Here is a 72,089-nt window from a genome sequence, read left to right as displayed (position 1 = left end):
CTCTTTAATAGACGCCATTTCACGTGTGCCTCAATCGCTGAAAGAAATGTGGTTCATAGCTTTATTTGCTTTGCCCGCAGGTATAATTAACTAACTCAACTAAAATATCAAATTACTCTTAACTGTAGTCATACGGTTGTCAGCTTTAGGCCACTGAATTGTCTTGTGTTGAAATGTCGATATCTGACTTAGAATATAATTTACATACCAAGTAATCCTATGTAGTGCTTTTGAAATTTTGCCGTTCTCACACAGGAAGTGGGGGGGGGGGGTGCTTTCCTCCGCTGTGAAACCCTGATGTATCATTCCGCAAAACTCATAAACCACGAGTACGCACCATTAAGTTATAATAAACTAGCATAATTGTACGTCTGGCCGTAATTTCAATCAAATAGAAGTGAATTGTAATGAGTAATGGCGCCTTCCTTATACTCAGGCCAATCAAAGCCATTTAGGACGCAGCGAAAATCTAGTATCTGAATCGTCCGCTCTTCTAAAAGTTCTTTTGTATGCTGATCCGTTTTTGTAACGGCTGAAATGTACGAAATCGTAAAATGTATTTCTGTTCAAAGATACACGCGCATTGACTGTTATTTTTATGCAGCAAATTATCTTTATCACGTTTTTGTTATGCTTTGGATCGTGCTTAGAACACTCAGTTGGCTGTGTCTACATTTTTGTTTCTTTGTAGTTTCACAACTTTAATGTTCTTTTGAAAGGATTACTTTTCTGATCCCTCAGAATTTCTGATGAGACCCAACAATTCCAAACAGCTAACAGTAAAATCCTCGCAAGTGCTAATAAGAAGTGAATATTCGCGATCCTAGCTGATTCATATATTTTAAGTAATGCAATAATAAGTAAACTCATGTGAAACGTTTTGTACTCATAAGCACTGTTTTATTTTCTCCACTTTATCAAAAGTAAATAACATTTTGCTGTACAGCAGAAATTATTTCTTTCAGCAGTAACTGTTAATGAGAAAGGTTGATTATAGCAGTAATGAACGAACAATAATCTATAGTATTGATCTATGATCTTTACAGACACTTTAAGCAATGCATGATTGCATAAAGTTTTTTGAATCTGGTGAATAATGGCCTGTCAGACCTTTATTTCCGACTGTCGAATAGAGCACCTCTGAATTGGAACTTATTTCCTATTAAGTCTGTAAGCAGAACTGCTGTACCACCCTATGTGTGGATTTTGAGCTTTGGGAGGAAAACTCTACCTGAATTTATAAGACCCACTAATATATAAGACCCACTCACCTGATGAGTCTCTAGTTTTAAACTTTATAGAAACATTTAAGATGCATGTTCCATGCATCGAATAAATGTTCCATGCATTTAATAGAGTAAATAAAGATATGGTTATATCCTCTATATATTGCATGGCAAATAGAAAGCATATCGATTTATTTAACCACGCTACCGGCCGAGACGTCTATAGACTTCAAGGTTATCATGGATGCGAAGTGCATATTAAACTTGTAATCCCATTGATATTACATTGAAATATATGATGGATACGAAGCGTATGAGGATGCATATTTGATCTATAATTGCTTGTAAGGTGGTTAAATCACATGAAAGAAAAAGCAGCTATCTGAAAAGGAGATTCATAAAGATTATAGATATTTATCCGTTACGTAAATGTTTGAAGTTTACATCTACTTTAAAGAGCAAATTAAAACTGTTTATTGAGAAGAGAACCAGTGTTTACCCAGCAGGATAAACATAGATAGTACAATATAAATTGATTAGATACAATCATGTGGTATTCATGTGCCGTCTCCTATCTAGGAGGTTGACTATCATGATGTGACTTATGGTTAACTACGGGCGTAAGGACATGTGGATCCTATTTCTTCCACAGATTATCGTATGTATTCATGGCTTTAAATCCGTGTGTGTTTACGTGGCCGATTTGCCTGTTCTGATGGATGAAAAACCCTCTGCCTTCGCACGAGACCAGCTAAGTCCCCCTTTAGTCTAAAGAGACCAGATAAAGGTTCCTCGGGTCTTTGACATATCAAACCCAGTCTTTCCGAACAACAGTTTCGTCTATACCGACTTGAGCTACGGAGGCTCTAGATTAGATACATACTTTTAAACAGTCATTAGAAATATTTTGCTTAATTGGTGTACGCAAACGAGATTTTATTATATTTCTAAGAAACTTGCATTAGGTTATCTCTAGGCCTGTTTGAACCGATTGAATTATTCGATTTTTCGCGCACGCAACTGATATTTTTTTTCAACGAAACATAAGTTTATAATCTCACAAGTTGGGAAATACGAATAGCGCATATATATACATTATACGCATACATATACTAATTAGAAACATCTCCCTCTGTTTAAACACACCACAGAAATGCAATGAACTGTTGCACTGATAATAGAGATGGTTGATCAATGATCTCCCCTTCAGGGAATGAAAATAGGTGGACGCTCAGGTTATTTATATAATGCATGTTTTGTGAACAAATTAATCATTGAAACGTCTTCAGCATTTCTAAATGTAAGCAAAATTGTGTTGCACAGAACATGTTAAAATGATATCAGGCACACAAAAAAAAGAATTTGAATCACCTAAAAATTATCTGAAGCAAAAATTTCGTTGAAAATTTAAAGTATATATTGTTATAGTATATATAGATTCATTTTTAATAATTGGAAAATATTATATTTTAGTGTAATGGATTTTAGGTAGTTTCTTTTGCCTAATGCGATGATTTATAGCTTCCAGTTTTGAAAATTGGGAGCTTGAAGTGGTTTGAGTAAAGTCATAGTTAGTTTTAAAGCCGGATTTCTGGATTTTGGAATCATTAGCTATTCAAAGTAGATGTACTAAAGGTTATTACCTATTTTTGTGTAGAAGTATCATAAAACATAAATGTTAGTAGTATCATTAAAATAAAAACATCGAGTAACAATTTCACTTATTTTAGGAGGAACTGCGTTGTACGTAACCGATTATAAGAAAATAATAGTAGAACGATATTTAAACAGTAGAAAAAAAAAGATTCAAAGAACAAATAGGTCCAACATTTCCTTTTTCTGTGAAGAAAGAAAAATATATAAGGAACTAACTTGAGATACATTTTATTCAGATGCGGTGCATGGTCCACAAATGATTTCATGTAAAATATGTTTGATCCATTTAAGTCATTCATGAAGAAATTTCTCAACACAACGAGAACATATTTGAAGAAGTGACGTTTCATTTCGGAATATACGTCTGTATGAAACAGCTGTTATTCATGTGTTAATTTTTATATTTCAGAACGAACGATTATGGATAGACTTGCAATAGCCATGACTAATAAAATTTTTATGAGCATGGAAATCGGCTGATACCGCTGATAAATTTTTAAAGCAGCGAAAGAGGTTCTATAAAACTTAGATATAAAGATCAACAAGAATGAGATATGCTACATAGTAGAGAACAGATCGTTATTTTCCGAAGGAAGGCATTTTTATGATATAGCATGAAGTGATATATACTCCGTTCGACTGAAAGAAATGTGGTCGCCAACTAGGAAAGTTTTTCGATGGTGAAAAATTCATACATCTTCTGTTCATACTGTCATCTCTGGTAGTTTAAAAATATCTAACTGAAAGAAGAATAACCTAGTTAAATCTTTATTTTCATTTTTGTTTTGAGAAGTTAAGCAATCATTTGCGCACTTGATTTTATTTAGGACATCACTATCTGTATATTACAAAGAAAATTTACCTTCTTATAGTTCTGATGAAATTACACGAAAGGCTTAACGTTCGTGTTTTGAAAAAAATGTAACAGCAAAGCGCAGAAACAACAGAAAATTAAATAAAAGTTAATCTTACTTAAATTGTCTAGTTCTTCTATTCTTAGCCTTCTAAAATGGCAGCCATTGAATAATACAGGGTGGCCATAAAATAACTTTCTCTCTTTGGAAGCATCTGTAGCTAAACCCAATAAACGGAATGAGACCAAATTTTATATTGAGACTTTTGAAGGCATGGAGAGATGATTTCCGCGAAAAAAAGAATTAGTATCAAGAGTCACCGATAGGGGAATTTTGGTTTAAACCATATCAAGTTTGCGCGCTATAGCACGAGCGCTTGGACCAGTACTAGTCCCTGTGTCGTCGAACACCACAGTAACAACGTCCGTTACTGTCTCTTCTTGTACTGCTTTCTGTCCAGTTAGACCGTCGAGTTAGACCTGGCACGCTCTGCCAGGTCTAACTCGACGTGGTCGAGTTTCTTCAAATTTCTTAATCATAGCAATCAGTGCTACAGCTGACTTAGGACCTGTACGCAGGTTATAAAGCCTTCTAAATTCCCGAAGGGCCGCTACAGCATTGCACTGTTTAAGGTAAAACAACTTAACAAGTAAAGCACGCTGTGGCAAGGTAGGACACATTGAGCACAATTCGTCAGTCATTCGAATAATGGACGCTGCCTGGACGCTCCCAACCCCTTTTTTAAGTGGAATTGGTGTCGCTGCTGTCACGTACGCACAGTAAAATTTGTATAATCCTTTTTACCTGCGTTTACTGCAAATATTGGACTGCTCTCGGCTCAGCCAGCGCCAAAATTTCCCCTATCGGCGACTTTTGGTACTAATTTTTTTTTTCGCGGAATTTATCTCATGCCTTCGAAAGTCGCAACGCAAAATGTGGTCTCATTCTGTGTATTAGTTTTAGCTACAGATACCTCCAAAGAGGGCAAGTTAATTTATGGTCACCATGTATTTCATATTACGCTTCGTAAATGCCGAGATCTGCTTTTTATTGATTTTCTATCTTTTTTTTTTTTTTTGATTAAATTAGGTTAATATTTTGCAATTTCTTTACTTGTTATTTAACGATACGTTTCTGTTTAGTTTATTTTAAAGATATAAAGTGAAAAATGGTACATGCCATGCTGTGCAAGTATTTTAATCCTAGCTATTTATTTTCACCTATTTGAATTTAACTTTCTTTTTTCTTCGGTAATGCATTAAAAATCATTGACATTTTGAGCCGGTAGCTATATAGAATGGAATGTGTGTGGGTGTGGAATGTGAGATTTTTTTCTCTGTAAAATCTTAAAACATTCATTTCATAGTTTTAACTTAATCTAACGTTAAATCTAAGAAACACTTGCTGAATGCATTCTACACAAATCTCGTACACTTCGTCAACAGATATATCACAGTATTTCTAGTCGAAGAAGGATGGCAAGACTAATTCGATTCCTTCATGTTAATGACTGTATTTGTATGCCTATTTCATATGTGACATCGGTAGTCTCAGGAAACTAGCTGCAATTTAAGCGCGAGGCTTCTGCTGATATTTTTGTCACTTGTCTAAGTTCTAAATGGCAGTCAGTCTCTTGCTTTCTAGTGCGCAGTTCAGATTTTACTCACAAATGTTTCTCTTTTTTTCTCATTATTATTTTTTTATTTTTTTGGAGATGTCGCTAATTTTTAGATGACGTTACTAAAACGTTTGATGAATTAATAGTCTAAGGACGAGGACGCATTTGGAAATGGAGATATTTGTGAAGGAAGAGGGAAAATAAGTAAAACAGTTCTTTGATTCGTTTTTGTTTTCTTTCAAAACAAAATTATATGGTTCAAAATTAGCTTCTGTATTCTGTTGAAAATACCTCTGCATGAGGAAGTTATCAAATTAATAACGTTCAACCTGGCATCCGAAGTACAGCCGATCAGATTCAATCCTAAGGATGGTAAAAGGAGTGGGCGGAGAGATTATCTGCATACGTGGTTTATAGATGCAGTCAGTTCCCATATTCTTGATACTTGGTAGTTAATATTTAGTTAGGAAAAGCAATTGCCCTTTCCCGATCTTGGGAAAGGGCAATTGTTGCGTTTTTTCACCTTCCTGAAAGTCAGTTGTTGATCCCGTAACTAAAGGAACGGACGGCTAATAAGCCGTTTATGAAATGATCCTCTGGTCCGCGACTGGAATCGAACCTATAGCGATCTTTTTCGGCTGATGAAGTAATATGAAAGGAAACATTTCTAGTGGGCTCCATGGATAAACGAGTAGCCTGCAAATTAGGAGGTTACTAATTATACTTTTAACATTTTTTTATCTGATAAAGCTAATCTTGACTATTTGATTTAATACAAGCGCGAAACACTGATTCTGTGTGGCTGCTAATTATCTGAATGCATTTTAAAGTAATTCTGTGAAATTTAATTTCAGTTCGCTGCAATTGCCAAATTTCAATGAGTGCGTGTGCTTCCGCTTATTTCTGGATATGAGAAATAGTAATTGGCAAACGCAACTCAATTGGTTTATCTAGTCCTGTGTGCTAGGCATTCTGTACTTCTTGATAGTTTTCCTTAGCTTATCCCAATTATACGCAATCCAAGCAGCGAACTTTTCTGGGGAGCAAGGGATGGAAGAGATGAGCTATAATATTCAGCCCCATTTCAATTGAATGCATTCCGCTCTCCACCTTTTATTCTAATGATATATATGATTTACACTCGTATGTGTGAAAAGCTATAGCACATCCGTTTTGTGTGGGGGCAGCTATATTTGATAGATATTTTTAAGAGAAATATGCTGTATACTGATGTTTCTTTACTATGTGTCCACAGTCTTCTTTATTACCAACGGAATGCCAGTTTAAAAGTCCATGTAATATAACGATGGTTTTTTTTTTAATTCATTCTTGTTGTCATGAAGATTTATTGTAACTTTCATATTAAGAAATTAATTTTGTACAGTTCACAAACTAATTTTGTAATATTTTACGTTATTAGTTACAAAGACATGAATTTTCTTTCATTTCTAGCGGCTGCTATACAAATGTAATTCTTACCTTCAGAGTCTGAATCTTTGAAAAATGTCCACATTGATTCGAGAATACCAGGGGATGGAAATAAGGAGCGGGACATCATAGAATGGCAGGGGTTGTAGGCGGCTATATTATGATACTCGGTTGGAAAGAAATTGAAGCTCACGCACTGCTGGCACAAAAAAAAAAATTAAGAGAGTACTGTATTTTGGTAGTGTGCATTGAATTATTTGTTACTCTTTTAGTGGTTAATGTGCTAAATCAATTATATATTATGCATGCAGTATGGTATTGGAGTGCCTGCCGAACACTGTTTTAAATGTAGAAATGAAACAAACACATGCGCGCTGAAGTAGGAATTTATGTGTAAGCGTAAATCAGGAAGGAAGGAAGTTTAAAAATAATAATATTATAGGATTTCCTTAAAGTAATAATCATCATTGTTCTACATTGAGGCTGGAAAGCTTTGTTTTTTATTGATTAAATTATATAACACAATAAGTTGTAAAAAAATGTGTTTAGTGGGCTGTGTTGCTGTGAGTTCTACACCAAATAACTCAGCACTTTTGACCAACAATATTGATACCATTCAGTTTGTCTATAAAATAGGAAACTGTTACAGAGGGTAGGTAAGGAGAAAGGATGATTAGAAAGCTCGCACGCAGCGCACATTACAGGCAAGAAAGGAGACTAGCATGTTAAAGAAGAGAGAATCATATTATGGAAATTTGTTCGCAGAGCAGGCCAAAAGGGAATCCTGAAAGGAGATGATGGTAGTGGGATGACAGAGGCTAACAAAACAGTTTAGTTACTGAGTGATCATTTTGTAAGCGTGCCTCACCCACGTGGAGACATCGTAGTGACAGGTATGACAAGAAATGATGTAGGAAAATACAGGTAGCTGAAATTCATGTGCTTATGATATTGAAGAATCTTAATGAAAATGTAGCTAAGGGATTAAATCGTATCCAGTTTATATCGAGGATCTATAAGGAAACTTAGTTTTCATGACTAGGCTGTTTAAATATCAGCTATGGTGATATTCAAAGAGTGAAAGAAGGTGCAAAAAATATTGTATAGTGCAGGTACAGGTAAAAAATTATTGATGGTCACTGATTCGATGGAAAGGTAGTGAAGAATGGATGAAAACTCAGAATGGGTGACTAACAACATGATACTCTATAGTATGGGAAATATGGCTTAGTGAAGGATATTATTATTATTATTATTGAGGTAACTCTCTATAATTACAGACCCTTAAGACCAATCCTGATATAGAATGGCTTTCATAACAATAATTGAAGGAAAGAAGACTCATCGTATGCGTAAATGTATATTCTTCTGTGTAAATTGTGTGTGTTCTCTACAAGTTTCCTAGTTGCTGAAACATCTCAAACCCTAGTTTCCCCGAGGAGACCCATATACGTCCATATGAGACCACTTAACTTGCCTTAGTTTATAAGTCCTAATAAATTTTCTTTGAACCTTGCGATATATCCATGTTACCAGCTTTGGCCAATACCATGTACACTGAATGGCTGGACAGAAAGCAAAGAGTAGTACATGGAGGAACGAAATCTATGAGAAGGCAGGTGACTAGCGCTGTATCGCTGTGTTCTTTACTTAGATCACTGCTGTTTAATTTGACCACCAGTGGTATAGAAAATAATGCGAAGGGATATAGCTGTTTGATGTTGACGCATAGCTGGGTAGAATTATAGTTACTGAGAGCGATCATGCAGAACGATTTAAACAGACTGACACTATGGGTAAACGATAATGGGATGCAGATTTTTTTGGGAAATAAAATTTTTTATTTCATCTGAAATAAAAAATTTCAGCAGAGAAGTATAGTACCATAAAATTAATTCCATAGCAGTGGAATTACTTTCGTAGTAATCATTGCCCACTTCTTCCACAGATGTAGGAGTTGAAGTAAGTTCTCCTAAATCTTGACCAGGATCACAGTGCACTAATGTCTATATATGGACATATGCGTAAGGAAGGGATTAGTTTTTGAAAACAAAGAAGTATTACGCAATGGGAGAAGAAGCTAATTTCTACTATTCAAGTCTGTGACTTACAGACGTTTTTCGGTGTGTTGAACTTAAATTGATGAACGGGATAATGAAATGAAATGTTACTTCTCACTGCTGAGATTACTCTCCTTGTATTGGAAAGAAATCTGTTAAGTCGCGAACGGCTAATAGAGATATGTTTAAGTAAGAAACTTCATTAGCACGATTTAAGTAATTCATTATGCTAAAGAATTCGGTGTTATGTTGTATGTTCTATTAGTTGCAAATTATCATTCACATCCATAGTTTGTTTATAATCAAGAGAGGTAATTGGTGGTAAATAGCTTTTCTTGCTATTTAGCATGGAATTTCCCTGTTCATTATGGTATGTTTTTCAGAGAAATAATGATCATGTTACTGCTCATATTCTCTAAGAAATTAGAGCTACCGCTATTAAACAGCAAAGTATTAAATTACTTATATGCATATGTTATTACAGACGACTGCTTTCGGTTAACAAAAACCTACATAAGAACATTGACAAAAATCTTAATATATTGTAGTCATATACTAATTACTTGCGCAAGTTCATACTTGTGTTGCTATGGAAATACGCGGTAATATCTACTTTAGTGAACACACTAAACTGTTTGTCCACTGAAATATTGTTACTGAAAAATTAATAAATTCAAGTCATTCTTTATATTTATATGGACAGAAACTATATTATAAATCGCATCCAATTTGTTAAGAGAAGTTAATTACAAATACCCATACAGTTTTCAGAAATATTGTTGTACTGGATGAATAATATTGCAATCGTTTTAGAACTTTACAGAATTCATCAAAATATGGTGTTTTTAAGGAGATTCTTTCTATATTACTGGGATAATTAAACTAAAAACGTTTTTCTTTATTTAGGAAACAGCACAAAATACTGTATCTTGTAGGTTGCAGAATTTCCAATTTACGACTTATTCCACATAACCCTTAGATAAAATTCATCATGAATTGGTTTTTAAAATTGGAAGCATGCATGAAAAATAATATTTCTCAGTATTACCGAGAAACAATAGTACGGATAAGTACCGTACATCGGAAATAAGGCCGAGTATCGTTATGACTGTTTCAATAGCAGCCGACTATCATCACCTCAAGAGGGAAAAAAAAAACTCCGCTGAATAATGCATTTTATTATTTGCATTATTTTAAGTTAGACATAATTTAATTTAAAATAATGGAGAATAACTGAATTTCTTAAAGAATGATTGCTGATTAAGTTCAGAAAAAGCTGTCGCAACTTAACTTTTACGTACGAACTCCAATATCCGCTGTAAAGTTACATCCAATGACAATAAATAAAAGAGATCAATACTATAGCATTGATCTCTTTAGACGTCCTAGACTTGATGGAACTACTTATACAGGCTTGGAAAGGAAAAATAATTTTCAGAGAATACAATTAGCAAAATTTTAATTGAAGAATTTCTTATCTAAATTTCTGTTTATTACAAATTGAATTTTATGGAGAGTGTTGAAAATTCTTCCTTATAAACGTGTAAAATATCAGACTAATATTTATTACGAATAATCAAAAATTTATAGAATTGAATAGATTTAAACAAGGACTGCGCCTTTCCTAATAGGAAGTCTATCAAAATAACAATTTCAAGTTGCGCTGCATCGTAGTCTAATCAAAGTGACTTAAAGTGATTACCGTCTTCGACACGCCAACATTCTGATGTTTTGAACTGTTTTGGGAAGTACTTGCGACCATAGTTCATACAGCAGCGGAAAAATATTCTTTCACTTAGCATAAAATAGCAGTTCAGGCCATATCTGATCATAGAGGTCACTACAGACAACTTCATATCTGTGGAATGAACTCGCATCAATCCTGCTGGTCTCTTTCCATTTACAGAATGAAGCATGATAAGCCAGCTACACCAGTTTATATACACTTATCTGCTTTATCTTTTTATCTTACTATATCGTATATACTTTATCACAGCATAAAGAATCTACATAAAAATGAAAACCTGAATTGTAGAAAGACTATTTTTTTTCCGGTTTTCACATAGATGATTTTTGTTTTGCTTAAAATCAAGTCACTTAAAGGTCAAATGAAATCTTGAAGATTGTTGGCAATCTTCTATCCAAACAAATATGCTTGTATCCAAGATACAGGGTGTTCGGGATAAATTTGACAGTTTCGTAAGGAAAAAGAAAATCTTCTTTGTATCTATTAAATTTAATGAATTGACAAAAAAACATTACAGGCAGAGTTAATTACAATACTATCAACAAGATTTACTCAAAATAACCACCATTAGCATCGATCACAGCTTCAATTCTGCTTCGGAACCTCGAACAAGCTGATGCTACAGTCTCCCTGGGAAGGGCCGCAAAAACTGTTTTAATTTTATCCATTAACTGGGCTTTTGTATTACTGGAAGTGCGATTGGTGTCTTTTTCAACTGCGCCCCATACAAAATAATCCATGGGGTTAAGGTCTGGGGAGTTTGGAGGCCAAACATTTGGACTGGTGAAGTCGTAGAAATTTTCAGACAACCATTTTTGACTTTTCCCAGAGGTGTGGCAAGGGGCCGTATCTTGCTGCCATACATACGGCCTACCATTGGCTACCCTTGTTATCCAGGGCTTGACTACAGTTAGCAACTCCACGAACAAAGCCCGAATTCCAATGCCAGGGTTCTTCAACACCTGTTCCTGCAGATTTGCGAGGAATTCTGCTGTACGAACGCAATCAGATCGTCTGCTAGGGATCTTTCTTCTTGCTACATCCTCGTAGTCACCATTGCAAGTCTCTAGTTCATGCCTGATTGTTTTTACTGTATTCAGGGAGCATTGGGCAGCAGTCGTAATATCCTTATTTTGATGGCGGGCACGAATCATCATGATACAAGTTATTCTCTTCCATGATTCAGGTGGGTTCCAGCTATCCATCCTTTCTGACATCTTGTATATGAATGAAGAAGGGTCCAAACTTTTAAATGAAGAGAAGTGTGTGTTAATACATGTAACTTACGGAAAAATATAATTAATTATAAATATGTCAAATTTATCCCGAACACCCTGTATATCTAAGTCCTTAATACGAAGAAAATTCCAGTGAATGTTTTATATATAAAATATTCTCGAAAAACATTAATTAAAATATGAATATGGAGTTCTTAAAATTCGACAATTTCATTTAAAGTTTCATCATTTATTTCCTGTAGCAAGTGATTAGCTAGTCTCGGGGTTTAAATTTCTATAATGAACCGCATCGGAGAACACAATGACCATCCAGAAAAAGCAAGCAGAAGAGGCTTTCCAGTTAACTCTTACTTGTGAGGAAATATCTTTTCTTCTAGCGTTAGAAATGGGAGAGGGAAAATTCTGATTAAATCCTTCCTGCATGTTTTGGATGATTTCTCCAGATAATTGGCACTGGAAAAAGATTCTCTGCCAATAGCTAATAGATACCCCTCGCTGCGCAGATATACTCTGCCCGCTTCATCCAGCTCACATGTTTGAGGTAGATTCTGTTCAGTGTATTATCCCTTTGATAACTAATTATTCACAGCACAGTTGACAGGACTGCTTGTTGCTCCTGTGGGTGGAAAGGCTCGAGTCTAAATACGCTATACTTTGTTTATAATGGTTTTGTGAATGATGTAAGCGAATCCCATATTAAGACGGTAGTTATTTTTTTTTTCATCATTAACATAGACACCCTCTCTAGGAAGACACGTTATTAACATACATAATGTTTTGTCCCTTTTAAATTTATTTTATTCAATCTTCTTCGAATTCAAACCAAACTAAGAATTGGAATTTAGCCGGAAATCTACTCGTTATTCCTTTTTTCTAAGTTTTGTTTTCTATTTTAGCGTGTGCATTATCTTGAAAAAAATTATTTCTTGTGACTGTAGCTATATGGGCGTTTTTTAGTAGCGCGTCATAAGACGTTATTCTGTGACACGAAGTCCTTCAACCAGCATCCCAAGCGATTTTGACGAACCAGTTGCTCTAACTGATTGCGTGCTTCAGTAGTGTTCAATATTCGAAACTCAATAAAAATCCTATCCTTATGATACCCAACCACCATCGTTTTTTTTTTTTTTTAGGTATATGATGCCGCGGAATTAATAAATTTCAGCACCCTTAACATGCAGAAATCGGATCAAGCTGCGTACCCACTGACAGTTCCCAGTCGTCCTTCTATCACGCACTAATGATGAAATCGTACACCGCCTAGGTGATGCCACCTTGCCTTGTGGTCGTTGGGGAAATAAAAATGCAAATACTCTCCTCTTATTCACCCCCCCCACACACACACACCCAGGTGAACTGCTTCTTTTCACGAGCGATACGCTTTTACCTTGTTTTTTTCTGAAAAACCTTCGTACACTTAGCTGATGGGCTTAATTTCAATAAAGAAATATCTCCAGTAAACAGATGTGACAAAAATATATTCACACAGTATCGCCAATTGAATAATAACGAAATACTTTTGTCGTTTTTCGTTTGAATTGTTTGTTTATTCCTTTTATAAAGATTGATAAATTTATGTTACGAAACACAAATCCTGTCTATCATTGCAAAGAATTTAATAAAGACTAAAGGTAAGCCAGTTTCATGTAAATTGTTCAGGGATTTTGCTGAGGGAAACTCCATATTTTTTTCCACAAAACAAACAATGATAATACATAACATCACAATAATGTAGGGTTTTTCTCCCCAGTTTATCCTGGGGTTTTTCATCCTGCAAAGCAGGCAAACCGGCCTTGAGAACTCGACACCCCTGCGGACATAGGATACACTGGAGCGTACGGCTGACCACCTTTATCCTGCGAATGGTTTCGGTCCGATGATTAATAAACCCTCGACACCGCAAGGTAAAAGAGGGGGAAAAGAAAATGAGATGAGATATCATAATAATATGGTATACCAACCATGTATACCACATTGCTGGAACTGTACTACCAGCCTCATTGTCTTTGTTTCTGCTATAACTTCAACCAAAATAATTGTCGTGTAATTGCAGTATTATTGTTATATAGTAATATTTGGATATTCCGAATAAAAGGTAAAATGCACTTTTATTTAGTGCAGACTGGGATGTCAGCTTCTATCCAAAAGTGTAATGTACGTATTAGACTGAGTAAAATCATATTGTGCAATTCAGTAACTTTAATGCTGACTTCAATAGATTAACGATAACCCTCGAGACAAACTAATGTCATGGACAATGGTTGCTACCGTTACTGTCTCAGCTTGCTTTAATGGTCCCGAAATAGCTGCTGTCTTTTCTTTCATCGAACGGAAGCGGCCTATCTCTCACAACTCAATGCATTGTCAAATGAATGGGCTGTTTTTCCTTTCCTATGTTATTTTCGTGGAGATTTCTTTCATTCTTATTGGTACTGTGTTTCTTTGTGTAGTTATAATGAGAAAACATTTACATTAATGAAAAGACTGAGCTTTAAGAATACCTCCTATTATCCCATTATGTCAGATTGTAAATGTAATTTTACTTAATTTTAATTTATTTATTTAATGTTAATTTAAAATGAGCAATATATGGAAATACAAGGAAGGTGATTATGACAAGCTTAGTAGGAACCTGGAAGCTGTACCATGGCATAAAACCCTGCATGGGAAGGATGTTAGAAGTGCGTGGCCTCTAGAGGGAGCAATATCAAATTGTATAGCTAAGGAGGGTTAATGAGGTATGAGTTAAATGAATGAGTAATATCATTAAGCATGATTTTCAGAAGAAGAAAATGCTGTAAAGGTTATAAAAGGAGAAAGGTAACCAGCAAATTCATGAACAGTATAAGAATCAGACAAAAATAGTGACCAGCATGGTAAGGAAGGCAAAATCAGTTTACGAGAAGAATCTGGCCAAGCAAGCGAATTGAAATTCCAAAGAGTTCTTTCGTTATGTGGAAAGTAAGAGGAAGAATGACTATGGAAGAGTAACCATAATGAATGCTGATGGTGACAGAAACAGATACAACAGTTTACAAGGACATATCATACAAGTGAGGTTAATGCTGTGACGTATGTGACAGAGACTTATGTGGGAACAAAGGTAGATGAACTGGAGGATCTTTTGGATATTTCAGAATCTCAATCTAAATACAGCTGTGGGAGTAGATGGGGTATCAGCTGCAGTTTTGCCGAAATGTGCAAAGAGAACTGGCAATGTCTCTGGCTAGCTCTTTGTCTCATCTCTGGTAGTTTCAAGGGAATAGAAAGAAGGCAAAATAAGTCCCTTGCATAAGGGAGCTTCCAAGACTGCAGTAACAAATTATAGACCAATCAGTATCTCAGGCGCGATGGTAAAAGTACCAGGAAAATTGCTAAAAAAAAAAAAAAAAACTCAAGAATGGGTGGATACGAATATTGATACTCTGAGGAGCAACATATCTTTGTGAACAGTCGGTCATGATTTAGTAATTTACTAACTTTTTTAATAGTGTCAGCTGAGTTGTTGGATAATGGAAATGGTTAGACAATATTCTGCTAAATTTTGCAAAGGCATTTGACCGAATACCACATGAAACTCTGTTGCACAAATTAAACAAATGGGGATAGATATCACAGTGGTTACGCGGATAAGAGGGTGGCTGCTGGACAGATATCAAAAATGTGATATATGCAGGAGCAGAATATAAGTGAAAGCTGGTGACTTGTGGCGTGCTGCAAGGTTCAGTGCTAGGACCACTACTTTTTAATGGTACATAAATGATATACGAAATAAACTGAAAAATACTCGGTTGTTTGCTGATGATACGAAATTAGAGGATGTGGAAGGCCTGTAGAACAGTTTACATAGGCTGTAAGTATGGGTAAAAGATAATGGATATCATTTTATGGCGGAGAAATGTAAAGTATGCATTTTGAGATAAACAGTTCAGAAGCTGTGTATACCACATTAATGGAACTGTACTCTAGGAAATAGATGAAGCGAAGGATTTAGGAGGGTAGACAGTTGAAGTTCAGATGTCATATTGTTCAAGTAGCTCATAATATTATTTGGTTATTGAACACACAAATGAGTAGAGATCAGAAAGTTGGTATTCCTCTTTATTAGGCTTTGATACCCCTATATATGGATTACTTTGCTCAAGTCTGGTCCCCTGGGTTTTGGGCGGATGAGGAGGCGGTGGAGAGCATTCAGAGGCAAGTGACATAGATGGTGAGTGGTCTGTGGAATATACCCTGTGAGGATAGATTAAGGGTGTGTGGATTGCAGAAGTTGGTTGATAGGAGTAAAAGAGGGAATATGATTAAACATTGGTTACTATAAGGTTTTTTAATACTTTTATTATATATTTTATATAATATAAAAAAAGAATAAAAAATAATTAATATTCAAACCCTTTCGTCACTTATGGGCCAGTATAAATACTAACATTCTCAAGTCCAAATCTGTAAGATTTGTGAAGTCTGCAGAAAATGTGGCCATATTGGCAATTTGCTGTCGCTCAAGTATCAAAGGTTATTTCACTACATAGTTACGCCTACTGTGTTTTCTTTTGAAACTGTTAAATATTAACTGACTATAGGATTGATCTTATAATTCACAAGACCACGTCCTTCGAAAAGTAAATTATATTTAACTGGTAATTACCAGTATTTTTTTATTACCTAACTATGCAAAATCGATTAAGATTTTTGCATTAAGTAATAAAAATTCCAAATTCTTCACCCACAACGACACTGCTAACACCAACGGTATCTACTACCCATCACTATCAGCAACATTATTTTTTATCTGGAGGGAACAAAACTTTATATAACTTTTTTATAATCACTTCAATCTGCGGTGTAATCTTTACAAAGCCTATCGATATGAAATTACATTGCCCACATGGCTGTTATGTGTGTAAAAGTAAAAAAAAAAAATTATACTTAATGTTTTATTCTACTTTTACATTAATGTTAGAAGTAAAACGCTCAACGTGTAGTCTGCTTAACTAAATAAGTGGATGTACTAAATATGCTGAAAGACGCAAAAAAAAGTACCTTTCTTCATCTTCAGAAGACAAAGGTAAAATATCAGAATGGCTCGAATTTTACTTTATAGCTACTCATTCCATCTACCTAGCTATCAAATTCAGCCGTTTTGAGCGAATATTTTTATTTCTATTTATTTATTTACTTTTATAGAAGAAAGGCGTCTATTATGGTGATTTTGAACAAATGGCATTCCATTACATATACACAAGTCATAAAAAATTTGACTTGTGGATTCAACCTAGAGTCCGCAGATTACAGTACAAAATGGGGAGAAAGAGCATTCGAAATGTAATTGATCTTAATATTATATGTCTGTAAATGCAGAAAAGAGGGGGTGGAGAGAACTTCAGCATAAAAAATAAGCATTAAAACGACAATAAAATCATAAATTGGCCATCGAAAATAAGTTGATTAATTTATTATTCTTATTATCATTACGTGACGTTTTCAAGGAGTCTAAGGACTCATTGTAGAAAAGCACTCAACTATTGTTAAACACACCTCTCCTTCTCCCCTACTAAATATTCTTCACCCATAACGACACTGCTAACACCACGGTATCTACTACCCATCACTATCAGCAACATTATTTTTATCTGCAAATTGCGTGTGTTCTCATATATATATTTTTTTCTTTAATCTAAACGATAGGTTAACAAATTAATCCACTTTCATCAAAATCAAAAATTATTCATCTTCAATTCCCTCACGATTTCATTTGGATTGATCCATTTTTTTAAAAAAAAAGTTGCAATCAGTGTTGGAACTGTTCTTTCAAGACGGCAATTGTTTAACAAAATTCATTAAACGGCAAAAGAGTAGTCGATTTATTGTAATTAGTTAATTTATTTAATGTCAGATCTAAATGTCATCTCCGAGATTCTAATTCCCAAACGAAAAAGTATTTATTTTCTTATGTGCGACTGATAATTATTTAACTATTTGTAGCTTTTGAGTTTAAAAATGGTTGTTTCTACCTGAAATAGTTTACAGCTTATGCATATATAATATAATAATCCGGAATTTGTATTCACCGAATGTTATTTTCTCTCGATTTCCAGTTCATTACTGCAGTGAAATTGTTATTTCTATGTTCGCCATCATCCATTTTCAAATATTGGTTGCTAGCTTAATTAATATGAAATGTTTTCAAAGAATCGTTGTTGGCATGAAATCAATGAGAGAAATGAATGTAGTGGTGATGAAATACGTTAATCAAAATCCAGATAGCAGTTTCTAATATAAACAATCGTAATGATGCTATTCCATTTATGCTTGGAATGACAACCAATTTAGATTCTATTCTTTATCTAACTGAGAAATAATAAATGAATATTGAAGAAATTTATGCATAACAAACCATCGATGTTCATTATTTTATCTATTGACAAAATCAAGTGGATTAAGTTAACTGTAAATAGCATTCAAATATCCGTTACACGTTTTTGCGATCTTGGGTAAAAAACGATATTCGTCTCTCATGAATTACTTCTGCGATCATAATTCATGTTTGTGGCAGAAAGGATTAAAAAAAATAACACGTTATAGTCTATTGATATATGGCTTTCTGCCTTCATGTTCTTGTCCGTTGAGGCGTGTGATATACGGCACTTGCCCACACTGGCGTTCTTTTATCTTACGGAAATGTCAACTACAGACTTGTAAGGTGGACATTTATCTCTTCAAAAGTATAACGAAAAATGGGTTATAGAAAAGCGACTTGAAATTACCCTCGTAAAATTCATTATTTTCCTGTTTTAATAAAAGAATGTTATTCGATCAAGGAATTAAGTGTTTTTTTTAATATACTAGTTATTTGATATTTTATTAATTCAAAGTTTAAGATATCGCATTAAATTTAGAGCTGTATACTTAAACTACAACTAATTAATTAGTGATTTAATTAAACAACTGAAAATGACAACAGTATCCATTTTTGTATCATGAAACTGGGAGATAAAGCATCGCTCCGTTTGTACTTAAACTGTAAGAGACTGTGTTTAATGTGTGCCTTTCATGTTATTTGTTCCATATTTATTTATTCATTCATTTTAATAAATAAAAATTCCCTCTTAAATTAATTTTCGGCTTTTTCATTGTATAATAGAATTTTTTGTTTTTTAAATACTCTGGTCGTCTTTCAAGTATAAATATGTATTAATTAAAGAACTTAGTAACCGGATAAAATTATTGAGCGTAAAAATTCTTCAGTATTAAGGGAAGAAATAAAATAAAAAAATACTTTCACCAATCATTTAATAAATATTAAACTACTTTATTCTTGGAACAGACAGAGCTCGGACTTCGAAATTAACCTGCAATGGAAAATTATATAACCCAAGATTATCTAAATAAATAGATAATGTAGGATTAATTATTATCCAAATACTCTACTAAGTGTAGTTTCTCTATCCAAATGCGTGTAAGCCTGTTGGTAGGTAAGTGAATACGCGATTAGTAGCAAACAGTGCGACAGATGTTTCGTCATGTTACGAATCAAATTCCCTCGTTCATTTCAACACACCAGTTCTAGAAACCACACAGAAAGCTTCCACTTAAGACTGCACTGATTATGAAACTTCAAAGGGAGTTTTGCCTTTTGCATGCAGAAAACGAATGTCATATGTTTCTCAAACTTTTTAGTCATGCCACTTCAGTTATTTCCGTCGAAATTCTATTCAAACCAAAGCCATAAGATTAACGTTGCGTTATTGTATGTGTGTTGTTATAGGGGTTTTTCTGTTTTGTAGAATATCAGTTCTAGTTTTTATAAGCAAACGTTTTCTACCTATGAAGATCTAACGCGCCTTCGCTTGACACCAAGTGTTGCAGCAGTTACGAACAACACACTTTCATTGCTTGCAGCAGTTGCTATGATATGAAATCATTAAATCACTTAATATATATTTTTCGCAACTATTTGCCTCATTCCGTGCAATTTGGTTCATTTATGTTAATATTTCTTTTTGTTCTACATTAAATTGCTTAGTGAATATGTTTCCATTTTTGTATCATGAAACTAGGAGATAAAGCATCACTCCGTTTTTACTTACCTGTAAGGAACCTATTTAATGTGTGCCTTTCATGTTATTTGTTCCATATCTATACAGAGTAAATATAATCAACATTGATTTTTCCCTTCTTTGATTATAAATCATTCGTTTTAGGATCTCAACCTACTTAATATTTATATTCTTGCTTAGTATTTCGCTTCACTAGAATCTTTTCTTTTGTCAACAACAGGACGAGTATACCATTCATGTTGACAATTACATTTATGTAGGAATTTGCAATGATATGCTACGGTTAAAAGACGTATGATTTAAGTTACATCATTATAGCAAGATAACTCGTAAGTCACATTTTCATTTTTTTTAAATTCAATTCAGTATTTTTCGTAAAATTTTATTGTCCAGTTGTATCATATACACATACACTCATGAGCTAAAACATTGATTACCTACCAAGTAGCGTGTTTGGATCTCCTTGACGAGATAACAGCTTACACTGCTCTTGGCATTGGTTCTACCAGACCACGGAAGGTGTCCTGAAGGTTATTGGACCAACTAGAGAGAATAACCTTCTGGAGATCAGCGACCAAGTGAAGCATGGGCATCGACTGGCGAATGCAAGTGTTTCTCATGATCTCTCAAATGTTTGATGGGATTCGAATCAGAAGAATTAGGTATTCAGGGAGGCACACGGCGCTGATAAGAATGAAAAGGTGCAAATGTTATATAGTAAAAAGAGCTTTGGTATCCTTTTCGATCAGAGGTCTACAGTGCAGAAAATTGTCTTCAAGAAAGATTATGTATGGACATGATGAACGTTTTATTGTCCAATTAATAATGATGTTTCAGTAAGGTCGCTGGTAATTTTAAGGAAATATTTCCCAAGGACAGCAAGGAAATATTTTCAGATTCCCAGGGGTTCTCGTCACAATAAACAAAAATAAATATATACTCTTCGAACTATGCTTGCGAGTCTTGTGACTTAGGCCATTGTCTTGTTTGAAGAATCCAGATCCATCTGGATGCATTGTCACCATGTGGGGCACTACCTGATCCGAAGAAATTTCCAAATAAGAATTAGTGTTTAAGATGTGTTCAATGGGAACAAATGAGCCTGTTTCCGCCCAAATGTGGCTTTGATTCGTGCTGTAGCAGGCTGGGTGGTCATAATTTCACGTATGAGTTGCTATAATACATTTTTTTTTCGTTACAAATTTAAGGCAGTAAAGATTCAATGCTGTTCCACCCAGTATTTTTATAAGCTTTTACCAATGATAACCGATTTTATGAAAATATAAAGAAATCACTTTTATATATATATAATATATGTCATTGTGGTCCAATTATTCAGTAAGTTCGGAGGTCTTCAGAAATCTAAACGCCCATTTAGATTTCTAAATTCGCAATACTAAATATGTTTCTATTTGGTATTACGTATTTAGAAAGTTTTCTTTTCTTAATTTGCTTACACGGGATCGACGGACATCATTTATCTTTCAGGATGAGGTAAATTCTTTCAGCTATACATTAAACATTTCCTCCTCCTCTGTTGTAACCCAGAAATGAATGCTCTTTGTTTAAAATGTGTATCGTTGGATTAGCATGTTTCATACTTTCTTGTTATCCTTATAAGTAATGGACTTCTTTACGGTAGGTTTACGTCTAATGTAATCAGTTATCATTTAGATGACATGTTTTAATTTTCTGTACGAAAACCTGTTTGCGAAGAGAAAGGAAATAAAAGAAGCGCTACTGCTTGTTAGTCTAAAATATCATCATCATAACATTAATCACGGGTATAGACCATATTGGTCTGTTCCGGTCTTATTATCCATCCAATATCCTTTTCTTGGGGCCTACCTGGCCTTCTCTTTCCAATTGCTTTATATTTTAGCATTTATTTGGGATATTGGGTGTTGCCCATTCGGTTTACATGTTCTATCCATTTTTTGTTTATGATTGTTTAGTTTTTCTTCTATTAATTTTGTTTTTAGTTCTTTTAAAATGTTTTTGTTGATTTTTTTTAAGTCAAAAATATATAAGATGATACTTTTTTGATACCTCTCTTTCACGTGTGCATTCGCTGTTTCTGCAGTTCATATTGTATCATCTTCTAAACGACATCATTTAGGCATAATGAATGAAAGTTTTTCTACTTTTATTTGGAAAAGAACATCATCCGTACCTTACAAGCAATGATCCTTGTAATTAAAGGGTAATAAGAGGACATCTGCTTTCCATTCTTAAACGTTAACCACCAATTAACTTATCAAAAAGGGAAATCAGTTAACTGCCTATTTTTTTTCAACTTATTGGTGCTCTAGAAATCTTATTCTTCCTAATATAAGATAGATCTAAATTTTAGGTTTGTTTTTCCCTTTTTTTCTAGCATTATCATCATGCTTTGCCTGATCGTTTATAATTCGAATCAAAATGAAATAACTTTTTGAAAATTACTATTGACACCAAACTCATAATAACCAAAATAATAATGACGGTTTCAAGTTTTATATTTCTTTTGCTCAATATTATTTAAATGCGGGTTGTTCTAATTTAGGAAAATACTTATAATGGAAAGAATTTAAGAATAAAAAATACAGATCAATCATTTTTAATTAATGCACTTATTTCATTCCATAATATAATTTCTTAACTCCTGAACTGTACAAATACATCACTTGTTAGAGCGAGCAGAAATTACGAAAATTATTAAATTAAGCAAAAGTTATGTAATTAGCATAAAACGTGCAGCATGTTATAAACGAAATACTATTTTTTTTTCATGTATATAAATGGCCAAATTGATTAAATAGCAATCAATGTAAGACGCATATAAATTCCTAATTTATATGCATTAGGGACTGAGTGGAAAAAGGTCTTCCTTTTTGTGTGTAGCATAAATTGTGGAAGGAAACAGGTAATCCTTAGAGAAATTAAAGATGAAAATGGTATTCATTAGCTTGAATCTTCAAAATATGTAAACACAGCCATTTGCTGTGTTTGTATATTTTGCATACTAATTAAGAAATTTCAAATATAAGCTTATATTTCGGCATGTATATCACACCAGTATCTTAAACTCAAAGTATCTCCACCTTGGTGTTATTCGGTTCAGTACATTCCAATGTGATTCGCAAATATCCCTCGTTTTTCATTTAATTTTAAAATACCATTAGCTTGTGCAGTAAGGAACATAATTCACCATCCAAACAAGATACTTTAATATGCTAATCTTTAGTTTTTTGAGAGCTGTAATCATCCTCGCCATTAAATTTATGTGAATAAAACGTATTAATATATAAGTCCAGGAAAAATAAGATCTGCGAAAGTTATTTTAATCAAGCACCTTTAAGGTGATTAGAAGATTACACCCCAAAATATTTTTTCTATACTTTCTCTGTGTGACTTCTCAACTACGAAACTTCCCCTACATTTAACTTTTTTTTTTTTTGAGAGGGTGTTTCACAGTTAAAGCATACTGATCAGGGGTATTAGCGTACTTTTAGTATGATTTCTCCGTTACCAACCCCCCCCCCCCCACACACACATGCACTTAAATTCTGCAGTCATGAGGAGAAAATTTTTTTATCCTGCGGCTGCAAAGACCCCTGGGATTCAAATCCCGGCTATGGCAGACGAACCTTTAAGGACTTTCCAACTGTTTAGTCATTCAGTCGTCTCATATGGAGACAGCACGTCTTTTATCAGCAAAACAATCGAACCAAATGAAGAAAATATGCAGTTAACAAATATAATGATTTCGATATTATTTGATTCCTATGTAATTCTGTCACGGCAAACCAATTACGTCTCGCCCGCTTAATTATTTTTATTAATTAACCTTTCTCCCACCCACCCCCTTTAACTTTGACGCTAATGCCGAAAATGACAAATACGCGGTCCCCTTGTTGTGCTTAGAGAGAACAACAATAGTTGAGTGACCCAAAATTAAAAAAATAAAATAAAATAATCATTATTGGCAAATTTAAACTTTGCGTAAGGATACGATAGAGGTTAATAAAGTATTGATTTTGAGAAACTGCGATAAGCAAACGTGAAGGCAATTCTTTAAAAGGCTTATAATTTTATAATTACACTCGCGGTGAGCATCATAACTTTCGGTAAATAATGATTGCGGTTCTTTTGATTTTTACAATTTTACATTCGCATTGCTAAATTTTATTTTACATTATTACTGTTTGACGTTCAGTCTAGGCTGTACGAGTTGAAGAAATTATACGCATGAAAGTACTCTTATCACCAAATAGGGAAGAAATTTATAATCTCGAGTCAGGTGACTAATGTTTTTAAATATAAAAAGATATCCGAAAATGTATATATTACCTCATTAAGTAATCATATAACATTAACGGTTACAAAGAATCCTCTTTTAATTACCGATTACGAAGATTATAAGTAGGCGTGTGGAGTAAATCTTCCACTTTTTATTTCTGATATTGCTTTTATTTATATTTTTTATTTCCTCTTTTATTTTAGTTATTTTAAATTTGCATTGTACTTAATGACATGTACTCTATTTTCTTTCTTGCGTATTAATTTTTATTTGTTTCAAATTCATCTGATATCAATCACGTCTTAGAATTCTTTTCAGAAAAGTTTGTATCTTTGGAAATTTATTAGTCCTAGCTTTTTAAATCCCTAACTAGTATTTACGATACGAAGCTTAAGATTTTCAGTCTAAAGTTTGTTTGTTATTAGAGTTCTTATATTAAATATTCATACGCATACTCTTTTGGTAGTTTTTGTCACTGTCTGTTTTCCTTTGCTAATGAGATGTTGTTTGTTACTGACTAAAGCTGTTCGTGAAGATAAATATATTGTGTAGTCATGGTTGTTATTAGCTTCTTATGTATTTATCTCCTCCACCTCTTCAGACTTGCAGCGCTCTTTTTATCTGTCTTGTATGAAAACTTGCATTCTGTAATTAAAACATCGAACTGAAATAAAGCAGGTAATGAGAAAAATATCTCTCATTTTGAAGACACTATATTAGAAACGAACAATTGTCAGTTGAAATAAATGTCTCTTGCTCATGTTGTTAACTACCATCGGTTTGAAAGATAAAAAATTCTTTCTTGTGCAGGCTTTTTGAGTTAAGAGAAAGGAACTTCACTCGCTCACAAAACAGAAATAAATTAGCTAACATTCTGGAAACGGAGTAGAAGAAAAAATAAACTACGCAGTTGAAATGTACATGTGATGAAAGTAGCACAGATGAGTTAGAGAAAGCACAAAAATGGACAAAATATTTCTGGAGTAGTGGAGCAAGCTATGTAATGAAGGACCGTATGAGGGCTCTTTATCTAAGCTTCGCTGGAAAGTATCAGTTAGCAATTATAGAACTGTCAGCAATGCAGTATGTTCGTTATTACTCATCGTTAGTATCTATGTAGGAACTTTAATTTAGAAGGTGAAGAGAAATAAATTAAAAAGAAATGCTATCTTTTATCATTTATCATTTTTTTCACGGGAAACGTTATCATTTCCCGTGAGATACGGTATTGCCAGTGAATGGTTTTATTGTTTCAAAATTACTCAGTTTTAATACTGATTCTTATGCCAGACTGACTAACACCGGATAAAAACCATCGTAATGTTTTCATTTATTTAAGAATAATTTATTATATGAAAGAAGATTAACCTTGAAACATGTGTTATTACAAAGAATAAATGTTTCTATGTCACTATATTTTATTACCTATGTGCTTCAATGCTTCCTAAATATGGTTGTTATTTGCTAAGACATAAAAAACGAAGTCTTTTTTATTAACAGCAAATATAAACAGTTTTTTTTTTATTTAGATGAGGTGCAACTTCTTTGTTGTACGAGTTTAACGTATTCTTGAAGAAACTAGCATTTCACTTTAAGCAAGAATAACACTTATTGTGTTGTTCTTGCTTAAAGTGAAATGTTCCCCGCATAAACTGAAAAATCAAACAGACAAACGGATATAACTGACACTCAGCATAAATAAGATTCATAAGAATCCAAACTACTAATTCGCATCATGCCACAGGTCCTGATGAATTTTACGTAATGGAAGATGGGATGTGATGAGATGACATTATTTTAAAACATGTAAAATTGCCTTGGAAAGCTGAGGATTGAAATTCATCTTCGCCATTGGATGTTTGTGAAAGTATTTAGATGGTACATGATTTTTGTTTCTAGGTCTAAGATCACAGCGCTGCTTATTGGAGGAATTGACATTTAACCATTGGTCTTTCCAACCAAAGGTTAATTCACATTTAACCATTGGTTGGAAAGACCCGAGTTTGAATCCCTTCTGGAAAGCCAGGAATTATTATAAGGGTTTGTTAACTGATTTACTCAGTATGATATGGAGGTGGAAGTTTTCCTTCTGGACACTCAATATTTTCATCTAAAAATCGGTAAACGTAGGGTTTTAGTTTCTTGAAACTGCGGAATCTTACATACAACTTTCCTTTTCACCCTTATAGAAATATTTATTAAAAATGATTGGTAAGAAAATCATGACAATGTACAGCTACATGCAAAATTTAATAAAAAAATATTCTTAAACTTTTGCTCTTATTTTAAAAATAAATCTAACTTACTATGTGTACTCATATCCATAAATAATTATTAATATCAATGCTTCAATACGCTTTAATAACTCATCGTTATCCCCATTCCCCCCAGAGCAGCGATGGCGACTATCCTCGCACAGTTTTGCCAGACAGTATTTTCTCCATTCACTGAGGTGATTGGAGAAATGGTATTTTCTCCATTCTTTCTGTGCGTATTTGCCTCTTTTGTCAGCAGAAGCTTATTCCTACCAAAGAGAGAGGCTTTCAAATTATTTATCAGTGTTCAGCTGTTATTTTACTCAAGTTACTCGTTCATCAGTAAGCAAAATTGTTTAATTGGAATTCTTGAATGTAAGTCAAAATGACGAAGTCAACGCTTTCGTTACAACATAGGACAAACGAATACCAGATCTGACTAAATTGTAATTTTGTTTCTTAAGTAAATGCCATTGCCAGTAAAATAGATCTTGTAGGGTTCGTACATGAATTTTGTTGCTCGCGTAATCAAACCTTATCGTAATACCCTTCAGCCTTTCAAGTATATTTATTTCGTCACAGTTCGTGATCTCCAACAATGAAAAATAAATGGTCGTGTGTGCATTTTTATGCAATTTTTCAATTATCTGCTTTGAAGTAGACTTCCTATATAGACGAAGGGTTCTACTTTAAAGACATTCATTCATTCTTTGAAAAATAGAATAATTTTGCAGTTTTTGCAAATTTTTCAGGTTATGCAGTTATCTAATGCATTAAAATATACTTTTGTAATCTTTGTTGCATACCTTTTTATAGGTTAGTTCAGCTCTGAAATTTCAATTGCTACTAATGTGCATCTCCCATTACTACTGTAATGGGAGATGCACATTAACGTAACACCATGTAATGACATCGAGTTGTGTAACACGAGAAGATGGCGGCTACCTTCATTACAACAATTACAACACTGTAAAATAGTCGACGTCTGGTTAACAGTAGACGCAGTTTTGCCTTAGGCATCTTTCACAGAAAACTGCGTCTATTTTTTTAGAAAGAATCAGCCGTCTCGTAACATAAAAAAAAATATCTCTGCACTGTCTTTAGTAATTTATTAGATACCGTTATTTTCAATGAAATAGCAATAAAATGCTCCACAAATATAAACAGATGATGGTACGAGTATAATGACATATCCTGCTGAGGGCAGTAGCATAATATTTTTTGCAATTCTTTGGCCGGTATTGGATATATTGTCGATTAATTTTCTGAAAAATTGTTCACTGAAAACAACGTTCATTCACTATAAAACCGCATATTTAAATGCGGTTTTATAGTACCGTTTCATATAATTAATACCGTATATGACTATCTGTAAGATATATACAGATCGCAGGAAGAGTGAAAAAAAAAATAATAAAATCAATGTGACTGTATGACGAAACTTCCGAAAAGTCTACAAGCAGGGAATAAACCAAGCGTTTATGGCATACACAGTGAAAATAATTCCCTTCTTCTGAATATTCAATACCTCTAAGGTGTTGGTATGTTTTCTGTATGTCAGTCCAATATAATACTGGGTGTGGAAGACAAGGATGTCTAGCTCTTACAGAACCCGCCCATTTTTCCCAATTCTTTTCCTGCACACAGTTATCCGATTCCGATCTGAAAATCAATATATACGGAGCTGCTGCGACAGTGTTGGCATGCTGAAAGTGTTAGCTACTTGCAGACAGGAAATGATTCAAATAGAAAGGGTGAACATAATGCGTATACTAACAAAAATAAATCTGTGGACTTTTTTTTCTGTTAGTGAGAAGAGGGTAATTGATATGTGGAAAATGAGAATACATGAATGGACAGAAAATGAGTTAGCACTAAAGGTAACACTAGAATATAAATAGCAATCTGACCTTTACTAATTTTCAATTAGAAAAGGCAAACGATGAACCAGAAAATTTGCTTGCTTCGGCCTTCTTATCAAATTTAATTAAATGCATTTTGTAATAGAAGTAACTATTGCTGAATTTATTTTGCAATTAATTTACTTTATGCGGCTTTGTAAGCTGAAAATTAATTATAGGCAGAAAATTAAGCTGAAGGCACTGATGCATCTAGTTTATTCTTATCTCTAATAGTCTTCTTCTGAAATTGATACTTTGAACAAAAAAGAATTTAAGCAGTATATGCATAATTAATGACGCCAGTTGAGAAAATTCAACGTTAGATTAATACCATGGGATTTCACATCAAGGCCAGTCGGAGAAATTCTTGATACTACAGACGAAATTAAATATCATTATTTTCTTTATACGATTTCAGACATTCGTTTTATTCCAGATTAAACTTCGTAATGTTCAGTCTCTCTGTGATTTGAAATACAAGAAACTGCTTTTTTTTTTTTTAGTATTTATCTTTAATGAAATTAAAGAGAAATACTTCACAAATATTCAAGCTTGCTTTGATCTTCGTTCTCTCTCTCTCTACATATACAGGGTGTTCGGGATAAATTTGACAGTTTCGTAAGGAAAAAGAAAATCTTCTTTGTATCTATTAAATTTAATGAATTGACAAAAAAACATTACAGGCAGAGTTAATTACAATACTATCAACAAGATTTACTCAAAATAACCACCATTCGCATCGATCACAGCTTCAATTCTGCTTCGGAACCTCGAACAAGCTGATGCTACAGTCTCCCTGGGAAGGGCCGCAAAAACTGTTTTAATTTTATCCATTAACTTGGCTTTTGTATTACTGGAAGTGCGATTGGTGTCTTTTTCAACTGCGCCCCATACAAAATAATCCATGGGGTTAAGGTCTGGGGAGTTTGGAGGCCAAACATTTGGACTGGTGAAGTCGTAGAAATTTTCAGACAACCATTTTTGACTTTTCCCAGAGGTGTGGCAAGGGGCCGAATCCTGCTGCCATACATACGGCCTACCATTGGCTACCCTTGTTATCCAGGGCTTGACTACAGTTAGCAACTCCACGAACAAAGCCCGAATTCCAATGCCAGGGTTCTTCAACACCTGTTCCTGCAGATTTGCGAGGAATTCTGCTGTACGAACGCAATCAGATCGTCTGCTAGGGATCTTTCTTCTTGCTACATCCTCGTAGTCACCATTGCAAGTCTCTAGTTCATGCCTGATTGTTTTTACTGTATTCAGGGAGCATTGGGCAGCAGTCGTAATATCCTTATTTTGATGGCGGGCACGAATCATCATGATACAAGTTATTCTCTTCCATGATTCAGGTGGGTTCCAGCTATCCATCCTTTCTGACATCTTGTATATGAATGAAGAAGGGTCCAAACTTTTAAATGAAGAGAAGTGTGTGTTAATACATGTAACTTACGGAAAAATATAATTAATTATAAATATGTCAAATTTATCCCGAACACCCTGTATATACAGGGTGTTCGGGATAAATTTGACATATTTATAATTAATTATATTTTTCCGTAAGTTACATGTATTAACACACACTTCTCTTCATTTAAAAGTTTGCACCCTTCTTCATTCATATACAAGATGTCAGAAAGGATGGATAGCTGGAACCCACCTGAATCATGGAAGAGAATAACTTGTATCATGATGATTCGTGCCCGCCATCAAAATAAGGATATTACGACTGCTGCCCAATGCTCCCTGAATACAGTAAAAACAATCAGGCATGAACTAGAGACTTGCAATGGTGACTACGAGGATGTAGCAAGAAGAAAGATCCCTAGCAGACGATCTGATTGCGTTCGTACAGCAGAATTCCTCGCAAATCTGCAGGAACAGGTGTTGAAGAACCCTGGCATTGGAATTCGGGCTTTGTTCGTGGAGTTGCTAACTGTAGTCAAGCCCTGGATAACAAGGGTAGCCAATGGTAGGCCGTATGTATGGCAGCAGGATTCGGCCCCTTGCCACACCTCTGGGAAAAGTCAAAAATGGTTGTCTGAAAATTTCTACGACTTCACCAGTCCAAATGTTTGGCCTCCAAACTCCCCAGACTTAACCCCATGGATTATTTTGTATGGGGCGCAGTTGAAAAAGACACCAATCGCACTTCCAGTAATACAAAAGCCCAGTTAATGGATAAAATTAAAACAGTTTTTGCGGCCCTTCCCAGGGAGACTGTAGCATCAGCTTGTTCGAGGTTCCGAAGCAGAATTGAAGCTGTGATCGATGCTAATAGTGGTTATTTTGAGTAAATCTTGTTGATAGTATTGTAATTAACTCTGCCTGTAATGTTTTTTTGTCAATTCATTAAATTTAATAGATACAAAGAAGATTTTATTTTTCCTTACGAAACTGTCAAATTTATCCCGAACACCCTGTATATATATATATATATATATATAATTTACAAAAACATTTTTTAAGAGAAAGGGTGAGTGCATTATTCACAATTCTGACGGTGTTCATAATCTTATTTAAAAATTTAAATTTATTTTATAAATGGATTATAATTAAAACTAACTTATTTAAATTAATCTGTTATAATTTTATTAGTATAAAGTATATCATTTTAACATTTCAAACATTCAAACGAAGTGATAAACAGTTTAGGCATTCCATTCCCAGAGATGTCAAATTCTCAGAAACATTCTCATTGCTGAGACGTTGTTTCAGCGTGATCCCAACGTAAGAAGTCATTTGTATGAAAATGAATTAATATATTTTTTCAAGTAATATCAACTAATAATAATACAAGGAACTTTTCAAGCGAAGCTTAAAATCTGTACAAAAGTAAGTTTTCTCTTCTGATGAATACCACTGCAGTATTTTTCCATGGACTACCTTTACGTCACTCCATTCGAATAAACACGTGACCACGCGAAGTGAATTCATTCTGTTGTCAGGTTGATCTTTGTTGCTGTGCTGTGACATTTGTCAACATTAATATGACAGTCGGATAAATATCAAGGATTGTTGCTGTCTTCAAAGTTCATCTTATAGGGTAGATGGACAATAGAATATTTTATCATAATTTAGGAAACAAAATTGACTTATGTGATTGGCTGCTTTCTAAGCTACAGTATGTCATTTGGGTACATAAAAACACAAAGGCCGTCGAAATTTTCCCATTACAAACTGCAATAAGCGCAGCATAAGTAGCTACAATGGCGCGGATGAAAAGGGATCTTGAACTGGGAGGATACTCGAAAAGAGCCAAATACTTTACTTTTGCGACAGGAATATAAACGAATAATTTAAAGCGCAAATTATACCATAATCATATATTACCTGCAAGTCAGTATAAACTATTAGCCTTCTAGTAGCAGATTTCCTTTGATCTGTCAAAACACTTAGCGGCTGACGATTTTTGTAGAAAAATTTGATTTAAACACCCTCTAGGATACGAGGAACCTTTAATTGCAACTTTTAAAAAGTCGAATATGAGTTAGCCGATTTCAGACGGATATGGCAGGATTTTTTCTGCAAGAGTAGTTTTACCTCTAATAAACGTGCAAACCAATCGGAAAAAAATATGCGATCTTTTAATATAGCGGGCGCTATTGGATGGAGGCAGGATTGAAATTGAACTTTTATTTAGATTCACAACAGATGTAAACTAGTCTTCTGCACTATGGGAAAACGATACCTATTCTTTTTCATGTAAAATTTCGTTTCATCAAATAAGTCGAGGTATCAGTATATATTCAAGAAGAGAAAGATGTCCGTGCATTCTGAGAAAGAAGAAACTATTAAAAGCTTTACACCGTTCAGCATATTTTATGTGACTCCTACCCAAAAGTTTAAAACCTATCGTATTCCTTCTGTGGATTTGCAAGGATTTTCCTTTTGTTTTATTAATTTTATATATTGTTATATTTTTACTTATTTAGTTTTCACATGTTTATTTCTTACATTCCACACACACACACTAGCATTCGATAATTCATCTAACTAAAAGCCTTTTTCTTGCCATCATGCAGAAAAGATAGCAGTACTTAAAGAACTGTAAATAATGGACATTATTTGAATAGTCAGTGCCATTTTGCATTGTATAGAATAAAAATAAATCTCCAGTTCCGCATATTTTTCGTTCTAAAATTAAAATGTCGAAATCCGAATTGATTGTCAGGATTATTTGAAGACAATACTACAATTATGGATGTTTTACTATATATGCCCATGCATTCTAATAACACTTCTAAATAGAAAGTTGTTTCACTATCCGCAGGGAATACATGTTGCATCGCTGACATTCCTTGAGGAGACGTAAAGTTTTAAAACTTTTCTTTTGCAAACATAACTCGTGCGTTTAGGTGGAAGGTGACGCGACGAACTTTTCTTGGACTACTGCATGTTATTACTGTAGGATTACTTCATACATCGTTTACCATTCGGGGAAGAAACTGTCAGCCTCAATCTGTTAAAAAATATTTCACATGTTTTACAACTATCGTGTGGTAACATTAGTGGATGCGACAAAAATTGAAAAAAAAAAAAAAAAAAAAAATTATATTTTATATTAGCGAATATGGATTAAGATTACATGAGTCAAAAATTAGTAATATTCCGGTTTATTTCATAACAGGGAAGAACATAAGCTGTGTTTGGGGGGGGGGTATGTATATAAGATTTCTGAAGGGTAAGAGGCTCAAATGAGAATTTATCCACATGCTTTGGTGCAAGTGTTTTGCCATGCGCACTACATTGTGGTGTTTGGCGTTACAACAGTGAAGAGTGTGATGACTGCCGTAAATATAACTTTTCGTTACACGATAGTTTTCACCTTTCCTGTCCAAGAGAATGGCTATCAACAGAAATATTCTCACCAGAAGTTCGTTTCACTTTAAATGGCTCTTCTGCAAGAGCCATTGTCTCTAAAAATTGCCAAGGAAACACAATTTCAAAAAATAACGATTTAAAACCTATTTCCTTTAGTTCTGTGACGTTAAAATTTCTATGCAATTTAATAAAGAAATATAAATCAGACAACCTACAAAAATGTAAAACTTTGCCACATGCCGAAATGGTAGTTCTACTGTGGTTCACTAAAAACCTACTTGCCACCGACTACACTTTACTCGGGTGCCATTAGATCTTCTGCAACATTACAAAATCCAAAGCTAATCTTTAATATAGCATAATTAATTCCTCAACTGATGTGGAAGAAGATCTCCCAGTATACTAAATACACTGGTGTCCAAAAGCTAAGCACGAACTACATTTTTACCAACATATGAAAAAAACAAATTCTTGACTACAGCCAAATATGAACATGCATTTATTGCCAGCATACCTAATAAATTATGCAAACTATTGTTATAAATATCGTACAAAGTAATTGCAATTTTTTTTTGCAAAAGTTACAAATTTTCTAAGCACTTAAGGAATTAATGTACATTGCTCTCAGAAAACGATGCGAGGAGACATTTTAGTATGAAATATGTCCACCCCCAAACTGCAATGCAGCTCTCACGACTTCATCCCATGCTTAACACTAAGTTACTCAGGAATTCTTGAGGCAAACAAGGATGCTTCTTCTGCAATTACAATCAACAGATTGTAGCATGCGCAATATACAAACTGTTGACTAATATTTATTCAGAGAGATTTTCCGAATAGAGCTTCCGTAGCTTAGTCGTTATACACGAAGCCCTTTAGTCGGAAAAACCTGGGTTCGATTCCCGTCAGTGACCCGAGTAACCTTTATGTAGTCTCTTTCGACGAAAATGTGAGTGAGCTTGTCTCATACGGAGACGGCGAGGTTTTACGAGGAAACTCGGGATTTTCGTCTCCAGAACAGGCAAACTGGCACCGTGAACACACGATGCTGCAGACATAGGACACACCAGGAGGCATAGCGCCAACCACCTTTTTCTCGAGGCGGTTGCAAGAATGAAAACCCTCGACAAGGTAAAAGAGAAAGAATAAAAGAGAGATTTTCCCAGTGTGAATTCCAACTGCTAGGAACTAAAAATCTATAAATATGTAAAATTGAATAACTACGTAAAATTGAGTAAATACTCGGATATAAATACTCAATGGTGAGTTCCTCTTCATTGAAATCAAGCTGTTTCTTATTTATAATGCGAAACTTAGAAGAAATAACTTAAAATATTTCATGATTTTTTCAAGGAGAAGAGAAATCGAAATCATTCAACTCGATGTTGAATCTTCAAATAGAAAAATCTGCATTTGGAAATTTAATTCAGGAATATCTCATTTTCAAATGAGGTTTTAAAACTTATGAAAGTAAATATTAAACTTTCATAATAGTCTATTCAATTGACATACCTCACATTTCTCTTAATCCATGAGATTACTTAACACTATTAAGACGTTGGTAATAATCTTTGGCCACATAATACCTGCCAAAGTATGAAAGATATCCATACTAAATGGAATCAATACTTTAATATAAACACTTGGCGCCCTATAGTCTGGGGAATTGTTTTGTTAAAGAATTTCAAAGGGAGTATGAGGATAAAACTCAGACGTATCTGATATTTCCGTAATAACTGTTTCCAAACAGAATGGCTCTGTGTATTTGAATATGCCAACAATGGTAAAATTAATGCATCGAGCCAATGTCTGGATTGTGTGTGTATGTATCTCTGCTAGCGTTAATTTACCGTTAGTTATGCGTAGGTGGTTTTGAGAAACTACATAATTGACTAGTCAATATAAATTAACGCCGATCTGATTTACGTTGGATCAGCTTAATATTAATCGAGCATGAATGACAAATGTTTGAGAAACTTGAGATATTTCATGAATGGTAGGACGATTAAATAAGGATCCTCATGGCGTTAATCACGAATGTGGTATATAACTAAAATTTGTTTAAGATTCCATTAGTTTCAAAAACGTTCAGAAGAGCGACTGTCGTAAAGATTTAGTAGTAGTAGTGTGTGTGTGTATAATATATTCATGATAATTTGGATTTGTTGAATTCTTGGAAATGGATAGTAAATGTTTGACACATTTATACTATTTTTCATAGTAGAACCAAATACAGAAGCAATATGAAAGCATTCTACGTTTTATGTAGGAGCGTACCATTTAAACAAACAGTGAAGACTATTAGGATATAAACGATGAAAGGGAAATGAATCGACAATAAAAATTTTCCGATACTTTTAAGATATATTATCAGAATAATCTCTCGCAGAGAAAACTCAAATGTCGTCTATAGTTTTCTCGATGACAGCGCATGCCATTCCGCTTCTGCATTAGGCAATCCTGCAATGTTTAAATGATCTTTCAAAGTTCCATAACTAATGTCATAGTCGCTGATATCCTCACGATTATCCATACTCATTTGATTTGAGTGAGGATAATCTAGTGAACTCCTAAGATAGTTACATCGGTAACATCTTAGTATTCTAAAGTTGTAGTGTCTTCAGTTCAGAACTGTAATTCTCGCCTGTATATAAAACTTAATCTTATAAATTCCAACAGAAATCTTAAGTATCATTTCAGTGATCATTTTCTGATAGATACTGTTTTTGTATTATGCATTTTTATAAATGTTTTATGGGTCCCCACGCGACCGATATGTCCACCATTTCTCTAAGCATGCAGAAACCCCAGCAACTACCGGACACCACCGGTTCGCGAGTCAGTTAAAACTTATCGACGAAACTTTTCATCTTCCTCATTTCATTCTTGTGTACTTCAGTTTCAGTCGAGTACATTTTCTCAAAGACTACGACTTGCAGTTGTTCAAAGAAGACATCAAATGATTTCTAAATTTTTCCATAATCATTTGCCCATTCAAAGGACAGGTCGCGTTACCTTTTTGATGCGTTATTGAGACGCACTGCTATGGTTTTCTCTCTTCTTCGCATGGTGAAGAAGATTATTCAGAAACTTCCTAAGCTATAGACAAGCTTAAAAGATGCTGTTAGTCTCAGTGTATTCACTAACTAGGTACAAAATACATTCATTTATATATGAAAAGTTTTCCCAGAAAATTAAATACTACTTTCTTAGAACCTTTTCTGTAGGTAAATTCTGTGCTTCTATCATAGTTTTGAAGCATGTTAAATGCTCTGACATGAATATCAGTTTTTTTTTTTTTTTTAGAAATCTCGGTATTTGCTCTTTTTAGGACAGTGACGTAAGTGCTTAGGTAGCGATTTCTGGAAGAATAATCTTTTAAATTTTTCTAGTTCTTGGGAGTAAATGGGCTTCGATCAATTCTAAGGCATTAATGATATTTCAACACTGATTTATGCTATAAAGAAGCCAACAAATGGGTTGAATAAAGGAAATGCTTTAAGTCTGTTTTCGTGACCAGAGTTGTTATTTATTTTTTTAATCAAGGAATAAAAATTCGTAATGAATATCGTGACTGACTTTCGTTAAGAATTCTTTAATCTTTCCTTTACACATTTCTATTAACTTTTCTTTTATTTCTTTCAAATGAAAGAAATGAAAGAATAATGCAACAAAAAGAGATGTAAACGACTCTTTTTGTTGCATTCACTGTAAAGTAATTTGTTCGAAAAATAAATAGATCTGTGTAAATAGTAACTTTAGCTGTGATTGAATACAAATTTCTGTCCGAATTTTTGTACTTCCATTCCGAAGTTTGTTCATTATAAGATGAAAACAGTGAATGCTTAAAGAGAATCTTTGATGTCAGAATGAATATATCTGTTTGGATTCTTTTTTTCCCTAGCTAATGAGATAAATTTTGGCAGTTAAATGTGAAGAGTTGCAGCTGCTTGTCACGAATCGGTAAAATATTTATTTATCAAAATTTATTGATGACTTCGAACTTCATTTAGTATTTCACACTGTAGGCCAAGCGTTTCAGATTCAAGAGAAGGGTATCCGAAATCTTTCCTGCTTTCTTCCCCTAAGAAAGAAACCTGTCAATTTTCTATAATGTAGAAAATTCTGAAAACGTCTAGTGTTTACAAATGAACTTTCTTCGTACTTACTTTCTGTATAGCAAATCATGGAATTAATTTCGCACAAAAAGCGAAGTGCTATCCTAGGTGGTGGATCAATGAATTGTAAATTTTTAGTTAAGTAAGCAAATAAAAATATAAGCAATACCTGGGAGTTCATGTGTGTTAAGAAAATCCGATATGAATGAATTAGACATTTTCATATACTCGTTCGTCATCACAGAATATTCAAATCAGGTTATTTCCATACATTCTTAAATAAGTAGCAATGTTTGTACATTGCCATATCTTGCAATAAAATAGAACATACGTAGGGTATAGTGATTATGTCAGTGCAATAAATTCGTCAATCAAAGAGATATCTTTGCTAACAAAGATACTACACGTTGCGGTATCTTTCTTTCTAGAAAGTGTCCCTTCTCTTTCGGCGTAGGAAAGCTGTTCTACTTCATAGCTGATGTTAATATTTATTTATTGACATTTTACATTTCTGAATAATATCCTTTGTCATTCCGCATATATATTCGATTCCCATATAAGTTTACTCTAGTTATTATGAATGCGTAAACATTCAGAAGAATGAAGATTGCACTTGTTATTCTCCCAATGTATATAATTAATGGGCAATGTCATGTGTAAGATATCTACGATATACTGTATGCTTAGAATTTAATAGTGACATTTATTAACATTAACATTTATTTAGTTATTACTCAGAGATCCAGATGTAATGAATTTCAAAAGATTTTCAAAATACATTCCTAGAGTGAGTATTTATGGAAAGGAGCCATTTCTTTTCCGTGGAAATGTTTATCAAATTTGGAACGCTTTATACCAATATAAAGGACCTAGTTAAATTAGTAAAGTCACAGGGTATACTGCATAAATCATTGCTGTTTACATAACAAGTATTTAAAGGTCGAATGTTTGCTTAGTATATATATTTTGAAGCTATTGGTTGTCTTGGAAATTTACCAAAAACCTGTTGGTAGATTCTTAATTTTTAACTGGAAATAGGAGTTTTTACTTGGTTTAAAAGAAACAAATAAGGATGGTGCGTCTTAGTGACAACACGAAATATCCCCGGATTCCCCAATTTCTTTTAATGTTCTTCGAGTTCATTTTGTCTTCTCGTTTGATTCAACGCTCATGTAACCGAAAGAAACTTCGGCTTTTATATAATCCCATTGCTGAGGCTGCTCTTCTGTATCCTTTCTTTTAAATTTTACCTTCCAAATTATAAACCTAGACGACCCTTTATATGCGTTTTTTAATCAATAGTGATTCAGACTATCGAGAATATATATATACAGAGTGTTGCAAAAAGCGGAGTATACTTGAGAAATATGGATTAAGACTAAAATGTCTTCTTAGTAAAATAATTTTCATCTATAACACGGCATTCGTTGTAAGTAATAAACTTTATACATACATTTCAGAAGCTTAATGGGAAATTAACTTTCATTGTTCACTCAGAACTACTTTCAGTTCTGCCAATGATATTGGTATCTCTTAATGATTACTCATAAGACAGTTTACTTAATTCCAAAACGTATTCAGTTCGGTTTTAGTCTCAGCTTTGAACTATCTAGTCCATTAGAGATACATGTTCCTCAGACGAAGCTGTAATAGAACATGTGTGAGGAATGACTCTTCAACTTCCACATTTATGCGAAATTATTCAAGCACAGCATGTGATAATCCACCTATCTTCAGGATGGAATCGATTAAAATCAGGTGAACTAATTTCATCATCCACTTCTGTTGGTATGTTTACAGCTAGAGCAATGCAAACCTAGCTAGTAGCTCGATGGACGTTTCCAGCCATCCATAATCCACAACCACTGCAACCGTCGCCTATTGTGAATTTTGATTACGTTCAAAGCCATTTAGTAACGTTTTGATGCCATATTATTCAAAATGGGACTTGATAGTCTCCATTATGTGACTACCTGTCATATCTTTCTGAAAGGCCATATACGTCTTTCAGGAAGGTAAGCAAATACTCTTAAACTCTTTGCAATAATGTGAGCTTCTTGGCAGTTCCTCTACTTTAGGTAGCTCTGCGTGCTAAAAGGACCTAGTTTGGTAATACCGATATCGCCTCATCCAGTAATAATTATATCCTCCTTGATGTTATATGCTTACACGTAGACCCACACCGTACCATGCAAGCTTTCAGAACCAGATACGACGGAATAGGTTGCTTAACCATTATTCCCATAGTATGCTATCCTGTATATTGTGTGTGTTCCTTGGGCCGTGTTTCCAGGAAAAATCTTCGCGTTTCAAAATCAGGGCGTTTCATCTGAAGTTTACTCAATTTCAGACGAAACGTCCTGATAAAGGCTTTTCGCGTCCTAGACGGGATTCAAACATAGTTCTTTCCAACCAGAGGGCATCGTCGAAAATTCCATTATATGAGGGAGGTGTCTGAGAAGGAAATGTTTGCTTTTCCGCAGTCCTATTCATTTTAGTCCGATGGACCTATTTTCTCAGGATTCGTTTAGTAGTCTAAACAATAAATGCATTTCATATTTAGTTGAAATAGTCTTAACCGTGATATCTGAGGAGGGGGGGTCTGCAAAGGAAGTGGCTTTTATTGTAGTCTGACTGATGAAATTCTCACTGTAGCAAACAAAACGTAAGAAATTGCTATCTATTCTAAATTTAGTCGAAATTAGTTGAATAAGGCTTTCTTCAGAAGTATATGCGGACAAAGCGTCCCCTCCCCTTCCGGAAACTTCTTTATTTGACTGGAATTAGAATAAATTCATCAAGGAGTATAAATATATAAGAAACAATGCCAGGTTTGGCCGAAATTGGAAACAGTTATTTGACATTTTGAGGTATTGGTGGCGGAGGAAATAAAACAAAAAATGGAAAGAAAACTCGATTTTGGTGAACTTTTCTCTGAGTTTTAAGTGTGCTATTTTTTTTTATTGGAATTAACGTTTAGAACTCTGACCTCGCCCTGTTTCAGTCTCCATCAAAGAAACTTGGCATCTAGCGATATGCGAAGGATACAAGAGAACAGGTCGATTTTTTTTCCATGATGATTTTGAAATGAGAGTAGTGAGTATTTCCCTACAGTACTTACAGTCGCTATCGTGACTCGCAAAGTATTTTCTAGTATTATTTTTAGGTGAGCATGTGAAACGAAAAGACAAAAAAAAGTCATCAATTATAAATTTATAGGTTCTACCACTTGTATATTTTTAGAAGAACTAATGAAGCTTATAGAATCAGTTGTAATATAAAATCACAAACTAATACAAAAATAAGATATAATATTTATATAACTATGATAAATATGATCATCTTCACGCATTAGATGTAGTGTCTGTTGCGACCAAGACTTCCATTTTCTTTAATAGTATCTTTTAATGGTTTGCTACGTCTTCATGTTTTTCTCTTATTCTTTGGTTTCCAACTATAGACTTGTTTTATTATTCTATCTTCATTTCTTTCCACGTGCTCAATCCATTTTATTCTTCGGGTTGCTACTTAATTGTTTACTGCTTGTATTTCACATTGTTTTCTTATATATGTATTTTTTTATTTTATTTAATTTAGTTTTATTTACTATTTTTCTTAATATATTCATTTCACCTGTGTTTAACATTTTCTTGTTTTCCTAGTGTCTGGTCTTGTTTCTGCATTATATGTCACAATAGGCCTGATTACTGCTTTATAAATTCTGATTTTTTTTCTCTAATCTAAGATATTTATTTTTCCATATTGTTTCGTTCAAGCATCCTCATATTCTTGCAGCTTTTGCAACTTGTTCTCTGAATTCTAGATGTGGCCTTCTTTCACAGTTCAGTTGTATACCGAAATAGTTGTAATTCTTTATCTATTCAATAATAGCATCTTTCAGTTCTAAGTTGCATCTTTGTGGTTCTTGTGATATTGTCATACATTTTGTTTCAGTTTTTGATATCTCCATATTATACAATTTTTATGCTTTATTCAATGTATGTAGTATTATTTGTTGCTGATTTTCATTTCTGCAATTAATATTACATCATCTGCATACCATATAGTTCTTATTATTCTATTGTTTATTTTCACTCCTGTATTTTGTCTTTTATAACTTTTTGTATTATTTCATCCATTATTATATTGAATATTGTTGAACATAGGATCTCATTGTATAATGCCATTACTAATTTGTACCTCTTTACTTATTTTTCCTTGTATTTTTATTATACAGCTGTTATTATCATATATTTCTTTAATTCAAGAAACCAAGACAAACATGAATCAGATGGAATAAATATGATAATTTATATAAATATAATAATTAATGAGCCTAATGTAAATATTTATTTTTGCTCATAAGTTGAAGCGAGAATGCCAGTTATGGAGTTCTTTTTATTTTTTAAATAATAAAATAAGTTCTGTTTAAGCTCTTAATTCTGTAAAATAAATTCTGTTGATTACATTGTATTACGTCGTGCTGAAAGCTGCCGGCAATTTTCTATGACAAGCGTGCCAGAGAAGAGAAACCATCACCCTAATGTACACGTGCATCTTATGCCACGTACATTATGGTGAAGATTTCTCTTCTCCGTATGTAAACAAGGAAATTTGGTGCTCTATATTATTATATATTGGCAGACGAAGAGCTTCAAGGCCCGCCAGATGGTTTTCAGTGTTCTTACTTTGAAGTGCATGTCAGGCCTAGATTATAAGGTATATGGAATGTTTTACCCTGGACAAGCTAACAAAATAATCATAAAAGCTTATTTAAAGACAGCTAAAACAAAAAACTAGCTCCAGTGTAGTCCAAGTGCTTTCTATTGGGATTAATTTCTAACGATGTGTGGATTTATTGTATCAAACTATTGCCTACTTCATTGCTAAAAACAATGATTTACACTATGTCAGATGGTCGTCAGCTTCATTCAAATTTGTAACCTCATGATTTTGTCTGGGGAGTGAGTGAAATGTTCTGGGGGCTGGAAATTATAGAAATACTAAGTTAATGAATGGAAATTCGACCTTCACACTTGATTTTTTATTTCGTATTTTTCTAAAAGAATTATTGCTGACTGCAGTTTTCCTTAAGAGAAAAAGCAGATCCTCAGATTACCAAAGCTAAGTGATAAGATCTTAGTATTAAGCAGCTAATACACTAAAAGAAATGTTACTTTCATAATTTTAATATTTTAAGACTGTTGATTAAGCTAACGAGTGGAAGATGTTAACTCTTCCATTACTGATTTAAACCCGAATTACTTGATGCGAACTCAGCAAATCATTTGCTTATATTTAACTTTCAAATGCTGTTATAACATTTGAAAATGTTATAACAGCAACGGCGTATTATAACGGACGTTTTTAAATGTCACGAGTGTAGATGAAAGTCTATTAACAAAATGGTATTAAATTAATAATATTACATTTTATATATGCTTAAGCCATTTTTCTATATTTCGACTTAGAAGTATCACGAATAACATCATCAAATCCATATTTTCTAGGATATTGATGTCCATTAAACTTAATATAAGCGCGGATGCGACATAAGATTTCCGTTTATTCTTTTTTAAAATTATTAATTCAAGTGTGGAAAACACGCATTCACTACTCACATTTGTAACCATACATTCTTTCTAGTTACATATTCTCATTAGTTACACTGAGTATCACTGCGTTTGATCGCAGAATGTTTCTGTTTATAAAGGGATAGATGAAGTCATGTGTTCGAATGCGGCTCGCAAATGACTATGATAATAAAAATATGTGGTTCCTAGCGTGCAGGTGTTCCATATGAGAAGCGAATAAGCTGTCTCAGCCATCAGAGTCTGTATACAAATGAATCAAGATATAACCCGTGATTCCCTGCACGATATTTCGCATTCGATGAAATCGCAACATGTTAACGGATAATGGATGGGAAAACAGTTGTGACGCTTAGTAATTGACTTTTAGTTGTCCAGTGCAGTATGATCAAGCGTAATGATATAGAACGTGATCACTTATCCGGTCAAGGCGGAAAATGAAGCCTGAAAATCTTAGCTTACCCTCGAAGATTGTTTTATAATAACTTAGCGCTGAGAGTAATAAAATGGTGTCGAAGACTTCAAGTAATTTACGGAATTGCAATGAACCAAGTCTTTAACCAGAATGCCGGCCCACTATGTTCCAGTTGTTGTAACGAATTATTTCACAGATTCATTCTCTTCAGATAAACGATTCCGAAATGAGCACCTTATAACTTTATGTAACGTGGAAGTTAACAGTAATTATTATTTAAGTATTTACGGTATCCCCCGTGCTAAGATGCATGGGTATGCTATGAATAATACGAATAATACTCCGTGTTAATAACATGTCCCCATGAAGAAATTTTTTCATATACATTATCTGCTCTTATGATGCGCACAGGACACTGTTGGTGAACATCAGACATCTTTCAGCATTTTAAAGTAAGCACAGACATCAATCATGTGTTAAACTCAACTACCCAAATCCCATTCTATAATTATTGGTCAATTCAAGACAATTTTCTCTGAACCAGTTAATCTCCAGATGAATTATTTCATAGAAAGAATATTCCAGATATTCCTCAGATGAGTATAATGCCAACAATAAATACCCTATGTAGAAGCTATCAGGAAGACACAGATGAATTAAAATATTTACAACAACGCTAATGTAAAGAAGCGTAAATAATTCAGGTCACATCAGCATTTAAGAGCAGTATAGAGTTCGTTCTTCAGTTAATGGCAACACCTTTTTGTTCTTTACAAAGAAACGAAATCTTTGTGATAACACGTTCTAATTTGTCTTTCCTTCACTGTGTTTCATGAGCTTCCATGTCCTCTAACCTTCCTTATTTCTTACTTTAGTTCGATTAGATTCGTATTTTATTATTTTTCTAAAACAAATGAGAAATACCTTTCATTTATTCATGCTGAGTAATTATTTAATTAAATAATTAATTAGAGACACAAGAGACTGCAGAAATTACAGACCAATCAATTTACTCTCCCACACCTATAACATATTCGTAAGAATTATACAAAATAGATTAAAAAATACCTATGAAGAAATGATAGGCATAGAACAAGCTGGTTTTCGAAGAAACTATTCAAAAATAGACCGAACTTTCACATTGCACCAAATAGCAGAGTTCAGCTGGGAAGACCATAAAGAACTATATTGTTGTTTTGTGGACTTTACACAAGCTTTCGATAGCATCAACAGAGAAATCCTTCTTAAAATTCTACTATAAAAAGCAATAGACAAAATTATAATACAGTTTCTGATAAAATATTACTCTAAGACAAATGGAATAATTAAAAAGGACACTCACAGCAGAACCCATAGAGATCCAAAAAGGAGTAAAGCAAGGATGCCTATTCAACATATATCTAGAAGACGTTGTAAAGAAGGCAAAGACAATGAGCCTGGAATCAATGTCAATGGTTTAAACATAAATAATATCAAATATGCGGATGATCTCGTCCTTATTGTAAGAACCCCAAATGAACTACAAAAGGTGATAAACAAGCTAAGCGAAACCTGTAAAACATATGACATGACAACAAATATACAAAAGACAAAAGTGATGAAAATAAGGAGGAACGGAACTACCAGCTCAGCCACCTTAAACGGAGAACAAGTAGACAACTTCATATACCTTAGATCAAAACTAACAGAAACAATAGATGAACTCAAAACAATCAAACACAGAAGAGCGATAGGATGGACCACCATGGGAAAATTACAGAAAACCTGGAAAACAAACAAGATATCTAAGCAAGCCAAAATCAAATTATATGAAGCAATAATTATACCAACAGTCATCTATGGAGTAGAAGTAGACAGATAAGAAAAGAGAGGAGGAAAAAACTGCTGGCATTTGACATGAAATGCTTAAGAAAAATAAATAGAACAAGTTAGATAGAAAAGAAAACAAACATCACAGAAAAGAATTATTGTATAGAAAGATAATAATAGAAAAATTATAAAATAACAACTGAGACGGTTTGGCCACACTGAACGCATGGACGCAGACAGTTTTCCTAACGTCCTAATCAATACTTTTCCAACAGAAAAAAGAAGAACCGGATGACCAAGAATTACATTACCTGGCTGAAATTAATAAAGAACATAAGGAACTTTTTCGAACATCAAGGAATAGAGAAGACTGGAAGAACCTGCTCAAGAGAAGACTCAGCCCGTCTTAGACGGAAGAGAAGAGGAAGAAGATTAATTATTTATTGGTTCGAGAGGGGGAAGGGTGGCAATATCGTTATTTTATTTATTTATTTATTTTTAATCGCTTATTGTTGTGAGCTTCTCTTCTGCTTTTATTTTATTATTTTGGTATTTATTAGCATCGTGTCTAGTTTTTTGTGTAGTTTCTTTACTTTCTCTAATACTGGAAACTGTTCTCCAATATATTTCATCCCTCCTGTTCAGCGTTTTTATAACAAAAGCTTTGCTTTTCATTTTCTTTAATTAAACACCCCTGTTTTAATTAAAGAAAATAAATGACTATTATACAATAAGGTGAAGTCAAGCCCTCTTCGGAAAGCGTGTTTAAGTCAAGATATTTAAATGAATCATCCACTATTATTTTGATTGCCATAGCCACATAATTGTTGGAAAATTTCCGATAGTCGTGATTTGACGATGAAGGTACGAGTCCTTTAGTAATATTCAAGAATTTTTTGTGCACAAAGTTTATAATTTAAATTATTGTGTTCGTAATTGAAGAAAAGGGGAAAATATGTGAAATTTTAATTTTGAATTCCACCTATTTATCTTATATTTCTTCGCTCATTTTGTAAATATGATTTCTTAGAATGAGGTTTTGGAATAATTGACTTACTTAAATGGTGATTAACAGTAAGTTATTTATTTTAACTTTTTAGTCTCCTTCTTTTAAGCACCCGAGGAACTGACATTGATTAAAAGAAAACCAACTAACCACTGAGATATATCAAAACATGAGTAGCAAAAACTACACAAGAACTCGCGAAGAAATATTTTAATGCTACCGTTAAGAATTGCACGTCAAGAAACGCTTCTGACAGTTGATGTTAATCTGTTAGTCTAGCATAATAACCTCTTTACATACTTGACTAAGCAGATGCAGAAACAAAAACAGAAGCTATTTATCTCTGTCAAGTGAATGTTTCTAATAGCGAATGGATGTAAAGAAAGTTAAACATAACCAAATCTCAACCATTTGTTAGGTATGGAGAATAACATTTATTTTTTATTAATTGTATAATTTCAAAAATGTATTCACAATTCTATTTTAGAAATCATAATTCCCTAAAAGAAAGTAATTCAAATATTAATGAAAATACTTATGAGTTCTTGTAATTCTTGTGCAAAAAGGAAAAAATCAGAATCAGTTCTGCTTCAAAACCTTTTTCCTCTTCCTATTCAAAATATCTTCTTTCTGATTGTCTTAAAAATGAGACAAGATCTATTTTTTAAAAGAAGTGATGTATGGAACCCAATTTGAAGCAGATCAGACATCGCAGAATAAATACAGAAACTACATAAGTGCACACTGAACCAGATAAATATAAAACCAGTCACAAAACGTTAAGTGGCATATGATGAGCTGCCACTAAAAATTGTCCAATCTTCACATTAGAAAATAAATGGGGTAATGTTTTAACTTCTAGTTTTACGTTATTGTTATATTTTTTTCAACCTTATTACCACCATATGTTTAGCTCAGTCCAAAATAAAAATTAAAAAAAAAATTTGAACTAATTAAGGATTTAAATTGAAAATGTAATACTGTGACCATCATTTTCTTCTCCATCAGAATATAGGCTTACTGGCATCCTCCATCTTTCATACAGAAAATTTTAGTTTTATAGAGTTGATCGAAAGTTGCACTCGCAGTAACATATAACATGTACTATGCTCTTACCGTGGGAAATTAAATTTCTGGGATATGAACCGACACCTGGATATTGTTTAAATATTCAGTAGAAATGGTTGATTCATTTAGATTTTAGAAGCAATACTCTCTCTCGATATAAAAGTTTTATTTAGGCGAGGAAGAAAAGAGGAATATCTAGTATAAAGAGATACATCTGCTGTCAGTGCAATTTCCATTACGCAGTTGAATCAAGCCTTTATTTCCTTATATCAAATCTGAATAGCTCTGTAAATACCGTCCAAAATCTTCAACTGTGAATAATAAGGATAAAATATTTATTCTTCTAAGCGTCGCCATTGTGCAGTTGGAAAAACGATTATTCCCTCAGCTGAAAAGGCGTAAGTTAATTGAATATGAATGCGAATTTCACGCGAAGATGACACGTTTCCTTTTTTTCTGTCCTCAGAAATTGGAATTTTCCTCTCCGAAATCGCACAAACCAATAGGAGAAAAGTATATATTAACATGAGCGACAATAGCGATAGAATTAATGATGCACATTTTTGTTATATATTCTATAGTAAAAATAAATAATAATTTTCTACATATTTAATATGTAGTAATTCAGAATGTAAGGAGAAGAGCTGAATTACTGCATATTAAATATTTATTATATTTTATTATATATTTTATCATATTAAATAATTATTATTTTTACTATTTTGTTATTTAAATTAAATAACAAATGATAAATAAACCAAATGATGAAATGCAGCTGTATTACTGCATTTTAAATATGCTTATTCTTTATTTTCTATTACATGAGAAGTAAGCAAGATATCATGCAATTGCTTGCTTCGGTGGACAGATTTCTTCTTCTTTTATACCCCGCCCCTTCATTTTGTGAAAAGAAAGAGTGAGGTATAAAAGATCATTTCTGCTTCATTAATAAAACAAATCATACTTAGTTTATTTGGATTAACACTTCAGACCCAAATGTATAATAATGCAGAGCAAGCTGAGCTGCTATTCATCAGAAGTGTATCTTCATTCGCGTTTTGCATCAGTGCCTGGGCATCTGCTATCACTTTTTCATCAAGTCTGCCTGTAGAGATACCTTGCATGACAGATTTTGACAAAATTTAATTTATTTTAAATTTTAAAATATTTATTATTCATATGCAAGCATACACATTGTGAAACGTCACTATATTATGCAAATTATTATAGTAACCGTTGTCAAAAAACCGTTGACAGCTTTAGGACTGCCATGTCCTAACAGTTTCATGAAGATTCTGTGACATTACTTTGAAATGAAGACAACAATAATGATATGGCTAAGAGGATGAAGATAGAGCTAACTAGACGAATGAACGGTTTTTTTTCCGGTGTAGATTGGTAACTTCGATTATAAAAATTGTGGCTTTATATGTTTCTATAATTATACGATTTGTTAAGAGAAGAAATCGAAGAGAGCGTTGCTAATATCGTTTAAAACACAGGATCCTTTTGTGATTTTTAATTACATTTTAGTAGCGTAATCCACATAATCAAATTCAGTTATCTAAATTGATTTGTTACACTGTTTAACTTTTTATATTAATAAATTGTCCCGTTTCTTTTTTCTGTTTACTTAAAGGCAGCCTAAGCTAATATCATGGACTTGTCTAAAGATTTTTTGCCATTTCTTTTCCTTTTGACATTCTTTCGATGAAACATCGCGAATATTCGAAGTGCAACAGCAGGGACGGAATCACTAATGAAAAACTGGTTATATCAAAAGTAACCTAAATATTATTGACAGTGACTGACTCATTCAAAGCAGGTCTTCATGGAAATAGAAGAACTGCTTTGAAGCAGGAAAATTGGAATAAAATAAAATTGACGTGAGGCAGACTGCTTACCTCACTAATACATGACCATAAAGAAACTAGCATGATAGTTTCTTTATGGTCATGTATTAGTGATCATAAAGAAACTAGCATGATATCATCTCTGTAATACGACTATATGCCAAGTATCGCACAAGATTTATCCAATACATCATTCGCATTCTGGATTATATTTCAGCTTCTTCACTTACTCGAGGATTTGGGATTAAATTGAAACTGTTTTAATTTAAATAAACTTAAAGAATGTGAAGTGATCTTTTACAAAACAAACTTTCGTTGATTACAGTTTTCTGAAAGGATTACTAATTTTTATTAAGTAAACATTTGCAACTTAATACACAGCAGCACAGTATTCAGATTAAACAAGCACAGTTTGGTTTACAAAGTAGGATATTTCAACAAGGAAAAAAGTAATTGAATGTTTATTGATAAGTATTTGCTTAGTGAAATCAGTTCTAGGAACTAATTTAACATGTAGTGCAGTAAATTCTCATAAATAAAAAAAAAAAAATAGTGAATAAGTGAGATGGCTGACAAACAGTTATAGAAAAGTGTTTTCAGTTATGTGACCAATGTATGACATCAAGACTTACCATAGAATGAACTTTCCTTTGACTTTCTTATGCTGTATTAGATAAGTTACTTCCCAGCCAGTGATAAAGGGATTTGGAAAATGCCTACTAAATACAACTAGTGATTCTTGTATTCGGTAGACACGCTTCAGACTACAATAACCGCGATTTGTATTCCGTCATAAAATAATGGAATTGTGATCTGAAAATAAAACAAACAAAAAAAAAAAAAACGGGAATACAGAAACCTTGGATCACCTATTCTCTCTCTATAATTAGTAGTTGATTTGTTATCTAATATGCACGGGCATTGTTTTAATTTTTAGTATGTAAAAAAAAAAAACTTCTTAGAAGCCAGTAATTATGAACTACTTACTGGTTTTTAATGAGGATATGAGCTAAGTACTGTTTTCGACAATAGTCGAAAATATACTAATGAGATCTTTTTTGTTTGTTCGGTAAAAAAAAAATGGTTTTTCGTACAGTAAGCAGGAAACATTTGTAGTATAGTAATTAGTCTCTCCCTGTCATTTTTTTGGAAATGAAGTTAACCGCATAGAGCTAAGAAAATTATTATAGGGAAAACGGGCAGCATTTGTAATGTCCTCTTTCCAACTACGAGAAAGTCCAACTCTCATTACGGTGGCAGACAATTTTTTTTTTCTTTCGTTTCGAATTCTAATCTTAAGAGTGATGAAAACAGCTTGCGTACAGACTAAGTAAGAAATTTGAATCATTGGTTTTAGAAAAATGTTGGTACGATATACGAATTCGAATTGAATATGGGATGAAGGTGCGCAGGTCGTTGAGAATCATTCCAACAAAGTGTTTCGTACAGTTATTGATACTTTAAGAGTGACGGCAATAGTTTAAAGAGGAAATAAAAAATGAATTGATAAGTCATCTGATTTCTTTATTTTGATAACAAATGACACGAAGGTAAGAATTGATGTGCCACAGGTTAAAGGGAAAGGAAAATATCATACGATCTTCATTTCCTAAAATGAGATAATTTCTATACTATCACTTGTAGTTTGTCACAAAATGATAAATGTTGCTTTTTGTTTCAGATCATAATGCATGAACGTGAATCAAAAAATCGGTTAAATGCTGACGTATACTTAGAATAATAATAGGGACCACAATATAAACTTTCCACCATCGATAATTTATTTTATCATTTCTGGAGCTTTATTTTAATAAACTCCCTGGAATTAATATTCTACCTGCTCTGCTGGGAAAATATGAAACGAATTGACAATGAATGCACTAAGTGATAATAAAATATTCATGTGGAAAAGGGTATTTGTTTCACAATGGAATAGTTGTTAAAATGTATTTTTTTGTTAATAAAACAAAAAGGCTCTCTGAACTAAAGGAAACGAAAAGAAATAAGTATGTTGGACATCGGTGAGACTTCTTTGGCTGCATCATCAACGACAGATGTCGAGTGAAATAAGTTAAAATGAAAACAAAAAATGGATTGAACAAGTCAACCAAATAAGATTTCTACTTAATTTTTTAGTTAAATCGCTGTATAAAGCATAAATCTTATTTGGCTGACTTGTTCGATCCATTTTTTTTTGTCTTCATTTCAACTTGTTTCATTCGACATCTGTCATTCATGATGATGATGATGCGAAAGAAGTCTCACCGATGTCCAACATACTTATTTCTTTTCGTTTCCTTTAGTTTAGAGAGGCAGAGCCTGTGTAGCTCAGTGGATGTGGCGTTTGCACACCACCGCGCTAGGCCGCACGAAGGAAGTCTTGGTTTCGAGTCTAGTCGGCGACTAGAGGAAATTTTTCTAAGCCTTTTTTCGACCGGTTCCCGAGTTAGTCGATCTCTGGCACGGGCAAGCAGGTTTTTCCTCCCGGAAACTCGGGTTTTTCGTCCTGTAAACTCAAGAAAATCGACCGTAGAACCCACATTATTTCAGACATTAAATATATTGTGTTAGGGTTAGTCACCACGAGATGGCGGCACATTTGAGCCGTCTCTCTTCACTGCGTACCGCTTAATTAGTGATAGGCTTGGGCCATCTGTCTCTGATTGGGTACCAGTGGAGATTGAACTGCCCACTCAGTCTCCAAAAGTTAGATAGGGCTAAATGGCCTCGCCTACTCCCGTATATACGGGAATAAAAAGGCGTTAGCTGTTTTTTTTTTTTTTAACTTAACATGTGTCTGAAAGCAGGGTTACCATATTTCTTGAAAACAATATGCAATAATGTCAACCATCAATATAAAAAAAAGAAAGGAAACTATAAAGAAAAATAAAAAATGTTTACCTTCAAATAAATTTTTATGATCACATCAAGCAAGAAATTCATCACCCTTTCAAAGTTTTGAAATTCCTACAGATATTGTTTTCATCATTTGGTGTCATTTAAATGAAGAACGGATCTGGCTATTAAGTTCGTTAATGTTTTTTGATTTCTCTTCCAATAGCGAGTATTATTTGATATTTGTATGTTGATTCACTTGTTATCTCCATGCTATTATACATTTTTCTTTATGCAACAAACTTTTTAAGAGTTTAGTAACTTGATGGGTTAAAATATCTAATGTCTCTGTAAATAATCACAATCTAATATTCGTACTTTAAGTATGACTGTTCTTCTACTCTGGTGGAGTTATCTGCAGATATGGGAACAAAATTGTAATTTTCAGTTCATTTGTACTTTATTCAAAATTACAATTCCGTTATTTGCTGTGGTCTCTGTTTTTAATTCACCCATCACCAGAATGTATGGGTGGTAAAGTTGTGAAATAAGTTTCGACTCGCACTCAAGTTACTTGATTTTAACTTTTATCATCTACAGTTGTGTGAAAAGAAAAAAAAATGTACTTCTCTTTATTTTTGGAAACAGCATAAATGTTTTCTGTCTATTTCTTCTTTAACCTGTTATTATTCCCCAAAATTTGTATTTTTGCTTTCTGGACACAGTATGATACCTTTTTTTTTCTATGCCAAACTTTTTAAGTGTTTTAGTAATGTGATGGGTTAAAATATTTACTGTTTCTCTGTAAAATAACCAAATTCTAACAGTTGTGCCGTTAGTATTTGGTACGAGTGTTTTCTTCTAGTCTGGTGGAGCTCTCTACAGATGTAGTAACAAAATTGTCACTTTTCACTTCATTTGTACTTTATTCCCAAAACTACAATTTATTATTTGCTATGACTTCTGTTATTAATTTCCCTATACTAAAATAGTATGGGTGGTAATGTTATGAAATAAGTTTCGACTTGCAGTCACTTGATTTTAAATTTTATCATATAGAGATGTGTGAAAAGAAAAGAAATCTTCTCTTTATTTTGAAAACACCATAAAAGTTTTCTGTCTATTTCTTCTTGTTACCTTGTATGAACATTAATTTATCCTGTCTTCTCAATCACCGAAATTTGTACTTGTGTTATCTGTCAGAGGACGATACCTTTTTAAACAGAATTGTGTTAAGGTATATAAAGTTATGGATTTTTTTTTATCAAATTGTAAACAGAATAAACGTGTAAAAATTTCATTGTTGAAAAAACAATAACATCACACATCTTTGTTCATTTAAGTTTATAAATGCATATTTTTATTTGCAAATATTATTATTTACAGAAAAAATATTAGAAAAAACATGTAATTACCTAAAAAAATATTCAAAGACTAATTATTCACTCATTATTTTACTTTACTGGACACAAAACATCACAACACAATACGATAGCTGCACTGGATGAACAAATTGCAGTAACTGAAAAGCCACTCGACTCGATTGTTTTCCTTATAGTACTGTTTACCTGACCCTTACACTGACCGTTCCTTCCAAAATGGAACTTTTGCACAGATGTCTCACAGACATGTTTCCACATGTTGTTGGATATGATGTTGATGTGAGATTATCTTACTTTGTGACAATTTGGCAAACCTTATCTCTGTGGCTTGAAGGGTATTCTATATTATTTGTCCTTATTATGTTAAGTATTTTATCACCAAACAGCGTTTTTGATGTTAGTGCATGTGATTAGTTCTCTCACTCATATGTCCGAAATTGTTGGGATGGGGAAAAAAATAGCATTAGGTGGTAGAGGTGAAAGTGTAGGCGAGAGGGTGACAGTGATCTTTCCTGCAATGCTTTCCCATCCATATCCTAAACCCTCACCCTACTCTCCTCCAGATTATGTCTGCTCATGTTGTAAGACCATGTGACTAGTTTCACACTCATATGTCTGAAATTGTTGGGATGGAAAACAAAATAGCCTTTGGTGGTGGAGGTAAAAGGGTAGTGAGAGGGTGACAATGGTCTTCCCTGCAATGCTCCCCCACCCCATGCTCTAACACCCTCATTCATCTCTCCTCCAGAAGATGTCTGCTCAGCCTAGTGGAGATGAGAGAGCTCCTCATTTTTGGATATCTTTTAGCGATGTCACCTCTAACTGACACTAATAACTGCAGAGGAAAAAAAAGAAAGAAAAACGCGTTTTTTCCCTCCAAAGTTATCAGTATCAGTTGGAGGTGATATCACTAAAAGATATCTGCAAATGAGGAACTCGCTCATCTCCACTAGGCAGAGCAAACATTTTCTGGAAGGGAGAGGGATGAGGGGAGTTAGAGTATGGGGTGGGGAGCATTGCAGTGAGGCGTTTTGTTTTCTTTTTTTTGCTCTGTAGTTATCACTATCATTTGGAGGTGACATCACTAAAAGATATCCACAAATGAGGAGCTCGCTCCTCTCCACTAGGCTGAGCAGACATCTTCTGGATGAGGGGTTAGAGCATGGGGTCGGGGAGCATTGTAGGGAAGACCACTGTCACCCTCTCACTATCCTTTCACTTCCACCACCTAATGCTATTTATTTTTTTCCATCCCAACCATTTTGGACATATGAATGAGAGAACTAGTCACATGGTCTTACATCCTGAGCAGATATATTCTGGAGGAGAATAGGGTGAGGGATTAGAATATGGGTGGGAAAGCATTGCAGGGAAGATCACTGTCACCCTCTCACATACCCTTTCACCTACACCACCTAATACTATTTTTTCCCAATCCCAACAATCTCGGACATATGAGAGAGACAACTAGTCACATGCTCTAACATCAAAAACGCTGTTTGAGGATAAAATACTTAACATAATAAGGACAAATTATATAGAATACCCTTCGAGCTACAGAGATAACGTTTGCCCAATTATGTCACAAAGTAAGATAATCTCACATCAACATCACATCCAACAGCATGCAGAAACATGTCTGCGAGTCATCTGCATGAAAGTTTAATTTTGGAAGGAACGGCCAGGTAAACAGTACTCTAAGGAAGATAATTGATTTTCAGTTACTGCAATTTGTATATAAAGTTATGTATTTTGTTTAACAAATTGTAAACAGAATAAACGTGTAAAAATTTCATTGTTGAAAACACAATAACATCACAAATCTTTGTTCATTTAAGTTTATAAATGCATATTTTTATTTGTAAATATTATTATTTACAGAAAAAAAATTAGAAACATGTAATTACCTAAAATATTCAAAGACTTTTGTGGTTCACTCATTATTTTACTTTGCTGGACACAAAACATCACAACACAATACGATAGCTGCAATCGTACTCTGGCAGATAACGCAAACATAAATTTTGGGGATTGAGAAGACAGGATAAATTAATGTTCATACAAGGTAACAAGAAGAAATAGAAAACTTTTATGGTGTTTTCAAAATAAAGAGAAGATACATTTTCTTTTCTTTTCACACATCTCTACATGATAAAATTTAAAATCAAGTGACTGCGAGTCGAAACTTATTTCACAACATTACCACCCATACTATTTTAGTTTAGGGAAATTAAAAACAGAAGTCATAGCAAATAATAAATTGTAGTTTTGGGAATAAAGTACAAATGAAGTGAAAAGTGACAATTTTGTTACTATATCTGTAGATAGCTCCACCAGACTAGAAGAAAACACTCGTACCAAATACTAACGGCACAACTGTTAGAATTTGGTTATTTTACAGAGAAACAGTAAATATATTAACCCATCTCATTACTAAAACACTTAAAAAGTTTGGCATAGAAAAAAAAGGTATCGTACTGTGTCCAGAAAGCAAAAATACAAATTTTGGGGAATAACATAACAGGTTAAAGAAGAAATAGACAGAAAACATTTATGCTGTTTCCAAAAATAAAGAGAAGTACTTTTTTTTTTTTCACACAACTGTAGATGATAAAAGTTAAAATCAAGTAACTTGAGTGCGAGTTGAAACTTATTTCACAATTTTCCCACCCATACAATCTAGTGATGGAGGAATTAAAAACAGAGACCATAGCAAATAAGGGAATTGTAATTTTGAATAAAGTACAAATGAACTGAAAATTACAATTTTGTTCCTATATATGTAGATAACTTCACCAGACTAGGAAAAACAATCGTACTTAAAGTACCACTGTTAGAATTTGGTTATTTACAGAGAGACATTAGATATTTTAACCCATCAAGTTACTAAACTATTAAAACGTTGGTTGTATAAATAAAAATGTATCATAGCATGCAGATGATAAGTGAATCAACATGTAAATCAAATAAATAGTGAGTATCTCATCCAATGGCGAGTATCAAATAATACTCGCCACTGGATGAGAAAAATCAAAACAAATTAACGATTTGAATAGCTAGATCCGTTCTTGATTTAAATGATACCAAATGATGAAAACAATATGGGTAGGAATTTCAATACTTTGAAAGGGTGATGAATTTCTTGCTTAGTGTGATCATAAATATTTCTTTGAAGGTAAACATTTTTTATTTTTCTTTCTTTCTTCATTTCTTTCTTTTTTTATTTTGATGGTTCACATTGTTTTCAAGAAATATGGTAACCTTGCTTTCAGACACATGTTAAGTTTAATGTCTTAATTTTTTTTAGTTAGGAATGCGAAAAAACCTTGTTTTGTCTCATTTTCGTTACTTATCTTACTAATGCTAAAGAAAGAAAAATACTTAAATTTCAGTTACATAAGTAAGTTCAGATTTTTGGAATTAAAGTGTGACTGTTAGCATTTGGTGATTAAATATTTGAGCAATATAAAATATGCATTTGTAACTTAATGAACAAAGAAGTGTGCTGTTGTTGCCTTTTCCACAGTGAAACTTTACTCAGTTATTCGGATTACAAATTCGCACAAAACATCAAAGGGAAGATATGAGTCACGAAAAGGTGATATTTGGATTGTTGTGTCGGAAGTATTATCAAACCTACAAGTAATACCAGGAGAATATCAATCCACAAAATCAGAAAAGTTCACAAGTAGACACATCAATTTGGAGAAAATGTCTGGCTGATATTACCTATGAACAAGACACATTGAGCTACCATGGGGAAAAAATATAAAAAATAAAAAATACTGTCTTTTTCACTTTATTTATTTTCTGTATGTTAGATTCAGTAAATACAATTTGTTAATAATATTACAGGCAAATAAAAGTAACATAGAAATTATCAAAGTGTATATTACAGAGCTAATATTCATTTGAAATAATAAGAAATAACTATTTATTTGTTGTGCTGGCAAAAGAAGTTTCTAAAAAAAACGCTAACGGGGAGTTCAAAACCTTGTTTGTCTCATATCCGTTACTTAAAATTACTAATGCTAAAGAAAAAATAAATAAATTTCAGTTACAGAAATAGGTTAAGAGCAGAAGGAATCAATGGTAAAATTAATAGTCATATTGGTTTAAAAAAATAAAATGTAAGCATTAATTTACTACAGTAATAATTTCCCACAGGAACGAAGAGTTCCAACATAAACACACGATTTCTCACCTAAGTACAACAATTTGGCGACCGCATAAGAGACATATCTTTAAGATAAGACTTAATGAGAAATCTACAGTGTTGGAAAATAAATTCACATACATTTTATTTATTGATTTTGCTCAGTTATTCTGTTAGAATATGTAGTTAAACTGAATTTTGAAAGTAAAATAGAGAAAATAACCAATCAATTTGAAAAAAGAAAAAAAATCATTTCACTTGTCAAAATTCCATACTCTAACAGCAGTCTGAATTCTAAACAGGAAATAACACATATCCTCAACAAAACAGCACATAGACTTTCCCACCTAACTTGGGAAAGCACAGCATGAGCAACTGTGGGTAGGAATTAATACAGAGAAACAATCAGATAGTAATCTAAATTAAGTAGTCAACTAGATTATCTGGTTATTTTCAGAAATATCTTTCAACTCCTATGTGTTTTTGTACTGTAAATATATGTTAGCCCCAGTAACCTATAATGAAAAAAGAGTCACTGTATTTCAGATCTTGTGCTTGTGTGTTTTTTGCTGTGAATATATGTTAAAATGAACAATTTTGAATATTCAAAAAACCTCGATAGTTCCAAGCTGTCCCATTCTGGAAAGAAATGTAAGTTAATCTTTTTTTTTTCTCTTTTTTTTTTAAACTTAAACATAACATGTGATTTGTAATTACAATAATCGCTTATCGTATGTTTGGGTAAGTGCAAATCTATTTCTGGATAGTTTTTTTTTCTTTTCAAAACGCTGCCGCCATATCTAAGAACCGTACTCTAAGAATTCTCACCCTTTAACAGGAAAGAAATACCCCAAAATGTATTGGAAAATTAGTATAGCCATTTATAGACAACCAAAGACAAACCATGATGACAATGACAGATGTATGTGACCCTGGGAAAATTCCAAGATATCTTATCTCAAAAACATCGCCCACAATTCCATAAGCAAACCAAAACACCGAGAGACTAAATATCACCCAGAATGTTTTAAGCGAACCCAATACACCACGTGATGTCCCTGACAGAAGGGGGTCCTAGCAAAATTCCAAACATTCCAAAATTGATCTTATCACTATCCATCACTTACCTACATCTGATAACAACAAACATCCACGACACGATTCTTGATCTTGATCTGGTTAAAAGTGTTCCACCAATCACGATACGAATCCTTATCCACCAATATCTTCCTTTTCCCTTCAAAACAACGTCACGTATTTACAGCTAACAATACGTCCCTTGTTTATAATTAACAAATGACGTCACTAATCTACATCTGATAACAACAAACATCCACGCCCGATTCCTTATCTTATCTTGATCTGGTCAGAAGTGTCCCACCAATCATGACACCAATCCTTATCTCTACCGTCACCCATAATTCCATACGCGAACCAAAACACAAGAACTGAACCCATTGACACATATGCTCACAGGAAAATTCCAAACATTCCAAATGGATGACGTCACAACACAATGACGCCATCATCTGAACAACCAATCACGTCTCGATTCCTTATCTTATCTTGAACTGTTCAGAAGTGTCCCACCAATCACGACACGAATTCTTATCCACTAATATATCTCCCTTTTCCATTCAAAACAACAACGTCACTTATTTACAACTAACAAATTACGTCACGTATTTACAACTAACAAATTACGTCACCATTCCTTATCTTATCTTGATCTTGACTACACTACTACTTGGCTGGTTTGCCTATTGCTTGATGAAGAACCATTACGATAAAGAAACTTCTCCAAATAAATTGGAGACTTGGAGGATAAATATCAACGTGATTTTGTTTGTAAAATATTACTCAAGTATCAGGAAAATATAAGCATGACTAGTTGACGAGAAGGCAAACCAACCTTCTCATTTGCTGCGGGCTTAATTTTCTTAGATGCAGTTATTAATGAGTTTCATCTTTCATAGCAACGTTTTGCTAATTAATGGTTATGAATTTGAAGAGGAACAAAAAAACATCGAATCAACTGCAAAATCTGATATATGGACCCATTATCTACTATGTTAAAACACTGACTAGCTGTTTATGCTTTAACACATTATGATGTATTTGATGTACATTCTGATCTATAAGGGCGACATTTAAATCACAGCTGAAACTGACAGATGATTTTTCCACTCGTTGCCGAATAATTACCTAATAATTAACTTGCCCGTGTTTCCAAAAGCAAACAGAAATTTCACAGTTCCGGAACAGAGTTTGCATGCGCTATGAGCAAGCTATTGGAAATTTTAATCCGTGAAATATGTTATATGTCAAGATGATGAAAAAAAGTCTTCATGCATGCTCCAGCCATACCGTTCTGAAGCATCTTGGCTTGCTCGTTGAGAAAACAGCTACAGTTCTTTCTACGTATGAAATGTCTTACGTGTTAAGCTGATGAAGTAGTCTCCATTTATTACAAGACCAACAATTTTATATAATTTTGTTTATGGATGTAACAAGTTTATTTATTAAATACCGTTACGTTTTCTCCTTATCGTTTTCCGGTATTTTCTTCTGTGTATAGTTAAAGATTATATATCTATCATCACTTTGTTTTAGTGGTGAGGAAAGCAAACACTACACATGCATTTTATAAAACAATATCTTACTGTAAAATTTTTAATTACTAGCATTTTAAAATGCAGTTGTTTAAATAGATATGTAATATCTATTTAATCGATATGTTATGCTGGAAATGTCTACAAGCATAATCTATTGATTTTTCTGATACCAGGAGTATGAAAGGTTACGATGATCAAATTTGAAGCGTGTTTGATAATAAAAAATTACAAGTATCTTAATAATAATAATAATAATAATAATTTAGTTCATATAAAGTATTTTTTATTAACTACCATACTGTGTAAATTGCTCAGTGAGCAAAAAAGAGTTGTAGCTTCAGTAAGAAGGATGTCTTTAGTTCGAAAGGCCTAGGGTTCAAATACTGGTTTGAGATGCTACGAACGTTAAGATACTTTTAGATGATGAGTTTATCAGTTTCATACAGAAGTGGAGGAATTTTCTATTATTTCTATTTTTATCCCGCAAAACAGACATACCTCAGAATAACACAGGCAATTTAAAGGCATGATATGCATGATGCTTCATTGTCGTTGTTGCTTCGCCAGTAATTCCAAATAACTCGGTCTAGTGCACAAAAATCTTACGTATACGTGAACTGAGTTCGTATTTCGATGTCAATCGCCTGTCGCGATTATAATAAGAGTGCTGAACCGGAGATTTAACAAGTAAAGCCATTAATCATTGGTTGCGGTTGTGGCTAAGTTTGCTGGTGGGAGCCAATTAAGATAGAGTTTTGAATATATATTGATGTTGCTAAGTAAGCTACACAGAAAAAAAAAAAGCATTCCGCGGTCCGGACGACAGTCTCTTGTCATGAGAAAACTTTGGTTTTCGCATTACAAGAAAAGTGAGCAATTATTTTCTTAATAATTCACTATATATGAGATTTAAACGTTGGAATGCGCATGCGCTTTTGCGATTGATTTTTAACCAAATATTGGAATATAAAGGCGTTTCAGAAAAGTTTCTTTGCTAACAGAGAACGTTTTTGACCAAAAACGTAACACAAAGCACCCACTATATTCTGGCCTCGTGCGATTGATTAATTTCCCCCTCCCGAAAAAAAGTCTGTTCCCGGATTTAATGAATGTCAATAGAGACCATTCTACGAAGATACCGCATTCTGAAAACGGATTTCGATAAGTATTGCCATAAGTGGCAGAAAAGTGAAATTTCCCTAAGTTTATTTCGAACTATGCTTTGCATTGTTTACATCAATCGACTTCAAATAATTAATACGTAGAAAAGTTGAACAACTTATACTTGCTGATGAACGGTAAAATTCCATTCTGTAAATTTTTCTGTTACAATGATTTTTGTTAACTTGAATAAAGTCATTGATGAACTCACTGGTGGTGTATCAGCACTTCCAGTAATGGAACTTGACATCCAGTTTCTCTTAATGTGCAACGAGGCGTTTCCTGGCATTTTCCTTGATATAGAAAGATTAGCTGTTATTTGTTTAAAGAAATAACTCTATGTGTGTGTGTACATTCATCACTTTGGGAGGGAAGCTCAGCAGAAACATTTCTGCTAACAGAAATTGAAACCCGTAAAAACGACAAAAGTAATAATAAAAAAAAAAGAAAAAAAGAACGGTACACACCATACTTTATATAGTATACAATGATATATTGTATATTATCTTGAAGCATGATGTTTGAACAGTGAAGAGTTGGTTGTCGGAGCAAAAAGAATCGAAAGGACTATTACGGTTCAGTGAGAGATGGTCGTTTATATATGTATGAAGCGGTCGGTGAAAGAACATATCCCTGAGGAACATCTGCATTTGTAAGAAAATCTGGATATAGAGCAACCTCTACAATTACACTGAGAAGGGCATGTCCAACTCAATGCCTTGGAAATGTCGAACAACAGCTACAGGTTTCTCCAAACCTTTCATCGCACCTGCGCAGAGTTAACATGTAGGCGAGTAACTACTGATTAGTTGACAGCTCATGTGATGAAGCCGACTTTTTACGACACCTTGTTACTTGACCAACAATGCAGTTACTTGCAAAACAGTTAAGTATATGAAAGTTGAAATTTGTCTCAAACTACTTGAGATTTATTTTTATCGCCTGGGCTTACTGGGGAAAACAAAAAAAAAATACGTTTCTTGAATATTAGCTGTAATTTATTACCTTAATTTTCTCTTTTAATTTAGATTTTTTAACTAAATTAGTTAGTCCTTAGACGATTGATAGTTGGAAGACTTATTTCTAACAATTCTTCATAAGCAATTAATATTAGCGTACGAAATGGAAATTTATTTATCGAACTCATATCAATTTCTAGGGAATCTAGCTTTGATTTGCATTTCTACCAATTTTGTAACATAGTTACGACTGGTATTTTCGTTTATTGCTTACAATACAACATTTATTTTTCCTTTTGACATTAAAGAAATGCCATTCTGAATGTTATGTTCGGTATTCATACAGAAATTTTCTCGTTGAACTTTGAAGAAATTTGTGCTGTAATTACAGAATCCATTTGATGAGTAATAGTTATCAGAACATCCAAATTGAGTTTGCACTTTAGTCTGATACCTTTTGGATGTTCAGATCGTGTCGTCTTGAGAATTACTGAAACGTATTACAATAAGAGTACTACGTATGGCATATCAATTTCCATAAACACGGAATAGTAATTAACCCCACATGATATGTGAAGAAATACAAGCAAATATATAAATGGAAAGTGAAAAAAATTAAAATTTCATCTCTTAATTTATCTTCTCGAATATCAGCAAAAATAAGCATAATCAATATAAAATATTTTTTTTGCATATTTTTGCCTTGGAAATGTTGAGCAACAGCTACAGATTTCTCCAAACCTTTCATCGCATAATCAATATAAAAATAAGCATAATCAATATAAAACATTCTCATTAGACAGTCACTGTCTAATGAGAATGTTTTTCTTTAGTTATTTAGATATTTCTGTAGTAAATATTTTGTTGCATGTTACGCATCGATTCGAGAATGTTTCATTTGGCCATATTCACTTTGAAAAAAAAATTATTTAATTCCAATATTAAGAATACAATAGTCAGTTCGTGGAACTGATGTCATGTCGCCATGACAACGGCCCATGAAGCAGCAATGCTACTGGTATTCTTTTGATTTCACAGTCACTTGAAGAATCAAGTTCTGTTTGTTCAGTTTAACACTGGTGTATCGTAGGCACCCTCAAAGAGCTCTCAGGGCAGCTTTTGAATATGCGAATCAAAGAGTAGAACGAAAAAAGTTAGTCTTAACTAAGCCCATTGGAGTTTCTGTTCTTCGACCTAACCTTGAGAACTATGAAACGAATGTATATTTAAATACTTATGTGAAATAAACGATGATTTTTTTAAGGTTTTATTACCGTTGTGAATTTTATAATTATTCGTTAATTTTTTTTTTCGAATTGAAAGATAGTAGTTATCTGATCGCCGGAGATCAGATAACTACTATCTGATCTCTAGCGCTGTTTGTGGGCATCTATAATTATCAGAAAAGAAGTGTTGCAAGCAGACGCAACAAACTTACCAGGCCATCATGTTAACTGAACTATTGACACATAACAAACGTTTATATTTCAAATAATTCAAGGAAAGATGTTTTCTTATCATTTTAAATAGATTTTAATAATTCAGAATTGTACAGCGAGTTTGTTGTATTTTATTTTTCAAAATTTAATAAAGTATGTATTATATTGTTCGAGGATATATAGATAAATATCTTATTTTAAACTGAATCGGAAAGTAGCTGTTGAATAAATAAGTATTTCCAATTTCATTGCAAAACTTTAGAATAAAGAAATCTCATTTAAGAGAGCAAATGCATAACGAAATACTTATTTATTCAACAGCTACTTACCGATTCAGTGTAAACATAAGATATTTATCTATATATCCTCGAACAATAATACATACTTTTACATAATCACCATACACTTATGAAGTTTTAACAAAGTGGTCAATCCAATATTTTCGTTTCTTTAATGATGAAATTGATCGACGATTTTTTTCGCAAATTAGGTGGCAAACTGTAAACTTAGAATTAATGGCTCTAGTTGTTGCTAATTTATAATGAAATTGATTTTTTCCTTCGGAAAACGATGTTGCGATCTGGCCTTTTTAAAATGTTTAATCCAACCCACGAATAGCAGTAGAACTATAGTACATCACTATTATTGCTGTTGGTGGTTCTCCACAGCAAACCCTCTGGTTAATTAACCAGGGGATTTGCTGTGGAGAACAAACATGGAATTTTATCAGACCATTTCACGCCGTGAAATAAGCAGGGTGGTTGTTTCACAACCATCTTTGTTTCACAACCATCCTGCTTATTTGATGGAATTCATTCATCACGTGGACATTTATCGGCCCTTCAGAACACACGCAATTTACAGACATAGAATACCAGTTGTGGTGGAGTTGTAGGTGTCTTCCCGCGATGAGTCTTCGGACTCCTTGGAGGTGTCAGGAATAATAATAATAATAATAATAATAATAATAATAATTTATTAAATATCCATGCTGACTGAGGAATTCGTACCACGGAACAAAGAGAGAGAGAACGTTAACCACATGGCCAACCAAGATAGCTTAAAAACGGATTTAGTGTTTAGTAAGGAAATATTAAATTTAATATTTAATTTTAAATATTAAATATTAAATATTCTGATATATTTTATACATTCATTCGTACATCTCAAGGAATACTTTGTTGAGAGGCTGTCTTCTGTCTTAAACAGTGCATGCTAATTTAGATGAACAATCCCAACACTTTCAGTTATCGTTGAATTACGGAACAAGACAGTAACTATCAGTAACTTAGATAACTATTGTGCTTTCTCTGACCTGTTTTATGGGCGGAAAAATCCTGCCGCATTTATAAGCGATCGGTTCACTCTTCTTAAGGGGAAAACTCTTCATAAAGGTGTTCCTCTTCTAATTCGAATGTCGCCTCGCCTTTGCGACTGTGCTTGGAATGTGCCTCTCTTAGCAGTGATAACGATTCCAAGACAAAAGCACAGAAGACATTAATTTAGTGGAAACGCATGAAAATTATTCGCGGCCTCATGAGTATTCCTTCATTGACATTAGCTGAACAAAGCCACCATAGAAGAGTATGATAACGTTAATTACTAGGCAGAAATCAATAGTTTCTTCGTCTAAGATACGGCCAGAATTTGTTGCGGAAAATTGTCACTTGTGAATAAAGGTGCTAATTTAGATACTCGATAGGATACACCCATGAGGTTACACAAGCTTTACTCTAATTTCTCGCAGCGAAGCGTTCAATGTTTACTTCTCTGTTCTAAAGGAATATTTTCGTCAGCTTAATTACTCACTCATTCATGGAATAAGGCCTATAACCTTTTAATAATGGCCTCTCTGTCTCTTTCGCTCTCTCCAAGTCTTAAAGGCAGTGAAGTTATTTGGAATGAGCATTTTAGAGATATCAACATTTACTTAAAGAAAATTGAAGTCTTTGTTTCTTCTGATTTCGTTGTTGTATAATTTAAATTATTGAAACAATACATCGATGACATTTAAATAACATAAAATATGAAATAACTACAGAATGCAAATGATGTGAGGGTGACAGTTGCTGAAGAGGTAGTTCAACTTTTGGGTACCCATTTTGCTAACAGCTGTCGACCTGGTGTACGCAACATTGAGTTCACTGTTACCTCTTCACTGAATGAACAAACTCAGATGTATGATTGGACGTTTGCACAGACTGAATAGATATATGAACTGAATATGAACAGCAATAGAGTCTGATTGCATATCAGCACGTGTTCTAAAAGAGTGTTCAGCTGAACTGGCTATTCCTTTTAATAGGTTCTATAATTTGACTCTCGGAACAGGGAAGGTTCCGCAGAATGGAAAGAATGTATGGTAATCCCATTGAACAAGGGTGGTGCAAAGACTGATGTATCTAACTATAGACCAATTAATATCTCGGGAGTGGTGGTGAAGATTTTGGAAAAATTGACTAGGTCTCGCATTCAGAAATGGGTTGACAGAGAATCTCTACTTTGCAATGAACAGCATGAATTTACTAAGGGAAGGTCATGTTTTAGCAACATGCTCACATTCCATAATAATGTTACTATTGAGCTAAACAAGGGAAATGGATACACCATGATCATCATCAACAACCATGGGTCCAGTGCCCATAGGTTTCTGATGCCATCTTAACATGATTCTTCCACTGCATTTTATTCTGTTCAAGATGGCTCAGTCCGCATAGAGCCTCCACACCATTTGACATCGCTCCGTTCTCTGTTTGGTCTTCCTTTTTTGTTCTTTCCTTCAATCATCCCAAACAGCAGCATTTTTATTTTCCTCTCAACGTTCATTCTACATATATGGCCAAATAGACGTAGTTTCCTTTTGACAATTTTCTGGATCAGGTTTTCTTTTAGTTGTATTCGTGTGTATATTTCCTCGTTGTTCGCTTTCTGGATCCAGCTTTTTTTCAAGATCTTTCTATAACACTTCCTCTCAAATGCTAATATCCTCCTTTCAGATTCTCTCAGGAGTACCCAGGCCTCACATCCATAGGGCATGCTGCTGAAGATACAGGTTTCTACAGTGCCCAGTTTAGTTTGCATCTTTATAGCTTGCCGCTTCCGTATTTTGTCCATGGCTTTTTACACCATGATACCTTTGGATTTTTCTAAGGCTTTTGACAGAATACGGCATAGAAGAATGCTCTATAAAAAGGGGGATGGATTTTAAAAGATCAACTGACGAACAGATATCGAAAAGTGGTATATGGGGGATGTGAATGCAAGATTTAAGATAACCAGTGGTATACCACAAGGATCAGTCCTTGGTCCACTGTTATTCAATCTGTATATTAATGACATTGAAAAGGATTTAACTGGCGACATACAGCTATTTGCTAATGATGCAAAGATAGGTAGAGTAATCAGGAATGCTGCTGATATGCAGTACTTGCAGAATGATTTCAGTAGGCTGGATTGTGGGAATGGGAAAAATGGATGTCAGTTCAATGTCAGTAAATGCCTTATTTTTAGAGGAGATATCTATTCTATACTATAAAGATGCATTCATGTAATTCAGCAGAGATTTTAAAATACATTATTTGTTAAAATAAATGTTTAAAATAATTTCTTGAGGTAAATATTAAAAATATATTCCCACATGACGTATCTCATTTATAGATTGAAATGTTCCCATTTTATACATAAACACGAATCCGCGTTAATTTGCATTTTCCATATACTGAATCACGAATCTACTTTTCTTTGCCTTGCTGTTTCATGTGATTCAGTAAATTTCGTATTCTACTTAATGTCATTACATGCAAATAAATCGCCTTGTGGAATTGTGTGAAGGTAATATATACGGGTTTAATGAGAGCTCAGCAGGCACTATCTGTAACAACTACAGTTCTGCCTGATTTTACTCAAAATTGAAGCATTCTTCAATATAAATGTGATACAATGAACTTCAAGAAAACAGACACGAAGTGCTGATGGCTAAAATAAAACAAACTCAAAATGGGGGACATTGTTTATTATATAACATAAATGCATGTTACTATATTTCTACTTTAATGCGTTTCTCTGAATCTCTTCTTCTTTGTATGTATTTCTTTCTCACGCTGAAGATTCTGATAAAATAACAAATTTAGCATACTTCTGTTAAATTAACAAAGTAATTAATTTTCTTCTAGTTTCCTTTGAACGTTTTATATACGCAAGAATCCATGTCTAATGTCCATCAGTACTTATTGTATATACACGAATCGATAGCCTTACGCTAGTGTGTGTGTATGTGGGCGGGCGCGAACGCTCATACACACGCACAGTCTACTCTCTTCCAGGTTATTAATAAGAGCTCTGTGCACGTGCCTGTTGTTGCGGTCGAGTGGTTCATCAATTTGTCGCAGTGATAAAGATTAAGACTGAATCATGTTGCGATTTAACCTGATTTCTGTTGATTTTATGATCCATTGTCTCGTAAATATCAGACATTTGCACATAAGTCCAAGTTGCTGTCATGCAACTACTCTTGTACAACGGTACGTACAATGCACTGAGATGTACATACTGTTGTACAAGAGTCGTTGATTGCTTTGCTGGTTAATAAGTGTTTGCTAACGCTTCTGGTTATTGTGCAATTTCCTAAGTCCGTTCTAATAGGGACAAACTATTTCTGTTTAGCTACTAGGATAGCTCGTTTCCTTACGGATTTAGTTGTATCAATTATTCCATATGTCTATTACGCCAACGAATTCGACATTCAGCCCCCACCCCCCAGACTAGTAATTGTTCTGATTCCAGAATTTACGAATTGCGGCAAAATGCCCTTTAATGCTAGTTATTCACAATGTATTCTTCAATGCTTAATGGCTGATTGCAATATAACATTCACGAGTTATCAACTTATTAAATGTTCTTTTGTGTTATTGAGGCTTCTCCTGATTTTGCTTTGATAGGTAGAATCAAAATCATTCGTCTGAAATTGATCGAAAATTAAAAGTTGAAATTAAAATACATTTTTATTTCATTTCTACATTATTTAAAACATTTATCATTTTAAATAGTATTTTTAAATGATAATATACGGAAATGATTTTAGGATTTATATATAAATATATATATCATATATCAGCTAACGCCTTTTTTTTTTTTTTTTTTTTGTTCCCGTATACGGGAGTAGGCGAGGCGGATTTACAAATGATATTGTTTCTCACTTTGTAAATGATATAAAGCGTTATTTACAAATGATAAGCTGACTGCTTAAATGAGAAACATTTAACAAACACTGATAATACATTATAAGTGAGTTGCATCATTTTCTACCTTTACAAATAGTAAACATGAGGAGCTTAAAATTTAGATAATCACTTCGCCAAACGTTCCTTTACTATCATGATAGCCATTCTTTGCATAAACGAAACTTTAAATTAAAAAAAAAAAAAACTTACATTTTCTTCTTAGTTTCTGGAAGACGGTCTGTCGTTATTAAATTTTCTATTCAACTAGCAGCATTGACGATCTACTTAAAATAACAAAATTTAACCTAAATCCCACACAATAGCGATAATTGTATTTGTCAAAAAGTCATAATTCTAGCATGCCTATTCTTCTCTTTTGAAACGTCTTCCCGATAAAAGTCCACTTTGACAAAGGATGGTTTAGTTCACATAGATAGGCATTCGTTCAAATGAATAATCCACTCTCATGCTGTTCCATGTGGATGGCAGTAGCAAGTTATTACGAGAACAGTATGAACCCACTGTACAACGTATAAGTGATGATCTGGCATACGTTATTTGGCTGGTAGAGCTGTGAATTCTACAGTACACTTGAACATTATTGTGAAAGAGAACATTCATCTTTCACGCCCAGTTATTCATAAATTAATACCAACTTCCAGCGAATAATGGGTCATTTCACGGGTTCAGTGTTCAAGAATGGTTTGTGGCGAGATGACGTAATTTACTTGCTAGCTCCTAAGGCAATATTATGCATCCGTGAAATGAGAAATTAGCGATAGGGAACCATCGGCTCCAGGTTTGAGTCAACTGTAGAAAGCTAGATAGGCCCATATGCATTGGATGCTTTTGTCATGTGATGGATTCGGATTAGGAAGAACTGAGGTTGTTCTGAGTTTTAGGGAGGTGATACCCGGTATTTGTTGTGTGCACCATAATTTACACACTTGCACAAACTGGTCTCTATATCTCAACGAACTGATATAAGTATTTGATTATAGTACCTGTGCTCTAACTTGACTACTTTCGACTTCTTTAGATAGACTATAGTCTATCTGAAGAGGTATCTGAAGAATGGTATCCGGAATGAAAATTACTGAAGTGCATAACTAGTGCAATACTAAAAAAAAAAAAACTGCACATTTGCTTGCGTAATTTATGTAGCATGAAGCTACATAAATAAACAATCATATTTAATGAAAATCCCGTGAATTATAATTTTCTGTCTCCTGATCATTAAGCAACATAACAGTTCCAATGCCGTCAGTACATCGGTATCTGGTTACCATATCTCTCTTTCTTTTCACTTTAATTATACTGTGGAAGGGGTGATATCGCTTAATGAGAAGAGCCACAGAAAACTCCATCCTCCTGGTTTCCTACTTCTCCAACTCTTCCAATCTTTCGCAAGAAAGAGACCGGAAAAATTTTGCAGAACTGGATATCAAAAAATCTTCCGGCTTTAATGCCATCCCTTCAAAGTACCAATCATTAAACCCTCCACTACCTTAAATTCCGATATTCAAAACATTCATCAGTGGAGTTTGAATAACATCATTAACTTCAATGCCAGGAAAACACAGCTGTGCACTATTTCCCACAAAAAATAACCCTGATCTTCCAGTCTCACCCTTGACACTCAAATCTCTATTCAACACCAGATTTACTTTCTCTTAATAAGTCTAACCTTAAATCTCTCTTGGTACAAGCATATCACAACTATTGCCGCTTCGCATCTAAAAAAATAGGCTTTCTCTTTCGCTCGAGGAGTTAGTTACTTGAACTCAGAACAGCTCTTAATTTTATACAATTCGCAAATCCGCCCGACCATTGAATACGACTCTCGTGTCTGGGTTGTGCCCCTAAGAGCTCCATGAAAATACTGGATGACGACCCTTCTCTCACCCATTTAGAACACTGCTAGAATCTTAGAGGTTTTTGCAACTGAAAGTAAACCTTTCGGTCTCAAGAGGAAACGGAATAGTTTTCATGTAAATAATACACTTGTTAGAGTAACAGAGTTACGACAATACAGTGGCCTTATAGTCTTAACTGTCTGTCATAATATCAAGCAGAAAATCGTAAATTTCATTCTCAGTAATCAAGGGTTTAACAAAGGCACAGCGCACCAGATATTTTTATGGTGTATTCAGCTGAAAATATGAGTTTAGCTCGGTACCTCTACTTATCAGATCCCAAGAAAACGCGCATACAGAGTTTCGAGCAACCATTAGAAGTTTTTCTGTTCATTAAGACATTTATCCTTGACAATTTTTTCTCTTCATACTTTTTCACGTTTCAATTACATTTTTATCACTAGTAAGCATTCTATGAACGTAATTCTACAATTTTCAACTTCTAGAAAGCTCGAAGCAAAATTACTCTATAGACACTTATCGTCTCCGAAACATAAGCAGTATGCTTTATGTCAGAAAACAAGGAAGAAAAACCAGGAAAAAACCCAACGACGCGAACATCTTAATATATTCATTCCTTCCGAAGACTGTACAGTGCCACTGTTTACCTGCATTTTCAAATCTAAATCACCGCTCTATGAGCAGTTTCAGCAGGTAACCATTCACTCGCTTACCCAATTATAGGCATGCGCAAAGCTAACGACCATCTTTAACAATAATTTCCAGAATTTTGTTATAAATACTTTATAAATTACCCCCGCTAATAACTAAGAATTCCAACTACATATTCACTTATTGCATTTCATTTATGTTTATGATTATTTCTGCACAGTGTACAGCTTTTTATTCTGACTATGTTTACTTCATCTAATATTAAACATTAGATCTCGATGATCCAGGCATTTAAATTACGTAATCGCTATATTTGCATTAAGTTACAAAAATATTAGCTACTTTTCAGATAGTTAACGGATTTTATTCTAGTAAAATGAGATAGCTCTTATAAACGACCATTCAGATCGTAATAATTAAAATTAGTTTACTGGAATACTAGCCTATTCATCAGTAATTTCTCTCTTAAAGAATCTGATAAATTAGGTATTCACATATGCTTATTGGATGCTGGCTTCAAACGTAATTGACATAATCCAATCTTTGGTTAGTTTTGCTTCGTCCATGATTAGTGAAAGTGCTCCCACTTAAATCTTCGATAGTTAGCCCCTACTTTCAGAGGGCTGTATCGATGCTCTTGGGCATGTAGATGTTGGGTGGCGAAGTCTCTACTTACTATACGTTTGGCTTTGTGTTTCAATTCTTGGTAGTCTGGCAATCAGGAATATATACCGTTTGATGATATGGCAAATTCTTATGTGGGGATATGTCCAGAGCTTTGCCTTC

Source organism: Typopeltis vanoorti, chromosome 16 (assembly GCF_054136105.1).
Source record: "Typopeltis vanoorti isolate ZY-2024b chromosome 16, IOZ_Tvanoo_1.0, whole genome shotgun sequence".
Taxonomy (NCBI): Eukaryota; Metazoa; Arthropoda; class Arachnida; order Uropygi; family Thelyphonidae; genus Typopeltis; species Typopeltis vanoorti.
Note: the sequence above shows the minus strand (reverse complement) of the source record.